The following is a 72,089-nucleotide window of genomic DNA, read 5'->3' on the forward strand; positions in this document are numbered from 1 at the left end:
TGTAAGTTTATCATGCATGAAAGGATTTTAAAATAATTTGGCACAAATGTCTAAGACGTAAAGTCGATGTGTCACGGTCAAGGCTTATGTCCATCTGTCCGTCCGTCTGTCCCCACTTACACAACAAGCATGTCCAGACTGTTTCTTTGTCCTGAATTGAGAGATTTTGAACAACTTTGGCACAAATGTCTATCACATGACAACATAGTGTCCCCGTCGCAAGAACCAAGTTCCGCGTCTTCAAAAGGTCAAGGTCAACACCTTATATTTAGAAAGGTTCCACATTATCATATTTAGAGAAATTATTGGTACCACATCCCGGACTGTAAAACTTTTGTCATGCATCGACGAAAAATTTTAGAAAATTGGCCCATAAATGTCTACCACATGAAGACGATGTGTCACGTCAAAGAATCATGTCCCTACCTTCAAAACATGAAACCTTTTCGGGAGCATTGGTCACTTGTGTGACAGCTTTTGTTTTCTAAGTGAAGTCCATGTTTATTGATGTATTGTCTTGATATATTATAAACGGCATATGATTCGTTTCTATATTTACTTTTTTAATTTAATCTTAAGTAAGTTTATTCGCAATTATTTCAAATAATAATCATCAGTGATCTGAATAAGGATGTGATTTTTAAAAAAAGGTGACTTTTCAGGCACATGATATTTTGGCACATGAAAGGTTCATTGTATATGATACGCAAAAAATCGCCAGACACAGATTTAAGAAGTTAATGGCACTTTCCTGCAGAATGTTTTTCTTGACATAAAGCTGTTTGCTGTTTTAGAGAAAAAGCAGAATTGAGGATGAATTCACTCCCATAATCCATTTTAACGATTCAACGAGTTGTTCACATGATTCTGATTGCGGGTATGATCAGCACAAACAATACACGGAGATAGTGTCGGTGAAATCAAGTTCAGGCGGTCCATATCATTATAAAATAGTAGCTGTATATGGGAATGAGAGCAAAGAGTCAGACATTATTGGTGGAAAGTACATGATCGAAGCAAAAGGTAATATTTTGTAATTACTTTTGGCCTATTGTTCTAAATACGCTCTGCTGTAATTTTATTATAAATTCTTATTTTGGATATTCAGTTTACTTTCTTAACTGGAAAATTTTCATTTGTTTAATGTTTAAATTTACAATAATTGTTATTAAATGAAATATGCTATAGGGCCAGGGCTGGGAATCAAAACTGCGTCGTATCCTACAAAATGTAAACAAACGCCGCCATCTTGGAACGAAAAACGTATGTTTTTGTTTATAACTCTTTTTGTTGGAAATGACTGAAAACCAGATATATGTGTTAACACGCTACACTATTTTCCGCTTCGTTCGGTATATGTTGCTTGCACAACTATCTTGTAAAACAAAAGTTATAGCGAACTTGCAACTCGAAGCGGAGCAGAATTTTTATGAAAATGTGTGGATACGACGCAGTTCATATTGCTTTATCTATCGTTTCTCCTTCAAATCAATTATATACTCGTTTTCAGAGTTCACCATAAACTTCAAAACATAATTTTGCATCATTTACTAAATTTTCATTAAAAGGAGATGTTTATTTTCTTATATAATAAGTAAATACAACGATATTTTGCAGAGGAAAATAGATTCAATGTCAAGACGCAGCATTATGTTCCGGTATCAACAATGACAGCTCTTGCCGCCTGTGTTTTACTTATTGGAATCATTCTATGGCTGCATCCCACGTACGTATGTTTATTAATATATTTATTTCATTTCAAAAACGTTTTAAATGGTGAAAAGTATTGTTTGAATTACTTTCCTTACTTGTGTTCATTAACGGTATATTGATATCTTTAGGAGAACAGTAATTGTCTGTTTTATTGTTTGTTTGTTTGTTTTATTTAGTTTTTACGTCACACCGACACATTATCGGTCATATGGCGACATTCCAGTTTTACTGGTATAGGAAAACCTCAGATGCCCTTACGTGCATTATTTCAGGCACGAACTGGCACCTGAGTAGAACCACCGACGTTCCGTTAGCTAGCTTGATAGCTTCCAGACATGAAAGAATCCAAGGTCCTTGTCGGGATTCAAATCGACAGCGGTGAGGAGCAAGTGGTTTTAAAGTCAACGACCTTGACCACTCGGCCACGGACGCCCCTTGTCTGTTTTAAATCGGTGACTTGAGTGACTGTACAATCGAATAGGTTTAAGATGATGTTGTTCCCTCAGTCATTTGCAAGTTATTTTGAAGTAATAACGATACAGTGCACTAACGACATTGTCATTCTGAGTGAAATTTTGATTTGTGGTAATTCACATTTACAATCTATTTGCTATCATGTTTAAGCATTAAACACAAACGAACGATGACGCCTGTTTCAAAGTGGAACACAATCAGCAGGTAGTATGCTTAACTTCAAAAATACCTGCTTACATAATTTATAGTCAAAACTTTCGATAGCACATACATGCACTATCTGTTTATATGTTGTATAATTTACGTTCAGCCCTTATAACCATTTCTGGTTGGTTTTAAGTGAAACAAATTAAAGCTCATATGGCAACCTCTTAGCTTTACTCGTTGAGGACGACCCAATGTGCACCTACTCCCATGATTTCAGGCCCTAGCTTGCACCTAAGAAGAAAGACCAACCTTCTTCCAAAAGCTAGCTGGATAGCTTTCACACAGGAAAGATTCAAATGTCAACGGAATTCGAACCTACAGCATTGAGGCGCAAGGGGAATGCAAGCAAAATGTTTGCAAGTATCAGTTTGAAATACTAAAACCATAAGATATCTTTGATAGCATTATAGATATGGTTTGATTGGATTTTTTTCTTTTGATTTGCAAAATAATTATTGATTAAAACATATGCTTACCGAAACATGATACTTAAGATTTCATTTTCCATTAGATCGGGTTCAGCATCCACAACATCAAAGATACAGCTTGTACCAAATGAATCCGACACCTGTGGTGAGTGCAGTCTTTATCAATAACTTCTGAAGAAAATATGTTTAGTAAATAAGCACGGTAGCATCAAATTGCGATATCGTAACCGAATTTTCCAACATAATTCAAATTATCTTTCCTTTCTGGATGACTAAACTTACCAAACCTCGCTGCGAGCAAACAATCATCAATTATTAAGATATTGCTTGAAATTAGGCACCTTCACACCAATCATTATAATGCAATCACATGAAAGTTTAAGTCGTGGCGAATATAGAATATATAGGTATGTCCAACTCAAACAAAAGTGATGCTGAGCTTGCATTAAATATCTTTTATGCAATATTTGTAAGGATTGTAATTTACCATATTAATTTTGATAAACTATGATCTAAATATCTTACACGATAAATCACCTTTTATTCAGATTTAAAAAATGTGAACTCTGAATTGAAGAAAACCAAATATCATCATTAAAAAGACTTATTATATGTATCAGTACCTTTACTGATACATTTACTCGAAGAAAATATGAAAATACGAAAGACTGCATGCGTTTTTATTTAATTTGTATATAGCGATAGCTTTATAAATAGTCCGAAAACATATGTTTTTTTTCAATCATGGGTGTAGATAGTTGTTTTTTTATTTCATTGCATAATACAAACGATCTGAGAATGGATTTTTTTAAAGAATTTCTTTTTTTCCATCTCGTGGAGCTTCATTGAATGAAATAATATTTAAGTCATCACTTATTTGTTGAAAGGCACTAGGTTTTGATTTTAGGATAAGTGCATACAGCCAAATGTGTTATCATTGCACTGATTCTTATATTGCCTACATACATGATAATGTAAAGAGCGTTTGCAAATGCTCCTATTATACTGAAGATTATGAATGTATTGACTCTATCAATTTTTTTATAAACGTTTTGCGTCGAGGAATTTCCTTTATAGGATGTGACATAAATGAGGGATTATTAAATCGAAAGTTTCATTATACAAATGTGTATACATGTAACTGTTTATAGAGATCGTTAAGTTATGGATATAATACGAAAAAATGAGGTATGTGTCACAGGGTGAGAAAAATGTGCAGCCTGACCGGGACTCGAACCTGGGACCCACAGAATACCGTACCGCGGCTCTACCGACTGAGCTATCCGGCCGCTTACACATCTTCTCCCTTAAATAGTGAACAGTTCTGAACCGAGACATACTCCCCTGTTATATTGAAATTCGTCCTCGAATTTCACAGAGTTACAGAGCAATGTGAATTAAACTCTGAGCTGTATTCAGTCACGGTCCAACCGTTGGGCGCCAAATGTCAACAGGGTGAGAAAAAATGTGCAGCCTGACCGGGACTCGAACCCGGGACCTTCGGAATACCGTTCCGCGGCTCTACCGACTGAGCTATCCGGCCCGCTTACACATCTTCTCCCCTAAATTGTGAAACAGTTTCTGAACCGTGACATACTCCCCTGCTATATTGAAATTCGTAGAGTTTACAGAGCAATGTGAATTAAACTCTAAGCTGTATTCAGTCACGGCCCCACGTTGGGCGCCAAATGTCACAGGGTGAGAAAAATGTGCAGCCTGACCGGGACTCGAACCCGGGACCCTCGGATACCGTTCCGCGGCTCTACCGACTGAGCTATCCGGCCGCTTAACACATCTTCTACCGTATATAGTGAACAGTTCTGAACCGTGACATATGTATCATAGACCTTTTTACAATACTATATTTCCATAGTAACGAATGTTGCATTATTTAGCACATGCGCATTCTGCGTAGGGCAAAATCGCAATAACGATGATTACAGTTTATAATACTTTATAACAGCGATTTCATGTTATGTCAACCAGAAAACATTAATTTTGGGATGATTTAAAGCGGTTAGTACTGAAAATGAGAATTGATATTTATCACAAATCTACGAAAATATGTGGGACTAATAATTCAATGGTCAAAAGGGGCAAATACGAGTACATGTCGTCTGTTAAAGGTATCATTAGACGACTTTTTCATCAGTATTTTTTTCATTGAAACAGCAGGGTGTTTAAGATATATTTTTTACCCTGTATCACATAATAATACACAATTTGTATTGAACACTTCCTTTAAATAATTGGATTGGCTAGGCGGTAAGTGCCTAAAAGAATGACAAGCAACCGCTTGTTCATTCAACCGGGAAGTTTAATTAAGTACCATGACATGGTTAATCACGTACAATTGTTAAAATCGTAATGTAAGGAACTTTTACATATACAGATCAATGTTTATTGATTTTGTGAAGGAAGTGAGGAATAGTTTTACGTGCATTATAAAAACAATAACATGTGTTACGAGGAACCGGATAAAATGTGTATTATGTCACTATCTTAACTTCACAAGATTATTTACTTAAAATACATTTATGTGACTTAAATTTTTTCTGTTTGCATCACGCTCAAAAAATGCACAGGTGTTCTGACTTTTATCAGAATGATCTCGGTTTCATGTTGTAAAATATTTTATGATTTTATGTGAACAATTTCAACAACAATTATTTTGACTTTTCATTTGCTAATAGATATATTTTCACACCTTCATTAAATCAAAGCACAGAAGGCGCTGAATTTGTTTGGGTCTCAGAATGTAATAAAGGTACAAGTTGTGAGATTATAGTGCCACCAATGCTTTCCACCGTTTTAATTGTAGTAAATTGGCTATAAGACTAATTGCAACACTGATATTCAATCCAATGTTTATTTGACTTTAACAATTTGAAAAAAAAAATGAGTTGCCTTTACTGGGATTTGAACTCCAGACCTCTCGCTTCCTAAACGAACGCGAAAATCCTTCAGCCACGGTGAATTTATATGTGAACGGCCCGAAGAAAACCATATTATTCTAAATTAGGGCTTGTAACGACTTTAACTGTTGTTTAACACAGATGTAAATAATCCTGGAGCTTACTATAAGCATGTATATTTATAAAGAATCAAAGGGCTGCAAGTTCTGTGGTATTTTCTGATCTTTGCAATCTAAATCGTACTGTATATCTGTATGTATTTTCCTGTATAATTTTTTTTTTAATGTATTATAATTCATTTTGCAAGGCACCAAAGTTTGCTACATACGGAATTCTGCATAACTATAGTTGCATCAAAATATCATTTATGTTCATTTTTTACGACAGCTACACTTTATCCTTGCATCCTTAACAAAGACACTTAAAAAAGAATTAAAAAAAAGTTTCCTCGACTGGGATTTGAACTCCAGACCTCTGACTCACTAAGCGAGCGCGTTACCCCTGCACCACGGAGAAGTTATACAAACATGACTGAATAACATCAAGTCATTCTAAATTTAGAACTTACATTGCATTTCGGGTTTGTAATCCTTATCAATTTCGAGGTATTTTGTTCAGGATAAACCTGTTGTTTAAAATTGAAGTAAATAATTTAGCGAAAATCTTCTCGCCCAAACAGTCCGACATGTAGAATCTATATATTCCACTACTCGGTTTAAGTAGTATTCGGTAATCAACATCGCTAAAAATAGTATTTTCATTGATAAAATCATATTCATCCGCGTAATTTGTGATTGTGCATTTATTGACAATTCTATAAGCCAACGCTATTTTCAAACTTTGAATGCGTTGTAATTTGTTGAATACTTGTAACAAAATAAAAATATTTCTTTCTTTTAAATCGCTAGTTTTAAGCTGTTCTGAGAAATACTTGTTGTTAGGTTCGTCGTAAACTTGTGTGTCAGAGATTGAATGTCCGCTTTGTATTTACTTATTTTCGATCAGAAAATACAATAAAACAATATTAGAAATCTTCGACCATTCGGGAATTATTTTGCTTGAAAATTAATGTGCCTGTCTTTGACCATCTTTACGCAGTGATCTCCCCTGAATTTTTCGGCATTAGTGTACATATAAAGGGAAGTCGCCGCTTCAAAAAAGTGGACTACTTTCGGCATTTGCAATTAACAACATTAGAGTCTGAAATTTCGCTACCATTATTTGTTTGGTCTGACGACCCAAACAAATAAAAATGATCTCAGTGTCGGTCCGTGATCGTAACAATTATCTTTCCGTGCCATTTTATGGCATTCTTTGCCACAAAGCTTTAGAGGCATCTTTTCTACTTTTGTAAAAATCTATTTCATATAATTTTCTATCTTTTGCCTTAAACTAACTTGGTATTGTCTATAAACTTCTACTATATTTCGCTGTAAGGCAATGCTCTTTTTGCCCTACGCAGATTGCGCATGCGCGAGAAAATTTTACTTTCGGTCGATTTTTTCATAGCAACGAACCGCGTCGTAAAAAGGCCTATACATAACTACTATGTCAAGTTAATAAATAAATATTTCAGATAAATTAATAAATTATTGCTATGGGGGACGTTATTAAAGTATGCAGAATTTCAAAGAAAACATTTAATAAGTTTTTCTTACGGTTGGGCAGATAGCTTACATTTATAACTTAATTTTAACATAATTTTATTTTAAATAAAACACAAACTAAGTGTACAGTAAAAGAGATTGATTTTTTTCTTTTTCTTATTTTGCATGTTTTTCTGTCATTAAAAAATACGTTTATGAAACAAACATGACAGTAACATTGTCATTTTTTTTGGAATAATTTGTCAAGCTTTATATAAACCCGAAAGTGTTAACGTTGTGGAAAAGGGTAATTGATTCTGTTTCTTTATTCCATATTTAAAATCATACAAAGGACCAGGGACGTATATTATTTAATTTAACATTTCGGATAGACCGATAACCATGTTGCATGGACCTTAATAAAGTTTCGTAATAGACGACAATAAGAAATTTTGAATATTACAAATCTGGTGTAAGACCTTTGATTAGAAAAAGTAAAATAACCTTACGACATAAAAATTGATAAATTTTGAAGACGGACTTAATCATAAGTAATAACAATAATAAATTGTAAATAATGCAGTCACGGAACTTATTAAATGAATATGCATGAATAGATTTGTATCTATAATCGGTCCTGTCATTTACATCATAAATCGACATGAGAACATATGTTGTATAAACAAGCGACACTGGGTAGTTACATCATGAAATCACCAGGGTGCATATGTAACAACTGAAGTTACGATAGTTGTTTTAATGATTTTTCGAATTTCGTTTTAAGATCATTCAATGCGCTTCTTTTGCCATGACTTTCTGATTTGTTCTCCCGACTACCAACTGTTATCAAATTGAATATAGATTTCACATTAATAATTATTTTTCAATGATAAATTTCTGTTTAGGTTTTTTTTCGGCCGCAGTCCGTCTGTTTTCACTTTGACTTTCGCTAAAATTAACAGTAAAGGAATGAATATAGGCAGAATTTTCATTGGTCATTTTAACTTTAATAGCCTGTTCGATTTATACTTTAGAAGTGCTTTCGTTATAGATAGAGTTCTTTCAAACTGTTCGATAAGTGTTGGAAATAGATATATGTCAGAATAAATATATAAACAAAATAATGATATTTTCTAGATGTTTCTAACAGCTTTTTAATAAATATATGAAATTTTATATGACAGCTCGCCTTTTTGATACTTATGCGTTCGATTGGGTTTCTCTTCTAAGCTGTTCTAGTCATTATATTCTCTTCTCCAACCGGGCATAAGACATTGAACAAACTTTCGACCAATTTACAGTTGCAAAATTCTCCGTGGAATGAGTGCACAGTATCTACTAAATGTTTTATTATAAATTCCTATTCATATCAAACTCCATTTTTATTAAAATCAAATAATGTAAGTAGATCTAATATTGTTTAAATGTAAGATGACAAATAATGAGAAAACAATTGCGGGTAAAAATGAACTGAAATAAAACTATTGAGGACGAATAAAATGTTCTGTTTGCGGTTAGCATGGTTAGTGGTAGCTTATCCTATGCAAGTTAACAAGTTTGACTTCGGCCGAGTATCTTTTTTAACCTTTTTTGTACGTAAAGTGAAAAAAGGTTTTCTATCCATTACTATATTTAATAAGTAGAATAGGAGTCATTTAAAACTTATTAAAACTTAATAAAATATCCAGTGCATTAAATTGTCGTGATGTATGACTTCTTGACAATTCCTCTTTATCTAAGACTATACAAATTGCCTGTTGGTCGACAAAATTAGTAAAAATTCCAAAGAATCGTTATATGTATGCATTTACATTTTTTTAAAAGTTACATTGGTCTCTAATTTTGGTTTCTTTCTTTCAGTATGGTGAGCTTGTAAAGCTTAAATCAAAATAATATGTATTGAACATAATTATCATGCGGCTGTCTAGGTATGAGTGGGACATAGTTTTATCAGTCTCATGGTACGTGTAAATTAGCAATGTTGTACTATTTAACAACGTGCAAAAGCACGGTGAGACATTAATCAAAGGCAAATACAGTAATCATGATCTGGGCAAGGTTTGAAAGACCAATCGTGGTCTGGTTTAATCATAAATCCCATTTACCCAAACATAAACAAGTATTGAAACATATCGTTAAGCTTATTTAAGTAAAAGTTTTTTTATAAATTTGACCAAACTTTCATGTAATTTCTAATTCAATTTCGGCAATTTCAATCTTTGCATCTTAAAAGTGTAAATATGGAGATCTTCATTTATTACATGCTTTTCGGTGGTTTATAGAAATATATCAGTGGTTTAAAACTGGTAATTTCACTGTTTGAAACAGTGAAATTACCACTTTGATAATTTCACTGTTTTGAATTTAAGCCCCTTACGTTGTTTCAATGAAATACCAGCGTGCACAGTACTGGGTACCAACTTAATGACGTGACGTCGTAAATGACGCCACATTGTATTATTTGGCGCGCTTTTCATTCAGTATTAGGTTTAATGTCTTTTTAAAACGTTTCTTTGCATGTAATAAAAAGAAAATTTGTTTAGTTTAGTGTAAGATCGAAATATATTTCACCTTGTGAACACCAAAAGTTCATATTTCACTCGTGGATGCGCCACTCGTGAAATATACATTTTGGTGCTCACTCGGTGAAATATATTCCGATCTTACACTGAACTAAACAAATATCCTCTATATCTCGTTAGAAATACACTTAGTTGCACCTGCAGTGTCCACTGTATCCCAAAAAGACGTCATCAAAGGAAGACATTTTGAGTCCAATATGGATTGAAAGTGTCTATAAATACTTTTATTATTTTTTGTTCGTTTAGTATCTAAATGATGTCGCAAATTTATTAATAGATTAATGCACACTATTCAGTCATATCAAGAATACAGTACTGTATTACATGCATTTCTTAAATTTATATCAAAAGCGTAACATTACCATCTAGTCGATATATGTATTGCAATCCCGTTCCGCAAAGCGGGGAGGGATTAAAGGAATGGCCTTCGCCTGTCAGTTCGTCTGTCCAGAAAAGACATCTAATGGGTTTTGAGCTTCATTCCGTCCATAATCGTTGTTACAAAAAGAAGAAAATCTCATAACCCGACTGATAAATGTGGTTATTTTACTTGTTTATGTACAAAAGTGCCACATAATTATCACTTGATCAAAGAAGAAACACATAAACCCCAAACGTCCGTCCGTCAGTCCATCCGTAACACTTTCGTGTCCGTTCCATAAGTTGTAAACCGCTGATTATATTTTTTAAATTACTTTGGATATAAAGTGCAATAATTGGTTTGCTACCCCAATGCCTATGGAGGCTATTCGTTGCCAAAAATTTAGCCTTGTTGATCTGAGTTGAACAGTAAGTTAATGGAAAAAATGCAATTGTATTTCTTTGTTTGTAAACTCCAATGTTGCATACTTGGATTGAGTTTGCCGATTTAACATTGTAAACATGCATTTCAACAAAAAACATTTTGTTAAACGACAAAACATTAACTGATAGTAGTAATACCAAGTGTTCGAATACTCAAAACAGAAGTTACATTCTTAGCTTTACATTGTCGAACCATCATGATTCAGATCATCATGATCCAGCTTTACACGTTTTTCAATAGGAGATAAAATAAGCTCCGCCCATTTTCCCGCCCACTGAATCATCGTAAATAAACGTATTTTCCGCTCATTTACGGTATAAATTTACCGTCGGCGACAAGAAGCGGCGTAGTTTCCGTTTATCATACCTTTTAGGTGTTTAGTTACTAAACATATTTCACTTGCATGATTGCCTACAATCAACATCAGCGGACTTTAAAGGATTATAGGCATATAAGTTTTAAAACGTTGTAGACACCACATTTCCTGGAAAAAGCCCCCAAAAACACCAGGTTACATACTGTCTGAGGTTAAATATTTTTCAAGGAAGTGAAAACTATTGAAAAGACTATATTCAACGACCAATAAATTTTACTGATGGTATTCCAATTTGCATAGGAATGAGTAAAATTTACAGATAAACTGCTACATTACCACTTTCAAATTTTCAAGTCAACATCTGATAGAGATTTTGATACGACTAGTTACTAATACAGACCAAATTCTGGCTGTTGTCTTTCCTAGTAGTACTATTATATTAGTAACCTTAATTCTAGCGTATGACTTGACATGAAAAAAAACTTTTAACAATAGTAAAATTATAACCAAAGTTGTATGTACCCTTTCGTACATAACTTTTTATTTTTACCATATATTTTACCATTTTCCCCATTTTGTTTTTCAATAAGTAAAATTTAAATGAGTCCAAATGTATGTATGTTGATTATCAATTTATGTATACCTTGTTTATTTTATCTCTTAGAAAGCCATCACTTACAAAACTTAATAAATATTCTGTGTAGTATTTCATGTACATAAAAGTAGTTCTCTGTTTTTGATCATATAGACAGCAAATCTAGACAGCAAATCTAGGTAACAGCTAATGACAGCATATATACACATATTTTAAAGGTGCTATTGATTCAGCACAATGCATAAAAGACCTTAACCTACGCCAGCTTACATATATTTAACAATAAAAGGCTAAATCACATCTTATGACTCAAAATACCTCCCAATGGAGGTAAACAGAGTTGCCAGGATACACTGAATATTTATTTCAACATTAAAATTGCACAAATTCACAAGTTTTGGTTATACAACGGAATTATCGATAGTAAACTTTGCATTGTTTCGTGGTTATACACTTGGTCAAAAGTATGAGTTTTTCTACAACCCAACATAGTCCTTTAAAGAAAGAAGGCACAGGCTTATTGTTCAGTTCTCTTTATTCGTGTTGCCAAAAGTGCCTTCCATGTATCGCATTCTAGTACTATTTGCTGAAGGTAAAAAAAGGATATGCTGAAGTGTATTGCCGTGGCTCACAAAACCCTAGTATTGATATCAAAGATAATGGTGTGTGTCATTATATATGAGAAACATTTCCTTATGTTATTTCACCAACTTTAGTTTTTGCATATTATTATGCTCATTATCAGTATATACGTTGTTACATTTTTACATAATATCTTAACCAATTTTGCATTATTTGAATATCCTGTACTAGAATACGTTTTAACAAAATCAGAGAATGTTCAAAGTCAAGATTGATGTGACAGTTTCTATATAATTTGAATTATTTTTGTACCAGCAAGAGTTACCTCTCTTTATATTCTGCTTTCGTGAAATTGGCTCCGCCTATTAATTTTCGTCTATTTCCGTGATAATTCCATATATGGAAGTTGCAAAATCGTTTACAAATGTTAATCGCGTTAGAATGTAAAACAAGAAAAGCATTGATGCAAAGCATCAAAGGGCGTCCAAGCAAGAAATAAGAAAGTGAAGATGAACTAGTAGACATATGATGTCAAGATATTCTTATAAACTTTTCAATGGTTAATTGGTTTTTACCAAAATGAACGGACGGAAGACATTGTTCATTATGAACTTTGATTGGCAACGGATATACATGTATACAATCATTTATCATCCATACCCATGTGTAACGCATGATCAACACCACACTTGTGGAATTGTCCCTTATTATGTATTCGCTATTAGCGAAGACCCCCTCTTAAGGTATCTGTTCACACTTAGTAAAAATATGACACTGGTTATATTACCAATGTCATGTTGAGCATTATTGTTTATTATACAATAATTGTAATATCTATTTTAATAACAAAAAAATTAATACAGATTTTATGAATATTGTTTTCCTCTCTCTTTTTGTGTTTTTATGTGCTATTTTAATACTGAGTTTTTTACGTTTACTATTCTTTTTTTATTAAAATTGTAAAATAAATTTTAAGAATTCAAATGTCATATTGACCGACGATTATAAGTCAAAACTTTACTGGAAAAAGTCAGTAAATTATGGTTAATCTTTCAATATATAATATTATTTATTCTTAAACCATGTACATTTGTATTTTTCTTTATCATTTTTTAAATTATCATTCAAAATCAAATAATTAATAAAATCTAATTTGTTACTTTGAATAATTCACCGGCATCTTTACTAAACACGAATAACAAATAAAATAAAATGTTTCAAAGTTAATAGAGTCATATTAAAACCATAAAAATGTACCTTTTTTCACAATTATTGTACATATTTATTGTTTATATCTCGTATAGATAAAATGAAACATGCTATTGTTGTTGTTTTTTTTTCGAATTGTATGTTTAGGTATAATAATAATCAATATATTTGAGAGTTGATCTATGTTTATTAATTATTGTAACCAAACTAAGTGACAAACATTCATTTTGGAAAAAAGCTTATTTATCTGTAAAATATTTGTTCTGTTCTGTAACGATATCAAACATCTACTCCAAAAACCGGGAGAGATCGGACAATAAACGTGTGATACTTTTCGCCGGTCACTAGTATCACGGTCAAAATAGACCGGGAGAGACCGGAATTACCGATAGAAGTACATCCCTCTATAAATAGATTTTCGGAATATTTAGGTCATCAACTCATCATTCTATTTTAACATACCATGATAACCCACTGTGTACTACAAAATGATAAATAAAAAACCGAAGAGACGGAAAAGGTTATTGCATTTGAAAATGAAAAGGTTATTGCATTTGAAAATGTTTACACAGCGAAATCCTCCAGTTCGCTATTCATTGTAACATATCGCGACATTTAATTAATAATCAAGCACCCTCATACCGATCGGAATGATCGGCTTTTATCATGACCGACTTAAAGGCTCGAGAAGTTGCTGTCGCCCTTTCACAAAATCTGATTTCGTTCCATAAAGGGGCGCCGCGCTTCGGCGCGGACGCCAATGAAAGTGTGGTCTTGTAAACCTGAGTGTGTCAAGTTGATGCAGTTACATTCTCAACGTCATTATGCACAGCATTAAACGTATTGTGTACGTTCTATCGTTTACATTTCTACATGTCGCAAGTTTGAAGTTATACATTTATAAATACAGTTTGCAATTTATCTAAGTTGCATGTTAACAGCTTTCATTTTATCAAATCGAGATAATCAAAATGCTTAATACCAGTCCAGTATGTAACTCTCGGATCGACAATTAGATTTTTACTAATCTGTTTAGTAGAACCGAAGTATGCATTGTCAAGTTTCAAAGGCTGGATTTTTGGCAACGAATAGCCTCTATAAATGCCTAGGTCACGCTTAAAGGTCAAGTGTTAAAAAGTCTTCATTTCATGTCTGCTCCATAACTTTTAAACCGCTGGGTTTTTTTTAATGAGAGATCACGATTACTAGGCGATGGGCAGAGCGCAATAATTGGGTTGCTTCCCCAAAGTCAAGGTTACACTTTAAGGTTAAGTTGTTTTAAAGTCTATGTTGTGTCCGATCTATAACATTTAAACCGCTGCAGTGTCTTGTCAGAAATTATTACCATTATGACACCATGTGCAAAGCACAACAATCCAGTCATTACCCATAAGGTCAGTGTCACACTAAAAGGTCCAATGTTAAAATATTTATTTTTCATGTCCGCTCTAACTTATTGACAAGTCAAAAGTTTTTAAATTACTTGGTACCAATGATTCGCACCATGACACAATCTGAAGAGCACATTATCCACGTTGCTACCACAAGTTACATCCAGGTTTCTGCCCCAAGGTCAAGGATATATGTTCTCCATAATGTTTGACTTAATGGGAGATTTTAAATAACTTGACACAAATAATAACTATCATGAGACTATGTGCTTACGACATACATGACACAACATCAAGGACATGGTTGATTAAATGTACAGAAATACACATTCATGTCCGCTGCGGTAGGCGATTTAGCTTTCCTTCAGACTGCCTTGTTTAATTTTGTAACAGTTTTACACATACTTTCTATCTTATTTTATTGATTGTCAGATGTGTTTTTATGAAAAATATTGAAAATTATGAGTATTTAAGAAGTTAGCAGTGAACCGTAACATAAGGAAGTGTTACACGAGGGATGGAGTTCTTATGATAACTTGTTATGGAGTTCTTGTGATAACTGTCACGGAGTTCGGTGGAAAACTATTGTATATACTGCAAAAACACTCGTCAAAAATGGTAATTTGCATCGTAGAATAGTGAGGTTTAGGTGCCTAATCAATCTTTAATTATTAAGCTTGCCTTACATATTGTATTATGTGTCAAAACCTAATTCATAGTCCATTTTTCATAGCCTCTTGCTTAAAATCTGGTAGTTTTGAGTAACATTTTAAAATTATTTGCCAATTCGCAAGTATTGACCTGTTTGTTTCACGTCTTCATCCTTGTCATACATAATTACCTAATTATAATGCAAAATATGGAATGATAATTGAGGTAAATATTACACAATGCCTGCTTGCACTTTCATCACGCTTGTTGACAATTACACACTTCCTGCTTCACACTTACAATTTAATCATTGACACTGCTATTGTGCTTATTAGTACAGTCATTATGCAGGCTTGCACTTTCATCAAGCTTGTTGACAATGATACCATGCTTGCTGGAAGTTACAACTTGTTTGGTGTTAAGTCCCTGATGTCTATATGGCTGAATGACAGTGCAATCTAGCGTAATGAAATATTTCAACATGCCGGGACTGTATATAACCTTTGATATTTCAACATTACACAGTTATAATGCTCCTAGAACATTACACACGATGCGACCACACAAAATGAAAGATGCAATCAGCCACTAAGCAAGTTGAAAGTAAGCATAATGTGAATTGCAAATTTGCACATCACATTTTGATACTAGCCCGCACGTTCGTAGTTTTCGTGAAAAATGCCGGACTTTAATTAGCTGTTGCCTAAACCGTTATCCATCAGTTGTGTCCCTTTGTTTCAATTACACCATTAACTAGGTAGGGTCGCCTATAGAAAAGCCGGGATCCGGGATCGTATTAAACATATAGTAATCCCGGGAATTGACCATCTACTCTCGGTGTATTATCATTATTATTATTATGTTTATTATTATTAATATTATTATCATTTGAATTTTTTTGTTAAGATTTCTAAATAAGTTTGATTTGTAGTAGTTATAAAAAATCTTTAAAAATAACGTTTTTTTTCACAGACAAAAGCTTTAATTAATTGACCTCAGGATGTCACACACACAAAATCTTATTTAATATTGTAAGTACATGTAATGGCAATGGAAGTTGTTGTATATTGGGCTTCAAGAGTGCTAATATGCAATAAGAAAAGGTAACGCACAAGTTGTCAATCAATTCAGCCAGAAAAGCCGGGATCGTATTAAAAAATATAGGGATCCCGGAAATTGACCAGTCTTAGAAGATATTTTTCAGATAAGCCGGGATCGTATTAAAACATATAGGGATCCCGGGAATTGACCAGTTCAAGAATATAGTTTTCAGAAAAGCCGGGATCGTATTAAAATATATAAAGATCCCGGGAATTGGCCAGTTAAAGAATATAGTTTTTTAGAAAAGCTGTGATCGTATTAAAACATATAGGAAACCCGGGATTTGTCCAATTCAAGAATATAGTCTTTATTTTTTTCCAATTAATTATGCATATAAGTATTGTGATTTCCGCATTTAAAGTTTGTTATCTAATAGCTCTAAATATATTTATATCCTAAGTTAAATTAATTTACCGTTCATTACATACAATAGAAAATAAAAACTTAACGTTTTTAAATAGATTTTCATTACGACAATAATCATTGTACAAATATAGTTTATTAGTTTTCCCTCTACATCAAATACGATCCCGGGACCCCTCCCCCACCTTAATTTGTGAAATTTCATGAATTTCAAACCGCAAGTCCTCCATTTCTAACAAAAACAATTTAATTTAAGCAAATGAGATGTAGAAGGCGAGCTAAAATTTAATCTGGCCCCTAAATCAAATCAAATTACTTAAATTAGATGTACCATTATCATTACTGGTCACAGTCCTGTGACTAATTCCAGTCCAGTCAAAATTTTGAACAATGAGTCAATGTTAATTGTTATGGCCTATATTTGGACGTTATGGCATGCATACAGAATATATTGTCAATGCTACGTGTAAAAGAAGTGACCGACTGTCTATTTGTAATCTTTTTGCTAAATAAAGTTACGACAAATGGCAAATTAAAATGAAGGGGAAGTAACTATTGATAGATCTGTCTATACATATTCTGATATTCACGATAATCTTTCCGGCAAATAATTATTCAAATTACGGAAAAACACGACTAGAACATAGCGCCCCCTGTTATCAAAATGTGACATAATTTTGAAATGACATGCTTACTTATATTTTGCCTAGTGCCTGATAACATTTTCCATACTGGTTGATCACTTCGTAAATGCATATACTCGTATACAAATTAACCAAGATAACCGCTGGCACAGCATGATGAAATAAACCTTTACGCTAGATTGCACTCAAAAGGCATCAGGAACTAAACACCAAACAAGTTGTAACTTTCAGCAAGCATGGTATCATTGTCAACAAGCTTGATGAAAGTGCAAGCATGCAGAACGACTGTATCAATAAGCACAATAGCAGTGTCAATAGTAAGCAGGCAGTGTGTAATTGTCAACAACCGTGATGAAAGTACAAGCATGCATAGTGACTGTACCAATAAGCACAATAGCAGTGTCAATTAGTAAATTGTAACAGTAAGGAGGCATTTTGTAATTTTTACCTCAATATCATTCCATAGCAAAATTGCAAACATAAAGCCCCCACTAACAAATGTATTCCCGATTATTCAAATGTCCCGGGGTTCTTCTGATAACTTTTGTTACTGCCGATGTGTTTCTTGTGCTAAATTACGGCACGTTTTAGCGTTTTTTTATTATTCAATAAGGTTGTAGATACCTATGAAATATAATACGCTCAGCCTTTGCACAAATATGTGTGGATATATTGTTGATCTTGATCGAGTGTCTGGAAAGGAAATGAATTTGGTATTCATATAAAGCATAAAAGTCATAAATCATTTAGGAAAGTGTCTTCAGATTAATGATTGTTTGCGCGGTGAGTTGTAGTACAATGGTATTTTATACAGAAAATGCCAAAACAAATTTCACTTTGCAAGAACTGTGGTATATTTTTTTATCTAATAAAACAGGTGATAGGCTATCATCTACAGTAAAGATTGAATCAGCGGCAGTATCATGGCCTAAACCACAAAACAATGTCTCAAAACTTACAAGTTGTTCTCAACCATCTTTCTTAAGCAGATAATATATAGTTGTGCATCGCTTATCTAAGGGCTAAGTAATTTGTATCATTTTATACCATAATAAAGATGTAAATGTATAAAACCAGGATAATTTCTTCAAACCTATGTTTCCGAAAAGTACGACAATATGATAAAAGCTCAACTGTGGTTGGCTCTATAACTACCGATCTCACGACCAAATTTGCAAGTCCCTCCGAGTTCAAACGAAATAAGTTTGACTAAAATATATTTTGTTATCAATTTCAGCAATATTAACAGAGTTTCCTCCACTAAGATTACATAGGGGAAATACCCATCAAACACCGGCAGAAAAATATACATGAAGACACCATACTTGAGCGCATTTTATTATGAAAGTCATTGCTCTACATCAATCCTTTTTCCAGTCTACGAAATTTGAGTCAGCAACAATACCAATAAGATATCTCAGTATTATCTCTTTAACTAAATTACACTCAAAACCAACATTATATATCATCATTTTTGTGCAAAAAATGAACGTACTACATTTCATCTCCCGTGGTAATACTCAGCTGGCAAAGCATTCTAGCGGGGCATTCCTAAATATAGAGTAAGATGCTCTTTTTACCTTATCGTGAAGAATGGAATACTCAGCTGGCTAAACAGTCTAGCGGGGCATTAAAAAATATAGAGTAAAAATGCTCTACTGGAATACCCAGCTGTCTTGGCAATTTAGCCCGTCATTTCTAAATATAGCGTGAGAAATGCTCTGCTGGAATGATCAGCTGGCTAAGCAATCTAGCGGGACATTCTTAAATAAAGTATTAAATTGCTCTGCTGAAATGGCGAGATGACAGAGACATCTTGCACGGCATTATTTAATATAGTGTAATGAATTTTCTACTGGAATGCCGGGCTGACTGAGCATTCTGGAATATAGAGTCAAAATTGCTCTATTAGAATTTAATATAGCAAGGCATTTTTTGAAACAGTGTGAAATGCTCTGCTGGAATGCTAAGCTGGCAGACCAATATAGCGGGACATTCTTTAATATAGTACAAAAATTGTTCTGCTGTAATGTTTAGCTGGTTAGGCAATCTAGCAGGGCATTCCTAAATAAAGTGTAAAAAATGCTCTATTGGAATGCTCAATTCGCTAAGTAATATAGCGGGACATTCTAAATATTGTATAAAATGCTCTGTTGGAATGCTCAGCTGGCAGAGCACTCTAGAAGATAATTTTTTAATATAGAGTAAACATGCCCAGGTTTAATACTCAGGTGGCAGAGCAATATAGAGGGACATTTCAGAATAAAGTGTAAAAAATGCACTGCTGAAATGCTCAGCTGGCTAGGCAATCTAGCAGGTCATTCAGAATAAATTATAAAATTGCTGTGCTGAAATGCTGAGCTGGCAAAGCAATCTTCCGGGCATTCCTAAAAAAGAGAAAAAGTGCTAAGCTGGTAATGCCTGCTGGCAGAGAAAACTACCAACGTATTCTTAATGAAAAAAAAAATTCAGTTAGAATGCTCAGCTGGCAGGGTGATATAGCGGGACATTCCATGCCTAGGCAATCTAGCAGGACTTTCCTTATTACCGGTAGCGTGAAAAATGCTCAACTGGCTAGGCAATATAGCTGTACATTCTGAAATATAGTGTAAAATGTTCTGCTGCAGTGCTTCGTTTGTTAGGCAATCTAGCAGGGCATTCCGAATTATAGTGTGATAAATGCTCAGCTTGCTAGGGAATTTCGGAGAACACTCTGATATTTAGTGTAAAATGCTCTGCTAGATTGCTGAGCCGGCTAAGCAATATACCAGGGCATTTTATAAACAATGAAAAAAATGCTCAGCTGGCCAGGCAAAATAGCTGAGCATTCCGAAATACAGCGAAAAAATGCTCTGCTGGAATGCTCAGCTGGCTAGGCAATCTAGCAGGGCATTTCTAAATAAGTGTAAAAAATGCTCAGCTAGCTATGTAATCTAGCAGGGCATTCTGAAATATAGTGTGAAATGCTCTACAGGAATGCTCAGCTTGCTAAGCAATTTATCGGGATATTCCAAATTTTTGTGTAATATGCTCTGTTTGAATGTTCAGTTGGCAGAGCAAACTAGCAAAGCATACAGAAATAAATATGTATATAGTAAACTGCTCAGCTGTAATGCTCAGCTGGTAGGGCAATATAGCGTAACATTCCAAAATACAGAATGATAATGCCCACCACGCTAGGCAATCTAGCATGGCATTCTTAAATATAGTGTATAAATGCTCTGCATGAATGCTCAGCTGGCTTTGTCGATTTAGCTATGCATTTTAAAATAAAGTATGAAATTGCTTTGCCTAAATGCCGAGCTAGCAGAGCAATCTATCAGAGCATTCTATAAAACAGCGATTGCAGAGAAATAAAGCGGCACGTTGTTTTAATATACACTGTAGCATAAAATTGGTCTACTGGAATGTTCAGATTGCTTGGCAATCTAACCGGGCATTCCAAAATAATGTTTAAAAATTGTATTTTTGAATTCGCAGCTGGCTCGGCAATCTAACAGGGTATTTTTATAGTATAAAATTGCTGTCCTGAAATGCTGTCTGCGAATGCGACTGACATCCTCGCATACCTCAAATACTTTGGGTACAAATGGAATAATAATCTTTCGTAGGTTCTAGGTAACCTCGAGTGTCCATATCGTTTTTCTGCGACAAATTCTAAGGGCACTCGTAGACTTTCAGGAATTATTAGTGCCAATGCAGATAATGACATCTTTGACTTCTAGGGACCATCTAGATGCAACAAAAATCTTGAAATTCTCCGAGTGCAGATAAATGGACTAAGATTTTTGTTGCAAAATGGCATCATAACGTTTTTTACTTCCAGGCGCTTCTGGAAGTTGTGATGCCAATCGAAATAATGATGTGTTTTACTTCTAGGAAGCTTGACGAGTTTATTCCATTGGGCTGCGTCTAATTGTTCACTCGCAGACTTTTTGGAAGTTTTGGTGTCAATGAAGATAATGACATATTTTACTTCTATGGACCCTCAATAGTCCATTTCTTTGGTTCTTTGATTCTGATGCACTCGCAGGCTATCGTGAATTTTTGGTGCCAATTGAAATAATGATGTTTTTGACCTGAAGGGACCTTTAAGAGCTTCATTGGCTTGCGACTTATTGTTGGATACCCGCAGACTTTCAGGATTTTTTTGTACCAATGCAGATAATGACAATTTGGACTTCTATGGAACCTAAAGAGTCAATTTCTTTGGTCTTCGACAGATTCTTTGAGAGTCGCAGACTTTCAGGAATTTTTGTGCCATTAAAGTATATGACAGTTTTTGATTTTAAGGACCCTCGGCGTCAATTTGCATTCCTGCAGAGCATTTTTACTCTAAACTGTCATTAGAAATTTCTGAAAGTGCATTATAACCAGTCAAACGCAATAAAATGGACTCCTGAGGGTCCCTAAAAGTCCAAAAGTCACAAGATGTCACAAATGTCATTATCTCCACTGGCATTACAATTCCTGAATGTCTGCGAGTGTGCAAGAATAAGTTACAGACATAAGAAATGGTTTCAGGAGAGTCCCTAGAAGTCAGAAATGACATTATCTCCCTTTGCACTAAAATTCTTAAAAGTATGTGAGTGTTCCAAAATCAGTTGAATTCCAACGAAATAGACTCGGGCGAGTCCCTAGAAGTCTATATAAAAATAACATTTTCAGAGGCATTATGATAATAAGAGGGTGCATAAGGAGTAAAAGAGGAAGAAATTTTACTTTGTATTGAGGAATGCCCTGCTCTACCAGCTTGGCATTTCAGCAGAACAATTTCATACTTTATTTTAGATTGCTCTACTAGATCGCCTAGCCAGATGAGCATTTTTACACTATATATTAGAATGCTGTGTTATATTACCTAGCCAGCTGAGCATTTTTATGCCCCCACTTTAAGGGGGGGGGGAGGTAGATTTACCCTTGTCTGTCCGTCCTTCCGTCCGTCCGTCCGTAACTCAAAAAGTATTTGACCTAGAGTCATGAAACTGAACAGGAATGTTGATCAGCATGTGCAGTTGTGCACTTGGGTATTTTTATGTGGATTAATTCAGTATTTTTAGAGTTATTGCCCTTGACTTAGTAAAACTTTGCAATTTTCAACTTGTGTCACACGTAGCTCAAAAGGGATTTGACCTAGTGTTATGAATCTTTACAGGAATGTTGATCAGCATGTGCAATTGTGCACCTTGGGTTTCTTGAGTTATTGCCCTTGTCATGAAACTTTGCAGGAATGTTGATCGGCATGTGTAGTTGTACACCTGGGTATTTTTGTGTGGATTTATTTTGTATTTTTTGAGTTATTGCCCTTGACTTAGTAAAAATTTGCAATTTTCAACATGTGTCGCATGTAACTCAAAAAGGATTTGACCTAGAGTCATGAAACGTTACAGAGATATTTTTTAGTTTTTAACTTGTGGCACATGTAGTCCAAACAAAATTTGACCCAGAGTTCATTAGATTGACAGAACAGTGGCGTGTGGGGGCACCCGTGGGGACACATTTCTAGTTACTCTATATTTTAGAATGCTCTGCTACATTGCTCTGCCAGCATGGTATTTCAGCAGAACAATTTTATACTTTATTTGAGAATTACATTCTAGTTTACCTAGCCAGATCAACTTTTTGGTAGCAGTTTTACTCTTTTTTTCAAAACTCTATGCTAGATTGCTCTGATAGCTGTGCATTCCAGCAGAGCATCATAACACTAAATTCTGAAATGCCCCGCTTGATTGCTTAGCATGCTCTCCTTGATTGCATAGCCAGCTGAGCAGTTTTTACACTATTTGTAGGAATGCCCCACTAGAATGATCTGCCAGCTTGGCATTCCAGCATTTGTACACTATATTTAGGAATGCCTTACTAGGATGCGTAGCCGGATGAGTATTTCAACAGTGCAATTTTACTCTATATTTAGAAATTTCTTGCTAGTTTCCCTAACCAGCTCAGCATATTCAGCAGGGCAATTTTATTCCATATTAAAAAATGTCCCGCTGTATTGTAATGTATTCCAGCAGAGCATTTCGTACTATTTTAACAAAATCTTTGCTTTTATTGCCCTGCCAGCTGAGCATTCTAGTAGAGCATTTGTACTCTATTGCTGGATTTCTCTGCTGGGTGAGCATTCTAGCTATGCATGTAATACATGTAAGCTGTTCTGAAACCATCATTTTTTGTGATGGTGGATTAGCAGTGGGTATGTTTTCATAACTGTTCTGCTAGGCGCTTGCTGCGTCGTAATTGGACTGACATATCGATATGATGGCATGTGTGTATTTATTCTCTCATTTCTGTATCAGAATATACAATCAGTGAAAAAGACAATAAAAATGTCATCGTTGATTTGTGAGACATGATTACAGAGAAAGAACTCTATATAAGCGAATGTTGAGCCAGTTTCAATTTGTAGTGCAGTTTGTTACTATATATATAGATCTATATTAGGAATGCCTCGCTAGATTGCTTAGCCAGCAGATCATTGATTTCCTTATATGTAATGCCTTTTTGCTTAGCTCACTTTTCACTGCCAACTTCTCGCATACAAATTATGATGTGTTGTATGTATTATATTTAAAACAGTAGATTTGTTTAGAGCTATAATTGTTGCATCACTTTGTTTCTCATAAACCAGTCTAGCAAAAACATTGTTTCCAAACCATTACTTGTTAATACCTTGTTTTTTCTTTTCTCTTTATTTTTATATACATCAAATAGCTGGCGTTAAATATTGTTATAATAACCTGCGTTAAATGGTAATTGAAAAGTAGTGATTTTTTTAGAATATGAATTATACGGTACTTTTCAGCAATGTCTCTATTGCCTGATGCGGGTAAAAGGGAGGGGCAAACGAGGATATTGCTTTTTCTGGTGTTTAAATCATCTTTGAAATAGCAAACGTATTCTGTCGTATCTGTATTTTGCATGGTATATGAAACCCATATCTTTCTCATGTCATATTTATATTACATAACTTGTAGAAACCGGCCATTACTCTGATGTAGATAAGCCCGATGGAACAAATAATGTACAGATTACAATGTCCGACCACATATGTGCAAAGCTCAAAACGTACGATGAAGAATCACACATGACAAACAGTCAGGTAAAAATGCACTAGAAAATGATTAAAAAAAGACTTAAATCACAGACACTGCATTTATCGATATTTAAGTTCGACACAAAACTATTAAGATTGTGCATCAATAATGACATAGTTATAATGACTATCATACAGTATCTTACTATTATACGTTTTATATATACACATGTGACTACGTTCATCAACCATTAGTATTTCCTTATATATTGAATCAATCATGGTCTTGATAAGAGTCTTCCGTTAATTATGAAAAAGTTTTGTTTTACTTTTTGATATTGGTTATCAATGTAAAATATTGAAAATTTTAGAATTTTCCAATAGAAAGAGAAAAGAAAGAAGAAGAAAACAGACGGACAGGTAAAACTGTTTATAGATATTGAACTGCTTGTATTTCGATGTGCGATATATAAGAATTTATTTTAATATGTAATGAGAGCGTTTACAAATATAAATATCCCCTATAATGATTTGCAAATCCATTAAGCCAGCTATTTGCATAACATGGAATGACTGGAATTAATATTTTGCCAAATAAACAAATAGCAGTAGCAATTTATGTGTACACTGTTCTTTGTCTATAACTAATTAGTGCGCTTCACGTACACACCTTTTAAAATGTATTAAACGTTGTATTGATTTCTGAACAAATCCTATTCATTCCTTCACAACACTTACAGTAAACAGTGAAATATATTGGTTCCATTTTTCTATGGTTAATTCCCGAACTATTTGTAGCATAGAATGTCTCTGTTAATTAATACACAATGATTAATGTACGTAAACAGAATAAAATATTCCGAAACAAAATATTATTTTGCTATTTAAAGTAGGTTTTTATCCGTTTGGCAATGGTTTTGTGCATGCGCTATTATCATATTTATTTCATGCAAGCGTTTTGGAAGTATATCTTTTAAATTCAAACAATAAATTTTGCATCAGATACATAGCTTTATTCACTTTAACTAACTATATTTACGCAATTGTAAATTAGTTTATACACATTTATTTTAGTTTGATTGGGTTGGAAGCTGTAATCTTCCTGAAACACACTCGAATTCCCTCCTGGAACCAGCCAGTACTAAGCAATTAGTTAGTTAGTTTTATTCGGTAAAAGTGTACATGACATGGTAATGACATAATGATGCATAATGATACAATAAATATAACAATAATCAAATTATTAAGGAGACTAGAAATATGACATGACATAAATATACGACAAAATATAAATATATGAGCCATTTAGTGCCCACCAATACCAGGGATAATACAAGAAAGAGGAAAGGATTCTTCTTATTTCCATTGTGGTCCCTGACATTGGAGGCATAACATAGAAAGTCATGTTAATTTGTATGAAATTGAAATGAATTCTTGTATTATTCAATAACGCATTAATTGCAATAATTTAGTTGATATCACAATATATCACAGTCCAAGTTTGTATCACATTAAAATCACAGTCCAAGTTTGTATCACATCAATGAATCATGAAACAGTGCATCACAGAAATTGTCAGTCAAACTGTAAAAAATTAATAAAAATATTATAAAACGTTAAATGTGCAAGCTAAAAATGGGTAAATTACTAATTTAAAGGACAATCACAACATATGTGTGTTTTGCTTAAACTTAAGAATATGTAAAATCTGGGACTCTATTAAGACTATTTAAAGATTCAGATACTATTGAAAAATAAACTAAAATTAACTGGCCATTAAATGGGCTTTGATGGCATGCTTGAAGGTGTGGGAAGATTGAACATTTCTAAGATTTTGAGGAAGGCCGTTCCATAGTGCAATACCATCAAACGCAAAATATTTTCTACCAAAGCTTCCTACCTTTGGTAAAGAAAATCGTCCTGTGTCACTAAAAGAATAGCTTACACAGGAAACAGTTGATGAAAGTGCAAACACTCTTGACCTGGTACAGCGGTCATGGACCTGATTAAGGGGTACAAAATGCTCCTTTATGTATTTTGGGCTGTGTCAGACTTTATTACTGATCAACTCTTTTGGAGACCGGTAACCAGTTAAGAACCTTAAATTGCTCTGGCCCAACATATGACCTGCTGCCCTTATTCAAACCAAAACGAACCAATGAATGTTAAGTTTCTTGCTCAAGAAAACAACGGCTTGCCCCTGACAGGGTTTGAACCCATGCGGTCAGCAATCCTTAGATTACTAGTCCGGTGCGTTAACCACTCGGCCACGCCGCCATTTTCAATAGTAAATTGAAAGCTGGCGTTTGAAAGGAAAGGTTATATAATGATTCTATCATTTATTCCTACATTATTTATACCTTTATTGCAAATAAAATTAATATTTTTCTATTTTAGACCAGGCAAGTTTATGAGTTATGTTACGAGTCAAAACTCCAATTGCCACCTGAACAGATCCTATGTGATGAAATTCAGGATGTAATGACACTTAAGTAAAGTTTTTATATAATTTATGTATATAATTGTGCTTCTAAAACAATTTTCAAACATTGAAGAAAATGTACAATATTAACTGCAAATATTTGTTCACATTATATGTAACCATTAAAATATATGCATTAATTTCTTACTGAAAAATTTGACTCAGACCTTAAAGAAAATAATTATGTTTATAATAACCTCCCTTTATTAACATAAAATTCAGTAATATCGTTACAAAAAATACTTTTTGGAACTTACAATAATAATAATTCTTTATTTGAGCATTATATTTATGATATAAAACCATAAAAAATTGAGTTACAGGATCTTTAACGTATTTTGTAGTTACGCTGTGTCGTACAATTATTTGCCGCCGTTTCAATATACAGATGTAGTGATATATGAGATCAGTTATTGTTGTCATGTTGATTATTATTAACTTAACTGTGTAATTTTCAAAAAAGTGAAAATAGAAAATGATAAAAAAGAAAGAAAGAAAAAAAGGACGAAAACTGCATTTAATTTTTTCCTATCTGTTTAATAGTATTATAACTGTTTTTAAACTATCATTATTATATGAATGCAAATAAACATCAATCGTGATTTTTTAGCTCACCTGTCACAAAGTGACAGGGTGAGCTTTTGTGATCGCTTTTCGTCCGGCGTCCGTCCGTCGTCCGTCCGTCGTCCGTAAACTTTTACTTTAAATGATATCTCCTCATAAACCACTAAGCCAATTTCATCCAAACTTCACAGGAATGTTCCTTTGGTGGTCACCTTTAAAAATTGTTCAAAGAATTTACTTCCATGCAGAACTCTGGTTGCCATGGCAACCGAAAGAAAAAACTTAAAATATCTTCTTTTAAAAAACCCAAAGAGCTAAGATATTTAACATGAAACATGTTCTAATGAGTGTCTACCAAGTTTGTTCAAATAAAAGCCCTGGGGTCAAAATTGGCCCTGCCCCAGGGGGTCATTGATTTTCCCTATATGCATATAGTAAAAACTTAAAAAATCATCTTTTAAAGAACTCAAAGAGCTAGAGCTAAGATATTTAGCATCAAACATGTTCTAACAGGTGTCTACCAAGTTTGTTCAAATAAAAGCCCTGGGGTCAAAATTGGCCCCGCCCCAGGGGTGTCATTGTTTTTAACTATATGTGTATAGTAAAAACTTAAAAAAAATCTTCTTTTAAAAAGCCCAATGAGCTAGAGCTTAGATGTTTAGCATGAAACATCTTCTTATGGGTGTGTGTGTGTGTGTGGGGGGGGGGGGGGGCTATATACAGCTGAGCGACCTCAGGTCCATCATGGCCCTCTTGTTTTATATAAAGATAAAAAACAGCAAACAAACAAAAATCGTAGTATTTAAGCACTGTCTATTTTGTCCTTTATTACAAGAACTATATGTATAAATTTTCTTTTGATTTTTTCCATTAACTTTTTTATGATATTTGAAAGTGTTTTGACCATGTGAATTTGTCAGATTTTATCAATTCTCAAATGTTTTAATCTTTTTTTATACCAAAATATGGCAACTCTAATGAAAATGGATCACGTTCATTTGTACGCAACTTTTTCTCCAACTCCTTCAAACTATCTACCGTTTGTGGTTGTTTTAAATGACAAATGAAGATTCAAAGATAAACAGATTCGTAAACTGAGAAGACATAACATTAACGTCGTATTTGACCAAGTAATACTGTTTAAACTCCTTTTTTTCATAAGGCAAATTCATGTCCATAGTGATGTATAATATCAACTGATTCTTGTAAAAAAAATGTTTTTGTTACTTTTTGCATAAGGAAAGACCCGTTGCTAGTGTTAAAAGAACTTGTTAGTCAGCCCTTTTGCCATATTATTCCAGTGTACTGTAACTGTCTTTATATCAATGTTTATGTTCTTTTGGTGGTAACTAAATATGTTAAATCACATTATGTTTTGCCGTTCCCTAGTTTGATTATCAACTACAAATATTAGTTTGATGTTATCTATACAAAGTTACTAAAATGTTGTTAATGCTAGTATAAATAATCAATTCACGGTATATTACTAAATCATTCTTCATTGCCCTTTTTTAAGAAATATACACTAAAAGATCCAACCAAAATTAAAATCAATGATAGATATTGTAAAAAAGCCGATTGGTTTGATAAGGAATGTCGCCTGGTTAAATGTGAGTTTTTGTATTAAAAATGATTTAGCAATAATACGGGTGCTAAGGATTTTTGTTCAGACTATGATTTTGTTACAAATTATCATTTATGATTTTATTTTTTTCTCTATGAACAATTGAAAATGAAGTATCATACATTATTGTAATTGTGAATTTCTAACAGTATTCATATACCCTGTGTAAACCATTTCTCATGTATTTATGTTGCTGTTATTGCTATAAACTTTGTAAGTTTATAGCAGAATAATGTGTATTGTATGGTAACCTTTTAAAATTGTGCAAATCTCTTTTGGATGACAAATTGTAGTATATGGGTGTTTATGGATAAATGGGGCGTTACCCATTGTATGAAAATAGGTATGTACGTATTATTAATTCTGGTTTAAAATAATAACGTCTTCTAATATTTTGTTAGCAAAAATGTAAAGATATTTTTGTAAACGCACGGTTAATAGAAATAACTGGGCATATCAAATTAAAAACATTTTAGATTGTTAAGGTCTTTCGTGTGTTTGGAACAATCCATTCGGTGTAAACTTACTTAAGTTTCATCTAGTTTTCAAAGAAAGATTAATGTATACTTTTAAATATCCAATCCAGTTATATCATTAACCTTGGTCTTCTCTCCTATGTAGTGAAATGTGGGGAAAAGCTAGCTTTATTCTAGCTTTTATGGCGTTTTTCTTACGAAACTCTCACATTTCTTACTATTATAGTAGAATTCGATTAATTAATATTTCTACATGTGTTTTTCTATATTGTATTAATTTGCATAATATTGATGTATGTACTATTCTTTGCACATGTTTATTGTTGGTTAAAATAATAAATAGAAGCCATACCTTATAGTATGGCCATTAAACACAATTTGATAGTTTGTTATTTCTCGCGTGGCTGTTCATAAATACTTTTAAACATGTAATCCAGTTACCTCTCTGGCGTGGGTTCAATCCCCGGGAGATTCTTTGGTAGTTTAGCGCGGAAAAAGGTAGTCTAATACTGGTGTAGCTCTCCGGGAACGGTGGTTATGAAACTACCCGCCTATATGACTGAAGTATTGTTGGGAAAAGGCGTAAAATGAAACAAACAAACAAATAAAAAACAAAACTGGCATCAACGACTTCAGTGATGCGTCACATTTGAAATATACAATAATGAAAAAACTCATTGGGGTTTGAAAAATATTCAGATATAGTGCCATTAAATTTAAAAGCGTTCTGTCTTAGCTTAGACTATCGCCGCACAAGTTGAAGCCATTGAAACCGATCGATACGCTAGGAATAGATAAAAAGAAATGTGCGGTATTTTATATTTTGTAGCGAAAGAGATATAGAAGACGTATATCATTTTGTAATGTTATGTCCAGTATACGCAAATATAAAGAAACGATTCGTTAAATCATATTTTATATAAGGCCAAATGTAATGAAGCTTATAGAGCTTTTGAAATGTGATAATCGTGTTACCTTGCAAAATTCATATTATAATGCATTTAATTTAAGAAAAACTTTAATGTAAATTAACTAGAAAATGTAAGGTGCTGATTCATTCTTTTTGAAGTATCTTTACAGTGGAGCCTTGCTAATCCGAACCCTTCTAATCCGGGATCCTTTCTTATCTAAATGAAGCGTCCGGTGGCGCGTAATTATCACACGTGTGGTAATATTAACACGCGTGTGATTATAACGCGGCGGCGTAATAATCACACGGTTAGGGGTGGTGACGTTAGAATCACACGTACGGTCTTAAATTTACTCCAAAATAGTTGAATCATATATCATTTTATTTCAAAATGAATTTCGCATCTAATGGTATAACTTTTTGTGGGAATTCAATAATTTTCTAACACACGGGAGTGTTTTAAAAAGCATGTATTGCAGCGATTTTTAAATATGACAACCTTCGTTATGAATAATTATAATTATGTTCTGATACATAATTTTAAAAACGTTTTAAACCTTATTTAATATGTTATATAAATTGTGTTTTCACTTAGTGTTCAAGACAGTTGTGATTTGAAATATTAATAATAGCTATGCTTGTGTCGTTATCTTTTGTCAGAGATGTAGATAGACAATCATTGATGTGTCATTTTTTTCCTTAATTAGAATAACATTATCTTAACAAATAGAAGCGTTTGAAGGTAAGTTATAAAATTAAATAAATGTTATCAATAAAAGTGCAATCAGATAGAGCTACTTATACGTATATTATCGAAATGTATAATTTGTATTAGAAATTAGAATAGTGCACGTGTTTGATTATATCGCGCCGAAGTAACAACGCCACGCGTACAAAATTATATATAAAACCAAACAGATTTGAATTATGTAAAGTATTATACTATTTTCTCCGAAATCAATTTTGTGTCTACATGTGTCTACACTGTTTCATGACAAGTATCTAACCTCTAGCCTTTGTCAATTCAGAGCAGAAAATTTCAAGTTCATACTACATACATATAAGGAAAACCTATGACCTCCATGGTGGGGCTAATTTTGACCCCAGGGTAAAATGTAAACACTATTGGTGAAGTCTACCAGATAAATGCCTCATGCAAAACATCTAATATGCTCTAGGTCTTATGGAATTCTTTGAACAACTTTGGAAGCCCTTCACCCCTTGAACAATCCTGCTAAGTTTGGTTGAAATTAGACAAAATGTCTTTCAGAAGAAGATGTTTTAGGTTCACTATATAATCTATAAAACACCCACACACATGCACACACACACACACATATCAAAATTAAATGCTCAATATCTAAATTTTTATGTTTACTATAAAGATTAATTAATTAATTTCTTTTATATAATCTATGAATTCAGTTTGTAGTACAAAATGTATCCCTTTGCACTAACTTTTAATACAGTCTTTGCTTTTTGTGATACCATTCACTGTGCCAGTTATTTTTCCAGCACCTCAACTCCAAATAAACAAATGAAGTAATTGAAGATCAGGACCTTGAGTTCACATTCTTACTGAGTGAAGAATCTGAGCATCACTGCCTTCCCGGTTCACCCTGTCTCAACCTCCGGTCCGCCTCTGTCTTGGTACAGAACACCCTGTCTCATGGTCTGCAAGTTCCTTCATTTATGGCCAGTTGGGACTGTTTACCGAGTAGAACTCCATATAACTTTTGACAATCCACATAAATCTTAGCAATCCAATAGGTGAAAATGTCTCCCCCTTCATACACACGGGGGAGGAAGTGTTACACGAAGGATGGAGTTCTTATGATAACTTGTTCAGGATTTCTTGTGATAACTGTCACGGAGTTCGTCGGAAAACATCTGTGTATAACACAAAAACATTCGTAAAAAGTTGTTATTTTCATCGTTCAAAAACGAGTTTTAGGTGCTAAATTAAACTTTAATGAATAAGCTTGCCTTACATCTTGTATTATGTGTCAAAAACTAATTCACATGTCATTTTGTTATCGCCTCTTGCTTCAAATGTGGTAGTTTTTTAGTAAAATCTCCAAATTATTTGCCAATTCACAAGTATTGACCTGTTTATTTCTGGTCTTCATCCTTGCCATACATAATTACCTAATTATAATGCAAAATTGCAAACATAAAGCACAGGCTAACAGATTTATACCAGATTTTTCAAATGTCCTGGAGTTCTTGTGATAACTCTGAAGATGTCACAGAGTTCTTATGATAACTTTTGTTATTGCCAGTGTGCGCGGAGATTCTTGCTTTACTTATAAAAAAAAAATAGTAATATCAAAGGTATCAAAATTAAGGGTATAGAGTATTTGATGTCACAATACGCAGATGACACCTCTTTGATATTAGACGGTTCTGAAAAATCCCTCGTTCATACTATGAAAGTTTTAAAATTTTATGCAGATATCTCTGGTTTAAAAATAAATGTTGACAAAACTAGGGCGTTATGGATAGGTGCAATGAGAAATAGCGATTTAGAGTTATGTCCGGAAATCGGTGTTAAATGGGACAAAGGTCCATTTAAATTATTGGGAGTAACTTTATCAACAAATATTACATCTATAAGTGATCTTAACTATCCTTCCAAGATAAATGAAGTTAAAACTCTTTTAAAAGTATGGTCCAGAAGATTACTTTCTCCTATAGGAAAGATCACAGTGATTAAGACGCTTGCTTTGTCTAAATTAACTAACCTGTTTTTAACTTTACCAAACCCTAATTCTGATGTAATTAAAGACCTACAAAATGTATTTTTCAAATTTATTTGGAATGATGGACCGGATAAGATAAGTAGAATAAAACTCACTCAAGATATATGTAATGGTGGGCTTAGAGCGGTTGACTTAATACATTTCATCAGTGCTTTGAAAATCACTTGGATAAGAAGACTTTTATTTTCAAACACTAAATATGCTTTTCTTGTACAAGAATTGTGTCCAGCTCTTTACCAGTCGACCAAATATGGTAGTGACTATTTGTTACAACATAAAAGTAGAGTAAACAATTTGTTTTGGAAGGATGTTTTGAATTCATTTTATTTATTTCAATGTAAGATTCGTTCAGGTAATTGGGCAGATTTCTTGTCCAATCCGGTATGGTTAAATCCTAATTTCAAAATTGCAAGAAAATCGTTTGAATTTAAACACTACTTAAGAAAAGGTGTTTTGTTTGTCAACGATTTTGTAAATGAAAATGGGTTATTCTATAGTTTTCAAGAATTTCAAAGATTATTTGATGTTAGATCAAACTTTCTTGAATATGAAGGTATAATACGTTCCTTCAGAAAAACTTTGACGGATTTTCATGTAAATCAAAATGATATCAAAGTAAAAAACCCGATATTGCCAATTGCCATCCAAATACTTAACAAAAGTCGCAAAGGATGTCGAGCAATATACGACGTGCTGGTCAATAATAATCGTCAGACAAAATCAGAAATAAAATGGCAAAATGATTTTTCTAATATTTATCTTAACTGGAAAAGTATCTACTCTCTACCCTTTAAAGTGACTAAGGATCCAAAACTTTTATGGCTTCAATATAGAATAACGCATCGTATTTTAGGTACTAATGTATTACTGAAAAAGATTAATGTTAGGGACAACGACAACTGTACATTTTGTAATATCAATCCAGAAACCATAAAACATTTATTTTGGGAATGTGACATAGTCAACATGTTTATAAGGGAAGTGCAGGGCTGGTTAACAAACAAAATTCCAAATTTATCTTTTCATTTTTCAGAACAATCTGTCATTTTTGGCTGTTCCCGATCCACAGTTCCAGAGAATAATATATTATTATTATTAAAACATTATATTTACAAATGTAAAATGAAGTCCGTATTGCCATGCTTAGAGGCTTTTAAAAATCAATTACTATTTTTGGTTAAAACAGAAATAATTAATGCCAAAAAAATGCTTAGGTTTGAAACAATGCAGGATGTATGGAAAGAATACATAAACTTAATCAATGAAAACGAAAGTACCTAACATTATTAGCTGTAAAAAAATTGTGACACTTATTGTTGTTGTAACTTAACTCTTTAATAATTGAACGTTTGTGCAGAGTAAACTTTGCCTTTTTAAAAAAAATATAATAAGAAAATACATATAGTACTTTGCAAATGTATGAATTTGTGTGTATCATTTCAGAACATTGTTATTACATCAAATTTCATGGTATTGTATTATTGTATTATTTCATGACTTTTATTGTTTGCATTGTACAATAAAGAGAAATAAAAAAAAAAAAAAAAAAAAAAAAAAAAAAAGAAGTTGTACTGTTACAATATATTATCAAAAATGAAGTCGCATATATAGACAATAATTAAATATTTAATAATATTGACCTAAAACATTATAAAACTTTAATATATGCAGGAAATATTGATCAATATCACAACTAGGGTTAGAAAAAAATGCAGCTTTACTAAGATTTAAACCAGAGACCCTCAGAATATATCTACCATACCTCAGCACTACCTAAAATACAGAGAACCCTTTGAATACTCCAGGTTTCATGTAAGTGAGCTTAAACATTTTCTCTCATCTATGCATTGACATAACCCCCACAATATTTAAATTTGTACTTTTCATTGGAACATTTAAGTGACAAAGTGAATTGACTTAGAGTTAAGTATCGACAAAGCTTAATATTAGACCCTAAAAGTAACAGGGTGAAAATATGCTGCCATAGCTTCATATTGGACCCTAAAAGTAACAAGGTGAAATACTGTATGTGACCTGACTGGAGCTCAAACCTGACATGCATTGAATACCATTTCACAGCTCTACTAACTGAGATATAAGGTTTTTTATGGAACAGTTTATTCTGTGACATCCCTACCATATTGAATTTTTTTCGCAATTCATTTCATGAAAAATAGAGTATACTTCTTATTAGCTATATATATCACATTTTGTACCAAATATCACAGGGAAAAATATGCCGCTTGACCGGAACCGAACCTGGGATCCCCAGAATATTATACATGTATGTGGGCTGTACTGACTGAGCTATCTAGCTGGCATGTAATTAATCTATTATTTACATAATGCATGAACATAGAAATCAAAGAAACATTTGAGTTGATAATAACCCATTATAAAAAGTTAATCATATCAGAAGAATATCCCTTGAAAATGATATTATTTAAACATTTGATTATTTTTGACCCATAATTATCACCACTATGATCAAACTGAGCCTGCAGCATTTTATAAGAACAAACAAAACCTTTAATTCAGCTATTACAACATAACTATTTATAGATTCATGATTCAAAATATTGTATTTGGTTAATCTGCCAAAATAAGTCAAATGTTTATAATTTTGCTATTCATGGCAATTTTATTTTGGGTTTCATTTTATTCTTCATTTTAAGGGATGTTACTCATGTTTACTAAATTGTTTGTTCTTATCTGTCTATCTTAGTCATTACAGACTATTCTAGCTGTATATAAACATAAAAATATATATTTTAATATTTATATATTGAATAGAATAAGATGAAAGATTTACAATTTGAAGAAGTTTATTAAATAGATTGAGATCCAGGAATGATGAATATATGGATAGAAATATTATTTTTTGACTGGCTTTATAATACCTTATTTTGGTTTTTCTAGTTGTTGCGGCTAGGAATTTTATATTTATTCTTTTAAATCTATGTTTTCAGTTAAGATTTCATCATAAAGATCTTCAGGCTTCTAAATAAAGTAATATTAGAGCTTTCAGGGGAAATTAAGATACTATTTATGCAAAATCAAAGCCATGATGCTTGAAAACTGATCAACCAACAACAATAAAAATTTGAATTGAAAATAAATCAACTGACCTGTAGGTGATGAGAGTCATATTTCCAATGTAATTATCTAAGTATGTTTGTTGATAAGAAAATAGTTGAGTACAAATCCGGAGTACAAGTATTCATCAGTCAGAGACATTTTGCTTGCCTGTCGCTAAATGATTCAAAATATAAACTGAACCATTCGTGGGACTTTAAATCAGAAAAGAGAATCCACAGATGAATGAATAAATAAATTCATTTAAAAAAAAACTTGGTAAATTTCAAAACATCAGCAAATATATTAAAAGAGAACTGTTCAAAATGATATTTTAATTCTAGTGTAATTATGTTACTTTGATTTGTTAAAAATCTGAGTTTTGTTAGTTAAATATATTTCATTTATAACAGTCACAACTTCCTGGAAAAATATTTTGGTATCTGATAATAGAGTAAAACACATTATTTGGCACTTAAATCATTATCTTGAAGAGAAAAGATCTAGATAAAGTGTAAAAGTGAGTCAGCATGAAAATTTTATCATGTTAAAGATGGGATCTTAGTATCTCATGATCCTTGGATCACAAAATCAAGATGTTACAACTCAACAACAGATCACCTCCCTTGGATAATATTTCCATTTATTTAATTTGCATTTATTCATTGATAACATAACTTTTCTTAAAGGTTTTAAATATATATAATTTGTATTTAATTGGTAGGATTATGTCGTGGTTCATAACTGTTTAATGTTTAGGGGAGAAAATGTGTAAGTGGCCGGATAGCTCAGTCGGTCGAGCCACGGTATGGTACTTTGAGGGTCCCGTGTTTGAGTTCTGGCCAGGCTGCACATTTTTCTCACCCTGTTACAAAATTACCAATTGGTAGGACATAAGAATCTTGTGATAATTCAAATTGGACTAAAATTATTAACTTTTTATATGCATGAAACATTTTTAATCTAATGTCTAATATAAGGTCCGTGACCGTTAGCGGGCTCAAAGTAAGGGGGAATACTTAAACAAATTCCTTTTCAATGCCTTTTAATGGCAATCTTGGCAACAAAGCTATATAAAGGAATCTTTTCTATTTTTGTTTAAAGCTATTTTATATAATTTTCTACCTTTTACCTTAAACTAACTCGGAATTGTGATCGATTTTTCATAGCAACGGACCGCGTCGTAAAAAGGTCGTAAAAAGGTCTATAATACATATTCCAGTGTGTACATGTGTTTGGTACCATTGACCTAGTAGTTATTACGTCTGCCTTCTGATCCTGAGGTTGAAGGCTCGAGCCACATTGGGAGCGTTAATTGAAAGATGAATGTTTCTTAATGGACTTGTGCCGAAATGGCCGCTTCAAGAGCCGCAAAGTAGTTAAAATGAATGGTTACCGGTTTCTACAGGCCTGACGCCTTGCATAGAGGTATGATTGAATTTGGAGGCACATGGTATGCAAACAAAAGTCAGAAATGGATGGCCCTTTCAATAGGGCTGACACTATAATAAACAAGACCTTTCCCTTTTACCTTTTATTAACTTTAAAAAAAAGGCAAGTCCTGGATGTTATATTATATTTATGTGTCGCAGTTCAGGGGAGAAGATGTGTAAGCCTTTGGATAGCTCAGACAGTAAGAGCTGTGGTACAGACCTATTCTGAGGGTTCCGGGTTTGAGTCAGGCTGCACATTCTTCTCACCCTGTGACATTTGGAGCCCAATTTGGGGCTGTGACTGAATATAGCTCAGCGTAAAATTCACATTGCTTTGTTAACTGTGATATTTGAGGATGATTTTTTAATATAGCAGGAAAGTATCTCAAGCTTAAGAACTTTACTATTTAGGGGAGAAATTGTATAATGTGACAAAATAAAAAATAAATGTTTCTTATTCAGACACACTTTCATATTTTTGCTTCTTGTAACAACCATATGTCACGGTTCAGAACTGTTAACTTTTTAGGAGGGGGTGGGAATAGTGTAAACGGCCAGATAGCTCAGTTGGTAGAGCTGCGGTACGGTGTGCTGAGGGTTGAGGGTTCGCGTCCCAGTCAGGCTGCACATTTTTCTCATCCTGTGACATTTGGTGCCCAACGGGGGACTGTGACTGGATATAATTCAGATCTTAAATTACATTGCCTTGTAACTCTGTGGAATTCAGAATGAATTTCAATATAGCAGGGGAGTGTCACGGTTCAGAAGTTCTAACTTATTAGGGGAGAAGGTGTGAGAGCGGTCGGATAGCTGTCAAACGAGCTGCGATACAGTATTCCGAAGGTCCCAGATTCGAGTCCCGGTGAGGCTGCACATTTTTCTCACCCTGTGACACACAACCAAAGAAAATAACAAAAAGGAAAAACAAGACACCATAGTTTTGTGATCATCAATTGGCAAAAGGCAGCACTTATAGGCAAAAGTGGAGTTCTACTGTTAATTTGAATTGTCATGTTTGTCTAAATTATTTGTTGAGTTGAGCAAACGTTTTGTAACATTTTGATATCAAAGTTAATGTAATCTAATGACGCCTACGTACTTAAGTAGTTAAAAGAAATTACATAAATCTCATTGCAACAGGATTTGTCCGCCATTTTAAAAACGGTCGAAAGATACATGCCGCTTTAAATCTGTTATTTATATTTATGGCGAATGTTGATTACAACCAATCATTGAATTGTAAATATTAGAATATGGGACAAGTTATTGGACCTTTATTTTTTAGAATAAATGTGTATGGTTATGAATGACAAGTTTTACATTTGTTGTACCCTTTCGGGCAAAATTTTCGGGTAATTTGACCTAGTTTTCGGAGAAATTGGCCATTTTCAACTACAGCTTAAGATTAGTTCTAGCCCATTTAGAAATAAAACAATGGACAAGAAACAAAGCTTAACACCCCTGGCAAGTTTTAAAAGCATTTATTTTCATGAATTTAATACTTTTAAAACCTTGCAGTTTTTTTCAAAATGCCTTATGAAAGATGCAAAATTTGGCGACTTAGCTCAATTTCACGCATATATTCTGAAGAAAATAAATACTGTCAGAATATTCAAATACATGCATCGAAATAATAGTTCTATGCTGAAGAGTTATACCAATTTTCAAAGCGCTTTGTTATTAAACAAAGTCGCGGGCAAGTTTTAAAAAACATGTACAAACTGTTGTAATATTGTGCCCGTGTGATTATTACGCGACACCGGTCCTGATTTTATTCGTTCTATTTTCAAAAGTAAAAAACCTTTCATACCGGAACCTGTGTTCTCCGAATTTCGGACGATTTTTAAAAAAAAATTTTGTTCTTATTTTACTCTAAAGATTAACCTCTCGGATCCGAACAGATTTTGCCAAATGTCACACCTACGTTCGGAATAACAAATAATCGTACATCTTGCAGGTGTTAACATACACCAAACTGATATAAGAGTTATTTTGCTTGGTAGATCTGCGAAGGTGTGAAAATTATACTTAGCTTGCCTTGATATCTTCTATAATTGCTTAATTGATTGTCTTTCGCAGCCTTCAATAAATATAATATTATTTTAATATACACTATTGTATTAATTTTTGTGATAAAAATGTAATTATTGTTTGAACGTTATTTGATCACTTGACAAATATATGTTTGTGTATATATGTAAAATGTATGACAAAAACTATACTGTTCATGTCAATAAAACTGTATGTCTGTCTGTCATTATACTTTAGATTCCTTATACAAAACTTAAACTGTGGCTAAGGCAAACTAATGCACATTTGTTTCCTTAAAATAGGATTCGATAATTCATTCTACTTTATCATCCTGGCACAAGGTACCCAAGTTATAACATTATCTATCAATTCTGTAAATGAATTATTGCTTACCAAACAACAAATAGCACAGATTATTAATCTCCTTCATACTGCAATTTCCCGTTAATACAAATATTGAAGTTCCTTTCGTTTTAAAGCTAAAATGAACAATGTACATGCATAGGTTTAATACCACAATGACCTGAATATTTATGATAAAATGTAGAGAATATTAAAAAGAAAATGTTTAAATTATAAAATTTATCAGGGACTACCAGTCTATTTGTAATCAGTTGAAAGTGTAAATGCATGATGACTTACAGAAATAAATGGTGAAAAGAGAGAATTATCAATTTCTCGATTAATTCGTATTTTGAGATTACTGATAATAATTTTGGCAACGAATCATGCAAATGTCAGCTGTTGATGTTGTTTGATACAATACTTAAAACCATAGAACTGTAACACAATGACTTAAATATTTGTATGCTTATATTTTCTTTTACATTTTATAGATTCGGGTCCGTTCATTTTCGCCACTAACAATTTAAATCGCAAGTCCAAAGTTCCTAAAGGCATATTTAAGTTTAAACAAACCCGGAAGAGCGGTTTGAACATATAAAATGAATGGGCATAATATTATCACCGTATTTGTGAAAGAATTTGATACTTTTCGAAATCGATATCTTTTATAATAACGCATTCATAAATCTAAATTTAAACAATTTGAACAACCTTTTTAAATTTTCTTTCCTTTACTACTTGATTAAAGTGCAGAAAACAAGTAATATATTGTCTACGTCTTCTTGTTAAGCCATTGAGTATGAATGAATTAATCTAGAACATAAAAAAATATGTCACGCAGTAAAAATAATAAAGGTCTATTGATTTCTGTATGCGATCAGGAGACGTATTGCACATCTGATTTCTATGAATAGATGGCATTGTTTCTTTTACTTGACCTTGTTCAATAACTTTAATACACATTATACCATGAGGTCCACCCAAGACATGCCTTTTTAACAGTTCTATGAGAGCTGTTCAATTAATTATGAAACACAATCAAATTACGTTAAAAGATCTCGTGCAAAGCAATTAAGTCATGTAAAGTAGTGTATCATTCATATACCCGTCTTATTGGAACAGAAATTTCAATATTGTTAGACCAAAACCAAATGATTTAGTTAAGAACATTTTTTAGGACTTTCTGCTGCAACTGTGCATCGAATTCAACATTGAACAGGTGCTGTCCGACATAACACACGCCAAACAGGTAAACGTGGTTCTTTAACCAAACATCGCACTGCAGCTCCTGCTTATGTCGTACTATGATTACGATGGTGAATCCTGTCACACATTTGAGCAATTGTGGGATGTCTCTAGGCACTGTCAACAGAGCTATAGCAAATATTCTAAAAGCAAATGTCGGGGAGAAAAGTGTCGTGTTCATTTGATTAGTGAGGCCCAGATTTAGAAACGACGTCCTCGATCATGGCGTATATATCTCCGTCTTATCTAGAAAATGGGGAAAAAACGCTTTCACAACAGATGAGGATATGTTTCATATCGGCGGTTGTTACGGTTGTGCTTGCTACGTTCGAACTAATGAGACAGACCTGAACAAAGTGAAATTTGTAAAACGAGAATCATTTGCACATGAGTTTGTGGTTTGGGTCGGGGTTAGTTACTATGACAATACATTAAGATTTTCCTAGACTTATTCCTGGAAAAGATAATGATATGTTGTTCCACCAAGACTCGGCCTTTATACCGCTAAAATGACCATTAACTTTCTAAACAAACACAAAGCGAGTTAAACAACACCGGCAGAATTGATGCCAAAAAGCCCAGATGCAGCACCCATGGCATTTGTTATCTGGGGTATACTGAAACTTATACAACAAGATTTATACAATGTCTGGTTTTAAGACAAATGGAGCAAACATGAGAAGTAATTCATAAATCGGACTTGAGAAAGCTGCCAAAAATGTGTAGAATGATTTATTATTCGTACATAATACAACAGGATCTTTTCAAGATAGACACCAATTATCTGCCGGCTAGGTTAAAAGGTGTATTATTCTGTTTATTGATGTATGATGATATGTAAATGAAAGAAAAACTGCGTGCGTACTTAACTTTGGTTGATATTTGTACTTTCTTAGAATATGATAACAGAAACGTTATTACGGGTTTTCGACTAATCTATTATTGACCTTGATTTCCTTGTCTTGTTTTCTTGTCCGTTATTAACAGTTGACAGTTTAGTTTTCATTTGATTTTCATCATATTGTGTCTTTTTACTTGGTTTGACATCTAGCTCAAATAAGGTCTAATTGATATAATATATGATAAGGACACAATTTTGAACAATTTTGATGGGTAAGGCATAAATCGACGTTATAAGTTTCTCAGAAAATATGAAGAGAATATTGCAGAAGAAAATGTGTAATTGGACCATCTTTCTTTGTCTTACCTTTAAATTTTTAATACATAATGTCTTATAAAGAGAAGTAGTTATCACATTTTAAAGTTGACATATGTGAAAATGAAAAAGGAAATGCCTGCAATTTCACAAAGAAGTACTCGCGAATATACATTTAATACACTTTAAGTTAAAATGGATATAAAGTTTCGTTTTTGTCACATATTCATAACAACACATGCGGGATTATTTTCAAGTTATGCATTCGAAAAAAGTTCGGAACGGAAGGACGGACTGATGAGAGGAGCTATAATCATGCAACAGAGACGACAGAAATGTTTATCTTCAACACCTTTTTGAAAACTAAGGTTATCATGACAAAAAAAAACAACAAAAAAAAAAAACAAAAAACAAAAAAACGTGACAAGGATATTTTATATTTTGCGATTTATCAAAGGAATCTTTAGAAAAAGTGTGCTTAAACATAAATTATGATACTTTGACATAGCACTATAAATATTATCAGATAACTTACTCAACATGGTTCATCTAACGTATTGTCTTCCTACTTGAATACGAATTCATGACAAGGTTAGGCTTTGCCGACCATATTCAAAAAGAAAAACGAGAATACGTTATGACGTAATGCAGCCAACATAACGGTTATATAGTTTTACAAAATATGAAGATTCGACATGTACGATGTCTTTTGTGGTTAGAACACAGGATATGAATGTATAAATAATGTACAAAAAAAAAAAACTCGGCTTGATTGACTCTGTACATAAGGGATAATGAAAATGTGCAACATCCCTCACACCCCTAGCACAGGCTGAAGAAAGCATTTGTAGATACGGCGAGCAATAAAGAAAAACAAATGTCATCAGCTTCATTATATTTGAAAGAACATTTTACTCTCCCAAGTGTTCAAGTGATGACAGGACACCTTCTCGCTCCAATCTACGCAGAATTGTCAAAAAGCCGGTCGCTTTTCGCTCTTTTTCGTGATTTTGAGTTATCTCGTCACTCAACAAAGACATATTAGGTGAATGAAATAAGTGATCCCTAGAATCAATTTACAAGCACCATTGTCAAATTTTTAAACATAACGTACAGTTAACTCAAAAGAATATGCTCTAAAAAGTATCCTTCCCTTCTAATCACGTGTTTGTATTCATTAAAACAAAATGTGGGGATGATACTACTAATAATTTTTGTACACCATTATTACATTAATTCATTCGAAATCCGCATTAAGATAAAAAGGGTTCAATTTCAGTTGTTAACATACTGTTAAAACGTTGTTTGCACAAATCATCATAATTATTTGACAAGTCAACGTGTGGTTTGTACATGTTATCACGATAATTCGACAAGTTAACATGCTGTTTGCACATGCCATCCTGGAATTTTGACAAGTTAACTTGTCCTTTGCACAAGTCATCATGATACTTTGAGAAGCTAACATGTCATTTGCACATGTCATCATGGTTCTTTGATAGGTTAACATATTGTTGGTACAAGTCATCAATATACTTTGACAAGTTAACATGTTGTTTGTACAAGTCATTATGATACTTTCACAAGTTAACATGTTCTTTGCACATGTCATCACGATAATTCTACAAGTTAACATACTGTTTGAACATGTCATCACGTTAACATGCTGTCTGCACATGTCAGCTGACAATTTGACATGTAAGCATAGTGTTTGCACAAGTTATCATAATACTTTGACAAGTTAACATGCTGTTTGCACATGCTATCATAATACTTTGACAAGTTAACATGCTGTTTGCACAGGTTATCATAATACTTTGACAGGTTAATAGTACGTTTTGACATGCCAGCAAGATAAAGATAACATGTCGTTTGCACAAATCACGATTCTTTGACAAGCTTACATGAAGTCTACACAAGTCATCATGAAATTATACATTGACAAGTTAACACGTTGTTTGAACAAGTCATCACGAAACTTTAACAAGTTAACATGCTGTTTGCAAATGTCATCACGATAATTCGACAAGTTAACATATCTTTTGCACATGTCATCACGATACTTTGACAAGCTAACATGTCATTTGCACAAGTCATCATTATACTTTGACAAGTTAACATGTTGTTTGAACAAGTCATCACGAAACTTTGACAAGTTAACATGTTGTTTGAACAAGTCACCACGAAACTCTGACAAGTTAACATGCTGTTTGCACATGTTATCACGATAATTCGACATGTAAAGCTGCCGTTTGCACATATCATCATGAAACTTTGACAAGTTAACATTTCTTTTGCACATGTCATCACGATACTTTGACAAGCTAATAAGTCATCAAAATACTTTGAGAAGCAAACATTTTGTTACGACTTTGAGCTTAAAAAATGCCCTCTTTTTTCTTTTTTATTTATTGCACATGAGACGAAATGAATAGTCATACACGGTGATAATAAATACTTGTTCTCTATGTAGTTCGTTTTGCAAGTGCATGTGCAGAACTATATTTGCCAACTTTTTCTAAAATTAATGTAATGTCGCGTCCTAATCGAAAAGTAATTCAATACCTAAAAATATCTAACCGTGTGACAAATGTACTACCTGTGGGAAATTGGTCCGCCGATATTTTGTTGTATCATGAACTACTGAAGTGATCACATTAAGTGTAACATAATTATTTTACGTAAACAGTTTATAGCACAAATGGACACGAAAATCTAGGTTTTAAAACCTTAAGTGATGTTTATAAAGTATAGTAACGTCAACAGAGGGAGACATGTGGTAACAACGGGACTTATAGATGCATCACATACATTAAAGAAAGCAAACATTTATAACTTTAAAAGCAAGTTGAAAAAAAATGTAAATCTTTTATTGAAATTTTATATGCACTTTATTAAATGTTGATGTTTGGAAGCGAAAACGAAATGATATTCAGTTCGAGACCTGGTCAGGCTGCACAGTATTTCACCCCTTGACATTTGACAAGAAGGGACCGTGAACTGCTCTCTGTGCCCATTACAGGTCGAATTCAATGAAGGTGGGGAGTATGCCATGGAATTGAACTATTCGCTCACTAGGGGAGATAGTATGTAAACAGCCAGCAAAGTCGGTAGAGCCGCCTTACAGTCCCTGTCAGACTGCACTTTTTGACATTTTGCGACCAACGTTGGACTGTTACTGGATATCGCCCAGAGTCTAATTCACCTTGCTCTGTAAACAAATGTGATACCAACCGGAAAGGTTAGTTGGTAAAATTTGCGGAACTGTATTCCGATGGTGCAGAGTTCGAATCCCGGTCAGGTTGCACATTTTTCTCACCCTAAGACATTTGGCGCCCAACATGGGGCGTTGGCTAGATAAGGCCCACAGTTTAATTTACATTTCTCTTTAACCTTGAGGAATTGAAAGACGTATTTCAATATAGCGCGGTTTAGAACTGTTCACTAACTTGGGGATAGGACGTGTAGCAGATAGCTTAGTCGAAGAGCTGCGGAACGCTATCTGTTCGAGTCCAGTTGTTTCCAATAAAATAAAATAAGGACAAAGCATTACGAATTGTTTTGTGTTATTTATTTTTATTCATTTGTGAAATAAGTCATAGGTTATCAAGTATACTTACTATAAAATAATTAAATTTTATGCAAGGCATTTGACATTTACTTCCCTTATTAATTATCAAAATACAAATACAATTATAAATATATACCTTACTTCAGTTGCAAAAGGGCTGACGCGCTTTTGATATATTTTTAAGAAAAGAATTTGCAAAACGCCTCCAGATATATACATGTTATGGTTTGAAATGCCGTAAACCGATATCGTTCAAATACAACGTAAACATGATAGTTTCTACATGTTAAGCGTTTTACAAATAAACCGTTTTATATTAGGTCATTAAACCATTAACACGTTCCTTTTAATAACTTTATTTTTGCAAAACGATAAAAATAGATTGTAAAGATTTGTGAAACTAATACTGTAGAAACAGTGACGTAATATGTTCAGTCTAATAATGAGAAGTGCCTAACTATATAGTCAGTATTTTGTGTTTACAAAAGCAAGGGACATTCTCAAAATAGATCTGAATTGTTCCACCTGCAAATTTCAAAACTTGAAGCGAATTCTTTGAATGTATGTATTATCTATTGCATTAATTGTAACTATAAGCGTTCACTTAAACGTTTAACATTGTTATTTCTAAATACTATTCTCTCGTAGCTATACATCATGAAATGATCCACAATATGCAAGTCGCCTAACTTGAGTCACAATTCAAAATATTGTTTTAAATAACATTATATTGTGCACAATTGATCTTACTTACGTGGCAGGGTTTCTGTTATATTAATTATATAAGGAGTATTTTGTCAAATCCTATAACCCTTTTATATTTTGTAAGATAATAAAGAAATAATGTTTTTTAACTATTATTCAAAATATGATCTCAATTTGAATCCATTTAGAACGTGATCATTTATCTGTTATTGGTTATTTAGTATAAATTATATTATGATATATAGCATTTTGGAACTATTTCAGCAAGTGGCATCTTAACTTATACATATGCAAACACTAATGATAAGTTTTTAAAGTTTTGATCTTTTTCCTGAATTTACGTAACAATACTAATTACTAGATATTATTGTTTCCATTGTTACATCTGTTTATAATATTGGGTTATTATAACATTATTTAAGATATTGAAAATATCTCGATATTTATATATTTAAAACAAGAGCTGCCACCCATAAGTGACGAATGTCCCAGAAAATGTACGTATAAATAGCAGAAAGGTATTGTGAAAAGAAAAAAAGAATAAAAGAAACTTATTGCAAAAAATCATCTTATGAAATATTTTAATAAAATTTATCAACAGTAAAATAATATCAGTTCCATTATTATGGTTGATTCCCGAAAAGGTTGCAACATAGATTGTCTCTGTTATTCATTATAATAGTACATTTGAATAATGTACGTAAACAGAATAAAATGTTCCGGAACAAAATATTATTTTTCTTATTTTAAGTAGGGTTTTGTCCGTTATGCATACATCACTTGCTTTAAGACCAGTTATTGCCATTTTTATTTCATACAAACATTTTGGAAGTATCCTTTTTAAAATCCAAATAATATTTTTTGCATCAGGTAAAAAGTGTATAAACTTTATACACTTTAATGTTGATCTCATAAAACGAAATGCTTTTCATAGCAAACTATTACTATAATTACAATCTTGATCTTGGAGGTAAGAGCATGGGTTAATGACAAGACACGCCATGTTAATGTGGTAGACATTTCTGCCAAGTTATTTCAATTTTTTTTTAAAACATGCCCGAGTTACAGTTCAGACACGAATGTGTTTACCTTAAACCTCTAATTATGATCTTGACCTTTTAGGTAGTGGCATGAACATTAGACGCGACACGTCATCTTGGTGTGGCAGACATTTGTGCCAAATTGTTTATAAATCCTCCACTGCATGGCAAAGTTACAGTCCGGACACGAATGTGTACCTTCAGATTCTTCTTGTGAGATTGAGTGCCTTCAAATTCTTAGTGTGACCTTAATCCTGGAGGTAGTGACATTGTTCTTGGACATGACATGTTGTCTTCATGTGGTAGACATATTTGCTTGCGTCTTGGATGGGACACACCATCAAATTGTGGTAGACATAAGTGCCGATTTATTCTAAAATACTTCAATGAATGACAGGTTACAGTCCGGACACGAGTGTTGTGTAAATGTTGTAAATTCAACCTCTAAGTGTGACCTTGACCTTTTTGGTAGTGCCATGAGCCTTAGACGCGACAAGTTTATTTTTGAATCCTTCAATTGATGACAAAGTTGCAAGTCCGACATGAATGTGAGCCATCAAATCTTCTCGTGAGAATGAGTGCCTTCAAAGTATAACTGTGACCTTGACCTTGGAGGTTGGGACATGGGTCTTAGACGCGACACGTCGTCGTGATGTAGAAGATATTTATACCAAGTTATTTTAAAATCCTTCAATGTATAACAAAGTTAGAGTCCGGACACGAAATTTGTGTTTGTGGGGACACTCTGAGAGACCGACACACAAACAGAAAAACGGAGATGCGATTTAAATATGCTGCCCTCCATAGGCAAAACACCAAAATAATTTAGTGCATAACTAATATTTATGGTTTACTTTATACAACCAAAGAAGGTTTTTGAGTGAAGTGTTTATGTCATTCTGTGACACGAAGATTGCAATGCATGGTTAGCGTTTTATCACATTACCCATCATTGTATATGTACATACCTGCGCTCGACTCAAATTTATTACATATCTGCCGATTCTTTAGTGTGTATCGGTTCCTTTAAATCTGCACACATCTGCTATTGCTAATAATTACCTCGGATTTAATACAAATTCTGCGTTACTTATTGCACGAATCGGTGCGATATTTTCACATTTCGGCTTTACTTGATATACTCATGATGAAAAGGGGAGGTGGGGATATGACGCCTAAACCTCTCTTTCTGCGTAATATCCGAGCGGAACAGCCTAAATATTACTAAAACGTCAAACGAGGTTAAGACAAATACTTATCACATAATCCGCGGCGCAAGAGTGTAATAAAGCCATTTAATAAAAACGATATTACACTAGTGTAATAACACTTTGACGTAACGTCTTTTGCGCTATGTATAATAATAGCGTTAAGGCGCGCTAATGTTAGCGTTACACTATGCGCGTCATTGAAAAAATACTCATTTTAACAGTTTACTGTTCTTATTTTATATATGTGATAAAAAGAATATCATATTCGTGTAGATTCAATACTGAATTTATTGAACTCGTTGAATAAAACAATGTTATGCTCGCCAGAGGCTCGCATAATATGATTTTATTCAACTTGTACAATAAATTTAGTATTAAACTACACTCATTCAATATCCTCTATATATGACACGTATTCACTTTACTGTTTTGCGTATTTTGCAACAGTTTGTTTCTTTGTTAAATACTGCAAAGGTCAGACGGTTTGGTTTTTAAGAAAATCTATAAATAGGTACATGTTCATAAACCCCCTGACCGATATTGTTATCAAATCACAAACACTTTACCGACATCATTTAAGATATCAGGTATCTTATACATTCTCAAAAAGTTATAAACATGCGCTACATTTTAACTGATACGGTGACGAAAATAGAATGTCATTTTTTAAACTAATTTAGTACATAAGAGATTGAATTAATGCATGAGATTGAAGTAATGCAGTCAAAAAAAATATAAGTCGGTCTTTCCAATTGTAATTGTCTTACGTTTAATTAAATAAGTAGTAGTAGTTCCGTACTACTTATCTTGATTTAACATTATTTTACATAAACATTTGATATATTAGTTAACCGATAGTATCCATTTTAAAAACAAAATAGTTATATACGTTAATGACATATCAAACTCAAATTGTTATGCTTATAAATCATCTTAATATCTGAAATGCGTTAAAAACTGATTTTACTCGACATATAGAATATTTATATAATTATAAATAACAATAACCAAAATGGTTTATTATACAAAACAACAAATGCTGTTCTAACGTTTAAAGGGAGAATAAAAATTGTCAGGGTAGTTATTTGTAACGCATTTCATGCAATACGGTTAATGGAGTTATCTCCCTGACCAGTAATTAATAACTTAACTGGCAGTATCCTTACCATATATACCTTAAATACAAGCTGGATCATCAAAAATCATTATAACAAATATTTATGATTTTTTATACGCATGTTTCAAAAACGGGTCGTATTATAGTCCCCCCCGTGGCGGACGGACGGTGTCCAATATTTGTCAAAGGTCAAGGTCACAATTATAGGTCATCGAAAAACGCTTGTCCGGCGCAAAACATCTACATGTATACATGTATTTCAATATAACTTGGTACAAATGTTCACTATTGTGAGGCAGAGTGTCGCGTGCAAAATTTATGTCCCTGCGGCTAAGGTCAAGGTCACACATAGGGGTCAAAGTTAAGATAAAAATATGAAAATGTATATTTGGACCATTTAGTCATCTTTTTTTAAGGGATTGAAACGCAAATGGTCATTATTATAACTACTGGTGTGAAACATATAATTTAGATTTACATATGCAAAGTCAAGGTCACTAAAGATGATTGCCAAGGTCACTAAAGATGATAAGATATAGAGATATTGTCCAGAAAATATTTCCTACATATATAAAGAGATTCTAATGAAATTTCAAAGAAATGATCACCACCATGGAAAGCCGTGTCGCGCACATGAACCAGGCCTCTAGGTAAAGAGTAAAGGTCACGCATTAGGGTCAAAGTTCAAATAAAAAAATCACTAGAGATGATAATATATTGAGATAGTTTCCAGATATTGCCCAGAGCATATCTCCTATATGGATATCTATAATACCCACATCTCTCAAAAGCTTCTATGACGGGCGTATATTGACAATGTTGCCCTTGTTTTATAATTAGAGAAATTATCATTATAAACCGAAAACTAAATACATTATTAAGTTATTTTTTTTTACATATTGTTTCCCAAGCTTTTGATATGTCATGGGACATATAAATCCTCTAATATGTTACAGATATACACAATAAATACATACTTGATATCTTAAATACAAAAGTAACTATAACTATACTAAGTAAAAGTACTTTTATTCAAAATATAAAAAGAAAATATAACTTGTTTACGTATAAGGGGAGAATAGAATGTGTCAAATTTGTAATTCCCGACACATTTTATAAAATATTATAGAAGGAAATATCTTCTTAAACAGTAAGTAGTAACTAAGCTGATGATTACCTGAACTACAAAGTGGGTGAAAGAGGCAATAATGTTTATTCACTTTTTAAATGATAAGAAAAGAAAATGGTTTCGCAGGAAAATAAATATAAGGACAAAAATGAAATGTCGTAATACAAATATTTAGATCTAACGACATAGTTTTAAGAACATTCATATCCATAAATTTTCCAAAGTTAGGAGAGCATGTTGTATCTACTTAAAAATGGCATACTATCTTTGTAAAATGGGACCAAAAAACTAACTTTTTTTCTCTTTTTATTGCTCCACTTGTAAGTCAATTATATAATAGAAGCTTATGTTTGGAATCTGACAAAAAATATATATATTTATACGCTTGATATATTTTTCAAACGTGCATTTTTTAGTTAATATGCGACCAATACGTATATAGCCCACATCTTCGGCTCTCCAATTTTTCCATTTGCAGTGAAGGTGAAGAGAGACGAAGAAGACAAGATTTAACTATGGAAAAATGTACTTTTTTACATATTAAAATAATAAATTTTTAGATGAATTGTCGTTATCACCAACCTATGAGAAAAAAATTACAAAGAGAACAGTGTATTATTCTAACAAACTGAGGCATCTACCATTTCCGCTTTACTAAATTTTCATCATATATTCTATATATAATACATAATTATTAGTTAACAACAGCATATTCATGAATCACATGTAACACTTTAACTTACTAGGATGATTTTATTGTATCCATTCAAGTCACTCAACAAAAAAACTGATATATAGTGCAGTGAACCCACAAGTAATGACTAAAATGGACTCGGTACTGTTCTATGATCACAATAACACACATTATTCTACGGAGAAATTGGTGAATTTGTCATGACATATTAATAATTGAGTGAGATATTACATTATTTTGTTCACAAAAAGTTATCTCTTCTAATGTAAAACACTAAAGAGTCGGAGTAAGATAATCTCTGTGTGTTTCATCGTCCGCATTTCCATGTATGTTCTATCATCAATACGATGTTTGTCATCAAGATCTCCGTACTCGTGAATAGCATCAATTTCATCAGGATTAAAAGTGGTCTAGTTTTCATGAATATCTTCTAAATGAAGTTATTAAAAATACACGTGATACTTATTACACGTAGACAATAAGTCATCCCACAAAATTGTATCATAGTATGTCAATAGATTGCCAACAATGTTTCAGAAACAAATTTGAATTGCTTGTATAAACAATGCATTATATAAAATATTTACGACAATATAAAAAATGACAGCCATGTCTAAAAGACATCTAAAGTAATTTTATTTCAATGCTTGTTTAATATTTGCTATCCGGTTTGAAAAAAAATTTGTCACAACTATCAATTATCCTTAACAGGACCTGCAATATTTTCAGTTTTGTTGATTTTGGCAATCAGTAAGGACTTTGATTTTCTCTATTTTAATAACCGTTAAAAGTATTGGTTTTTTGATGATATTGATAATAACTTCAGAATTTAATAATATGCTTACCAACTGTTTGTTTTGATGACTGTTTCAGATTTTGTCTTCTTCTGAAATAAATAAGTCATAGATTTACGAGCTGACTACACTACTGCATAGTATAAAATTTTCTATTATTCAAATTCTTTTTACAAGTGGAAAACACCTAAGTAAGAATTACTCCCAGGGGCCTATGGGAAATTAACATTACGAAAAAAGTGAGGGGTAATAATAAAAATTAACGCCTCGGTTAACAGTATTTTCCTCAGGATGATATTTTTGCTGTTACCCACAAGCCCATGAGCTGTTTATCTACTATTACTGTTTATCATGTAACGATAGATCGCTTATGTTATCCGTTATTCATGTTAAGTTGTTGTTGTATAGTATATTTTTTCGTAATGTTAATTTCCCATAGGCTTCTAGGAGTAATTCTTACTGTTTATGCAAGTGTACCACTTGACTGAGAATTTTGTACTGTTACAAAGGTAACAGTACATTTTAATAGTATAAAATCTGGTCATGTGGTCTATTTGCTTAATAAAATGGCAGCCATTTTTCTCTATTATTAATTCTTATTTTCGAAGTTCTACCACGATAGGGCATCTGACACCCGTTAAATTTAGTTGTTTGGAAATGATACGACGCAGTGGAAAATAAAATATGATACGACTCAGTTATACTTTCATTGAAGGCTGCATGTTGGTTCAGCTATTAAATTATGTGCTAGGTATGTTTATAACGTCCAAAAACATTTCTTGTTTACAACTTAAGTCAAAAGGAGAGGTCACTCATTGGTTCCACAAAAAATGGACAATTTAATAAAAAAAAATATATTAAGGCTTCATTTTTCGGTCGCATTGTTACTTTCTGTCATAAGCATCTACAAATTCCGTAAAGCTGTATCAAATGCAATATATACATTGAAACACGTGATCGCACACCCATATGACAACGTGTTCTAGTGTTGCCTTAGCAAGCTTATACATTTGTTCCCGTGAGTTCGAAATTGGAGTGGTTACTTTTTTCATTTACAGAATATTGATACAAAATTCAATATTCCAGGGTAACCTCTCCTGGACCCTGTATCAATCAGGAATGACCTTTGGTTGTTTTTTTGTGAAAAAAAATAAAGAATTACAAATTTTGTAAAGGTCTTTTGCTATCTGAAGAGAAGTATGCACAAATTGCATGCCTAACTTTGTTACTTATAATTATCAACAATTTCCGTTATAATGTCTTTTACGTGCCGATTTTATTGTATTCATTTTGAAAATAATCGGTGAGATCAGGTGAGCTTTATTATTTGGAACTGAACATTCAATTTTTTGAATTATATTATAAATGGTTAAGCTACGATATATTTTTACAAGTAGGGTATGCATTCCGTTCAGTCATTTTATGTTCAGCGCCGCTGAACTTTACCACCGATTTTGGCGTATTGCGTTTCTTAATAGCCGATTAGAACAGGTCTAATAAATATATTTTCTAATTTTGATGGTTCTCTGCAGGTGCAACATTTTGCCTGAAATAATGCACAAAGGTGCACCTGAGGTCTTCGCCCCCAGTAAAGCTAATGTGTAGAGTGAACGTTTGAAAACAAACATCAAAAACAGTCATTACCCAGAACATCCAGAACCACAGTTTACTTAGATTGTAGATAGGCAAAATAAATTCCCGTTCATACACTTCTACATTTTTTTGCCAACAATTAGGGATACTATTGAACATACAGGAAAATATAAGAAATTATTTAAAAAAATTATGATAAATTAAGTAACATGATCATGTTTAACTGTAAAGTAGCTTCCGCAATGTAAACTTTCAAAGTAAATGTTGTATTGGACATGTAATCTAAATAATCAAAAGCAACAGAACAACACTATGCACCGCAAATAATCTTTTTTTATCTAGCGAAATTGATTATTCCATAAAATAGACATACTAGTATATTGCCAAAATTATCCCTGTTGAAAAGACTGCCAAAAATACAACTGCGTCGTATCATATTTTATTTTCAACTGCGTCGTATCATTTCGTAAAAATTATTAATTTCTTAGAAAATAAACATCTCTTTATAATGAAATCTTAGTAAATTATGCAAACTTATATTTCGAAGTTTATGGTAAACTCTGAAATGAGTATATAATTTATTTGAAGGGAAAAACGATAGATGTCCAAGATGGCGGTGTTTGTTTACATTTTGTAGGATACGACGCAGTTTTGATTCTCGGCCCTGGGAGAGCCAAGTTATCTTTTTGTTGAATAGTCAGAAAGTAAACATCCGTTTTCAACGGAAGTAATTGCAATGTGAATAATTATGTGTCAAACTAGAGCATGTATGCAACAAAGGAATATTTAACAATTTTAATCAGTGAAACGTAACAGATATGGCGGACAGACAAAGGACATCATCGTTATTTTGTAAATGCACTTTGTCAAAACCATGCGAAGAATATTCTTGATTCAGAAGGCTAAGATTTCACAGATCATAGCCATAAAAATGGGTTAGTGTTTTGTTTTCTAAATAATACATAGCTTATTGTATGTTTATGACTGGTAGATATCATCACCTGCTTAAAGAATAAAATATATAAACATCTCAAATAGGCCTACAGTACGCTTAAAACTTTAAAAGGTAAGGACATTTTAGTTATTGTTACTCTTGGTTTATTTTTGTTACAGTTAAGTTGACAATTTCAGATCATTACAGTATTTGTTCGGGGTAATAAAATAAACAAGAGCTATGTTAACATGGCCATCCCCCGCCAAAAGTGTTTGCTCATTGGAAGAATGTATATGTAGCAAAGTAGAATAATTCAATTTTAAGAGGTCGTTTGGTAATGAAAACTGATGACTGAAGTGATTACAGATTTGAAACCTATGTGACAACTGATGGCTGAAAATAACAAAGGGCAATAACTAAAAAAATATGCAGGGTAAGTTACACATGGGTTTGTGAGTAACAGAAAAAATATCATCCATCGTAAAAATACGACTACAACTCGGGTAAAAGTATTTTTCTCGGGAATATATTTTTACTGTTACCCACAAAGCCATGTGTTATTTATATACTATTACTCACAAAATATTGTGTTACATATTTTATTTCCCCATACAAATACTGTAACCATTTTAAAATTTCAACTGAATCTAACTGTAACAAAATTGAACCTAGAGTAACAATAACTCAACTGTCTTTACCTTAAACGTTTTATGAAGCAAATGATGATATCTAACAACAAGCTGTGTTTCATGATTTCGTTTCGAATCAAAACACAAACCAATTTATACTGTTATGATATGTGAAAGCTGATCCTATCAAGATTATTCATCACATGTTTTTTTGACAATGGCTTTTAACGATGATATCCTACATCTGCCTGTGTTTTACGGATTAAATTCAATAGATAAACATTTGTTGCATTCTTTAATCGTCTGCTTGTTCTATTTTGACACATAAATGTAATTGTTACCATGCAATAACTCCCGCTCTGAACGGATGTTTACTTTTTGACTATTCAACCAAAAGGTATATAAGACAAGGAAAGAACTTTGTAGGGTACAAGCAACTAATTTTCTGGGTGAGGGTAAAACGCAGAAACAGAAAGGCTGTCATTTTTTTTTTTTAGAAATAAAAAACAACAAAAAACAACAACAAAACAACTTACGTGACCAGCTTTTTATACTGTTAAAAAGAACTTTTACCCTGTAACAGTACACATTTTGTTAGTCACGTGGTACACCTGCTTTAGCAGAGTGCATAGGGGAAATTGCATTAAAGAAAGTTGAGAAAAATAAACGACTCCGTCTTTGAAAAATAATGAAGAATTACGGAAAATCGAAACAAAAAAATGCCATCCCCCTGCAAAATTTTGTAGAAAAAAATGTTCCAGCTGAAAACCCCATCAATGCCCAAAATCAAGAAGTCTGTCCGGGCTTTTTTTAAAAAAAAAAATTAACCACTTTTAAATTTAAATTTTTTAAATTGTTTCTTAATTAAGTTTAAATCAATGCTTTAGCCAAACAATTACATTTTTAAATATCCCACAGAGGTAATTAGAGAAATCCCAAATACATCTGTAGAAACAATTACCCTGTGACAAAAAAAATTCCAAATCAGGTGAAGCTGTCGTGGGTTGCTTCTTTTTTGTAAACTTTATATTGAAAAAACAATTTTTTTGTTTAAAATATTTTCATGTCATAAAATATAAATATCATACTATCTAACGTATGCTAGAATTGATGTAGAATATGGTTCATTATACGTTTCCTTTTCTCAATCTGAGTACATGAATTTAGCTTAATCATTCAAAGTTTAAATGAACGTGGTGAAGTCAAGAGAATCAGATGTATTAATGTTAGGCCAATAACAAAACTATGGTTATAAATTGTTCTCATATTACGAAAATTTTAAGTCACAATAAAATATTTGTATATAGATATACTTTCTACAGAAACATTGAACTAGTTCAAGCTTACGTGATAAACCTATCTAACAACATTTAACTCAACACATCTTCTTTTAGTAAAAAAAATAATTCTATAAAAGATATATAGTATGTAGATTATCATAAAAGAAAGTATCTTAATATATAAGTATTTACCCTTTGTTAATTTATAGTAGTGAATGTAAAAACCAGCTGAATTCCTGACCTCAACATGGTATTGCCCATAGTCTGTCTGCGTCACGTTTCTAACTATTAAGGTGGATTGTAATCCAAGCGAAGAAATAATGTATTTCCTACCGCCATTCTGTAGCGACGAGTTCTGGTTATACCATGTGAATATAGTGTTATTTTCCTCGTCAAAATAGTTTTGAGCTAGGAATTGCAACGTAACATCAGAATGAAGGACAACAGCTAACTTTCCTTCTTTTAAGTTGTCAGCTGATGGCCTAGGTGGACCTGTAAACATGAGAGTCATAAGATCACAAGGTGCCGAAAATATCCATTATCCCTCATAATGTTTTTGTTAATAATAATTCAGTACACAATTTCAGCTAAAAGAAACACTGTGCTCTTTCATTTAGCTGTCAACTTTAGTTGAATCAGAAATATATTGAAATATATCTATTATAAGGATGACAGAACAATGAAAGATAATGAAAAAAAAATGTTTACAACCTAATACACCACCTAACTTTTAAATAGACTGTCCCATTCTCTTATGCATTTAGAACGATAAATCATAGGTTTTATTTGCTGCTAATGCTTATTGTTGATTATATTTTCATTGTACTAGTTAAAATAAAACAATACAATTTTGGCTAAATTTTAAGTTGTTTTAATTTTACTTGTTCACTGATTATTATTAACATTTGCCACATTAGTATGAATAATATGAATTGGCGGCATGGCCGAGTGGTAAACGCATTTTGATCTAAGCAATCTAATGATTGCTAGCCGCATGGGTTCAAATCACGTCAGGGGCAAGGCTTTGTTTCCTTGAGCAAAAAACCTTTTCACTCATTGCTCAGTACTGGTTGGTTACAGGAACGCATTTGAAAGTGTGGCTATAATCTTATAATCTTCATATATAAAATAATAAAACAAAAAATAAAGAAATAGAAAAAAAATATAGTTAAAAAGAGAGACGCCAAAATAAATATAACAAAAAAAAAAAAAAAAAAAAAAAAAAAAAAAATATATAAAATAAAAATAGAAGATAAAGAAAATAAAAAACAAAATAAAAAAATAAAGACATAAAAATATATTACAGAATAAAGTTATTGATAACAAAATAAAAAAGAGAAATAATATGTTCGAGAACACACAAATATCCCCACAAGAGAGAAAAAAGATATATAAAAAAAATAGACATAAATATTATCTTCAAATATTTTATAATACAATATTAATATATATAAATACTATTTTAATAATATAGGATATAAGAAATAACAGAGACACAAAATAGCAATAAATACACAGTCTTTCATGATATATATATATACACATATATAGTTATATATATTCCTAAAAATATGACAGAATAATAAATTACTTAGAAACATGAAATAGACAGCAACATATTATCAGTAGCTAAAATAATACTAATACCTTTAAATTACCAAGAAATATATTATACATATTGAAACCACTCAAGTCTTATTTTAAATTACATTATATTTTCCCAAACAATATTCCAAAAAATAAAATTAAATTATTTTTGTTTAAATTTTATTAAAAATTTTATAAACAAAAAAAAATTTCAAAAATTTTGTTGTTAAAAATAATTAAATTTTTTTGTGAAAAAACAAAAAAAAACAAAAATATAGTTTTTATTAAAACTTTAAAAAACTAAAAAAAATTTGTTTTGGTACACCAAAGTATGATCAAAAAAGGAATTACGTGATTGGTATTGCCTTAATGCAATTTTAATTTACCTTGTTTTCGTATAGTGTTTTGTTTGGTAAGTTAAAAAAAACATTTTTAAAAGGCCCAAAGGGTTTACCTCCAAACTGCAAATTCATTTTATTTTCGATACAAACTTATTTTTGTCCTGTTCATACCAACTATAATTGGGGGGCCATCTGGTCTTTTAAAATTTTAAGTAAATAAAAGCTCAATATTTAAATAAAATATGTTTTTTTATCTTATATCCCCAAATCAATGATAAAATTTTAAAACAAGATTGTTGATATAAATAAAAAACAAACAATTATATGTATTGAAACTCCATAGTTCTCGGGTTTGAAACCCCCGCAACATTCTGTGGGCTAAATTTTACCCTTTCCCAATTTTACCAGGAGATGACCCTAAAAAGAACTTTAAAACTTTGGTTTTAATTTGTCTATATCATAGTATGGTTTTAAATTTTTCCCCGCTGTTAGGAAATTATGTCTATACAACAGATAATCAAAAGGTCCAAGTTTCTCAGGATGAATAAGTATAACTAACTTTTCTCTATTTTAAGTAAATTTGTTGGAAAAAATCTTTAAAAGTGATCTAAGGAAACAGTTTTTATGAACAGACAGACAGACTTAAGGAGACTCTTGAGTTATTTTTTAAACATCCCTGTCACCAAAATAAAACATATTTTAATACAACATTCTTAAAGAGGAGAAAACTCTTGAAATAAAGATGCTAGATTTATGAACATTGATGCGAGTTTTACTTTAAGTTTCAATATACCATTTATAGTCACAAAGAAGATAAGTAAAAAAATAACAATTTTCAAATATAGCATTAGCTAAACTGTAATTTATATAATGTAACAAAGATGAAATAATATCAATTTCTCGAAAAACATCTAAGTTCAAGGGAGACCTTGTCACATATGATGTGGTTGATGACCAGAAACTAATAATTAAAGTTTGAGGTAAACACATTAAGAAATTAAGAACTTATAGTGAAAAAGCATAAAAATTCAAACCAGAAATCTTGAAATTCAGTCTATTTGTTGCCATAGCAACCAGAATTTTTAATAAAGGAAGAAAAGAAAAAGATGTACATAATTTCCAGACTGCCATTTATCCATATATCAAGTTAAATAAAAATATTTTCAGTACTTTTTGCGTTATCGCAGGATCCAGTTTAGGTGTAAAATTGGCCATATTTTCAGTCTATTTGTTACCATATCAATCAGAATTTTCAACATAGGTAGAAAAGAAAAAGACGTGCATAATTTCCATACTGCCATTTATCCATATATCAAGTTTCATAAAAATATTTTCAGTACTTTTTGCGTTATCGCGGGATCCAGTTTTGTGGACGGACGGACTGACTGTTAATCCGGTAGGGGGCTTATAATCACGAAAGTATTATTAAGAAAGTGATAGTTCTTTATGCAAAAACGATCAGTATAATCAAATGTTTGTAACGTTTGCTTAATTACGTACATGTCACATTTAGTAAAATTTCTTTGCTTGTAATGTCGAAATATGCCGATGCTGTCCATACTTCACAATATAGATACCAACTGTCGTGTGTCCTATTTAGAAGAAGATGAATTATACTTTCAGCTGATGTCAACCCGTCTTTCTGTGAAATATAGGATTGTCTCGAAAGGTTTGTTATCTCTTCTGTATCAGTTGAATTTCGAAGGTACCATTTGACTATCGGTTTTGGAAAGCATGACGAGGAATTACAACTGATAGTTTGCATTTCATTTTCCTCTATATACATTTTTTTATTATAGTGAAATGCAATGTTAACACTCTTTGCTGGAGCTGAAAAAGTGGTATATGAAGCGTATCTTATTAAACATACATTATGTGAACATACACTATGTATTTCATACGTCAGAATAAATGCTATAGTAGTAGCCTGTTAACACAATAATCACTATAAAGTACGCTTTCATTATATCTTAAATAACTGTTCATGATTAATTAAACAATAATCTGTTTGTATTACGAATATCATAATTATATACAGAATGATTGCTAAATACATAGTAGTACACATTTATTTATCGGTGACACAAACACAAAGGGAAATCCTTTTTGTGAACTTATTCTTTGGCTATTGATCTGATAAAGATGCTAAAATATGACGTTACTCATTAACGTTGTCAATTGTTCTCAAACATGCATTTAAAACATAAATCTTCTTTAATGACAGATAAATATTTTGTTCGTGCTCAAGCGGTTGAAACATGCCAAGACAATCGTTGGTAAATCAAGAGATGTTGTGCTGATGTAGTAATTAGTTTCACTTTGACAGGAAGGTACGATAGTTGATTTATCAAAAATATGGTAAAAGTAATTTTAAAAGTGAAATAACCATAGTTTTGATATAAATATATACAGAAAAACTTAACAACTTTTGTGTGTTGTCTTTTAAAACGGCATACTATATTAATATGACATAACTTCTGCTGATTGTGTTTGTTCTTGTACAATTGACAACAATCAATGTCACAGTCAACAATAAAGTTTTAAGGTTTTGATATGTGACTAAAGTTGGTTTTCAGATCGTTGCCTATATTATTTTCAAAGGAAAATACATTAAAATAATTCTTACCTCGAACAGTAATGTAAGCAATATTGCTATTCCCATACCCTTGAGAACAATACCATTCTTGACCATGGTTACTTATATTTATACGCTTTATATTAACTTTGAAAGTACCATTACTAAAACAACTTGTTTCAAAATAACGATTATCAGCAAGGAATCCGTCAGTTGAACATTCTCCTTCTCGCGAGAAATACAGGTGTGCAAATATGTCAAGATGATTTAAAGTTCCCCATTGCGTCACAGTTGCATTTTCGAGAGTATTACACTCCAGCTCCAAGCTGCTGTTAACCAATACGTCATTGTTAGCTGGTGAAATAATTGGGATATCTAGAACTATATCTGTAAAGGGATTTACAAAGATTATTCGCATATTTATGAACATCACCAATAAACCTCGAAGTCACACATGTACATGATTCCTAGACATAACGGATAGGCGAATGGAGATCAAGAAAGAAAAGAGACATTCAAATTTAGCAGGCCAGACATAGCCAAGAAGGATATCCAACAACAACAACAACAAAATACAAAACGGGAGAAGTATTAAGGGCAAAGATGGGACGGCCGTACACATAATTATACAATAAGTACGTTTTAAAGCTCAAGTGGAGCCAATATATTCAAAGAAAATCAAACTTGAAAAAAGAAATATGTCTAATTTTTCAGTATTCATCATAATATTTTTAGCATGACTAACGTAGTCAGGGCTGTTTTTGAGTATTTTGACCTCTTCTGGTAATTTACGTCATGGGTAATTGTGGCGATTGCAATGTGAAAATTACTTTCTTAGTTCACTTAACACAATCTTTAAATACATTTTTCAAATTAATATCATAATAATTAATATAATAATACTTTGTATTAAGAGTTACCAAGGTCCCCCGCCTCAGGGAAGTATTATATGAAGCATTAAATTGTGCTTTTTCAAAAGATTGAGGTATGGATCTCAGGACATTCCGTCCAAAATTATGATCAATGCTAGATCTGCAAATGCAACAATAAAACTATTAAAGAAATAAAATGAAACATGGAATTTAAGAATCTATCTACCCTATAACAGACTTTTAAGTGTAACCTTGACCTTGTAGGCAGATGCTGCGTATGACACATCGACTTATAATAGTGACTTTTTGTGCCAGGTATTTTCAAAATCCTTTGCTTATAAAAAGGTATAGATCGAACACAAAATATACCCTTTAACAGACAATGTTAATTTTTTACCTTTAAGTGTGACCTTGACCTTGGAGTTAGGGATGCATGTGTTGCACATGACACATGGACTTATTATAGTGACGATTTGTAGCAAGTATTTTCAAAATCCTTTGATCTATGAAAAAGTTATTGACCAGACACAAAATATACCCTGTAACAGGCTATGTTAACTCTTTGACCTCCAGTTGTGACCTTGACCTTGGAGGCAGGTGACCAGGGTTGCGCATGACACATTGTCTTATTATTTTGAACAATTATGGCAAGTTTTTACAAAATCCCTTCAGAATGAAGAATGTTATAGACCGAACACGACATATACCCTCAAATAGACAATTTTGACCTTGAATGAGCAAGTGCGACCTTGACCCTGGCAGTAAGAGTCTGGTTGTTGCGCATGACACAATGTCTTATTATAAGAAAAAATTTTGCCATTTGCCAAATTAGTTCAGATTCGTTTGTTAAATGACAGAGTTATGGACCGGACACGAAAAAGAGACGGACGGACGTGCCACTTAAATGGACTAAAGAGCCATTTCTTTTCTTTGATAGAGGGCCATGGCCCCTTATTCTATTTTCACAGGATGAACTCTATTGTTCTCTTTTGTTCTGTTTACTGTTAGAATGCCCCTTAACCCTATTTCGTTGCTCGGACAGACGGACGGAAAGACAGACGGACGGACAGACGGACGGAGCTTTTTTCTATATCCCCCTTTTTTTCGAAAAGCAGGAGACAATAAACATAAATATAAAGCCATGCTGCTTTAAATGTAAAATGTATAGTAACCTTTGTCAAACGTCCATTAGATTCAGTTTTGTCTTGCTGTTTGCTTATATATTGAACAATTTCATTATTATAAATAAAACTTACGTTTAGTTCCGGTCAAAAATAACAGTGCTCGTAACAACATATTTTGACACATTGTCAAAATGGTAGCACAAGAGAATTATCCGAAATTCAGGTAGAGGCATAACATCGAACTATTAAATTCATATTTTTGTAAACATGCGTTATAATACAATAAGCTTCACAACAAACATATTTTTAAATAACCTGTAACAATGGTATGGTTATTTCAATATATCTTTGCTTTAAATTTGATTCATAAACAAGAATAATAAAGAAATGGATAGTATAAAATGACACATTAAGATTGATTCTTTCTCCCTGAGAAATGTAACTGACAGTCAGATACACAAGGATTAACAAGGAAATGTCTACTTAACAATAATGAGAAGGAAATTTAAATAGTCCTTCCTTTTTATGGCGTTTGTTACTATGTAACAAGAGATGATCTAATGCATATGTACATAGATATCTTTTATAAATTATTTTGACACACAATCAAACGGATAAGGAAGCAAACTTGAGGGTTTGTAATTTCATAAAAAATTTTCCTGAAAGTAATTAGTATCAGGCATGACAACAATCATGGACACAGTCATCTGTAACGTTTAGACATTTTTACTCAGCTTGTTTTTATTTAAGATTATCGTTTGCTGAAATGATTTTGTGTTACTTGACTATTATGTAAATGTTTATATTGCGACAATATATTTTAATTTACGGTACTTTAGAATATACGTTTGGTATACGTATTTTTAATAAACGTTTGGTATCATATAATATAATAATCGTCTCACTGATCAAGATCATTCTTATCAGCCAATGAAAATAAAATCATGCTTGAGCGATCATCTCAGCAGGTATAAATAAGGCGGCCGAGCCAAAATTAATCAGTCTGCAGAAAAATTCACCGGGACCAGGTCGTTCTATGTAACTGAAGCCTCGCTTCATACATAGAGGTATATCTAATTGAAGCCTAGCTTCATAGATAGAAAATAATAATTGGCAAAAGGTATATATATCCAATTGAAGCCTAGCTTCATGGATGTACCGGTAATATATTAAGTTTGTTAATTGCATTTGACTCTGGGTACTTATAGATTTCCATATTTTCTGAAAGCCTCGCTATCAGGGAATTGGTAACATATAGGTATTAAAAATCCAGAGGTAGATTTAAAACGAATAAGCTTTTTATAGTTGGAACTTTGTTGTAAATACCTACCAGCAACTTATCTTTCTATCTAAATAGAAGCCTCGCTTCATAGATAGGGAGGTAGTTGCTGGACTATAGGAAATTATCGGGTTGCAGCGTGATATCTATAGCTTTTGAATCATTTCATTGTGTTATATTGTAAAGGTTTTTACTATATTTAGACTTTTTAGAATTTAATAGTGTATTTTGGAGTATTAATTCAAGCTGATTGTTTATAGTATATGATAATTTCATAATCATTTGTATCTAATCAAACGGCAGGTAGCCCAAAGAAAAATTTATTATATATTCGTTGTACATCCGCTCGGTACACGTTACACATCTATGGATGTTCTTTGTCTAGTATGTTAAAAAGTGATTCTATTAATATATCCACATACAGTAAACAATAAGTAGTTCTGAAGTAAATACAATTAAGTAAGTTAATACACATCCTAAAACTCTTCAAACTTGATTTCTTTACAACTCTATCAAGAATTTAAAGTAATGTATAGTTTTATAATAAGATTACCAACATGAAACAAATGCATGATACAGTGGTTTCGGGACACCTTGGAGCTAAGAAAAAACAAAGAAAAAACTTGCGCAAAGATATTACTGGCTTGAAATGAAAGAAGATGTAAGACTTAACGTTATAAGATGTGACCTATGGGCAGCTGATAAACAGTTACAAAAACGGCCAAAAGCAGCTATGGGACACATAAGGCGTGGAGCTCCATGGGACACTTTAGCTATTGATTATCTCGGTTCATTTCCCAAATCACCTAGACAAAATAAATAGATTTTGGTTATGACTGATTTATTTACAAAATATGTTGAAGTGATTGCAGTCCCGAATCAACTAGCAGAAGACTGTGCACGTCGAATTCTGAATAATTTCATTTCCAGATGGGGAGCGCCGCTTTCACTACATACAGACCAAGGAAGAACTTTTGAAAGTAGACTTTTCCATCATCTGTGTAAGATGTTAGAGATACGAAAGACAAGAGCCAGTTCAAGAAATCCAAAATGCAATAGCCAAACTGAACGATATAATAGCATACTATTGAAGATGATAAGGGCATACATAGTAGATGAACAAAATGGGTGGGACTTATACCTTGGTTGTTTGTCAGGAGCTTACAGGTGCACACCGTACACCGAGATACCAATTATTTGCTATAAATATAAGAAACCTGTTAGAAATATCATATTTAATTACAACAAAGTGGTTTCTGACTTAGATATTCAGTCTAATACTCCAACAACTTGAGACTGCAATACTTCTAAATTCTGTAATTCAGATTTTGGCCATATAATCACTGGTAATTTTGATATAATTGCAGACAAAAGAATTCGTAACTTATTCTTGAAAGGACCTAAATACAGAATTCCTTCTGAAATTGATTTTAATGCTTGTCGTGGTCAGATTGCTGAATCTATAGAGGATTTTTCGGTCAAATGGTGTCGCCGTGAAAATGCGGATAGTAATGCTCTAGTTACATGGAAACGTAACATCTTTAAACTTATTGATTCACGTATTAATTTTATCGTGGAAATGAACATCTTTTGCCACCTAAAACAAGACTTACTTTAAGACATCTGAAGAAAGATATTCTAGCTTTTCATTCAAAATTTGTTTTGGTGCCAGCGGAAAAGGAGGCTAATAATATTATAATTGTATGACGAATCCATTACATTAACGTTTTGCATAAGGAACTGAATAGTACTAATGCGTATTCTAAAACCTCTGCCTCCGAAAAAGACATTGTAAACAATCATATTACTAATATTTCAAATCTTAAAGTACAAATTAATGAAAAAGAACTTAAACTTCCTATTATGTATTGGATTCCTAAATTACATAAAAAACCTTACAAAGCTAGATTCATTGCTAATTCTACATCTTGCACTACAAGTAAACTTTCAATTTTATTGACGTCTTGTTTGACTGCCATTAAAACACATGTAATTAGATATTGTGATAAAGTCTATGAAAACACAGGCAAACATCTCTTTTGGTCAATTAAAAATTCTGGTGAAATCTTGGATGAATTCAAAATTAAGAACTTTCAAGCTTCAACTGTCAGTACATACGATTTTTCTACACTTTATACAACTTTGCCACATAAATTAATCAATGATAAACTAATTTCCCTAATTCAGAAAACTTTTGCACGGGAAAAAGTTACCTTTCTAGCATGTAATTCTAACAAAGCTTTTTTTTTTACTAACGGTATTGTAAAACATTATACTATGTGGACCTGTGACGAAGTTTGTAGAGCACTCTCTTTTCTTTTAGACAACATTTATGTCAGGTTTGGTAATACCCTATTTAAACAGATCATAGGAATTCCTATGGGTACTAATTGTGCACCCCTGGTCGCCGATTTGTTTTTGTACTGCTATGAAAGAGACTTTATGTTGAGTCTCTCTGAAGATAAACAACAAGATGTTATAGTCGCATTTAATAATACTTCCAGATACCTTGATGATATTTTTAATTTAGATAATCCTTATTTTGATCAAATGGTGTCTGACATATATCCGCATGAACTACAACTTAATAAAACGAACTCTTCAAATTTTAGTACATCATTTTTGGATCTTCATATTACTATCAACAACAATTCTATTCACACGAAAATCTATGATAAAAGAGATGACTTTTACTTTTGTATAGTTAATTATCCACATTTAGATGGAGACGTACCCCATGCAACATCTTACGGGGTTTATGTTTCCCAGTTAATTAGATTCGCTAGAGCTTGTAGCAACGTGAAGGATTTCAACAAGCGGAACATTTTTATTACCAGCAAGCTTCTAAAACAGGGCTACCGCTATCATAAATTACGGAAATATTTTACTAAATTTTACAATCGTAACTTTGATTTAATTTCCAAATTCAATAGTGATTTAAAAACTCTTCTGCGACAAGGGATTAGCCAGCCTGGTTTTTATGGCGATGTGATTTACAAACTTCGTAAGATTTTGGGTCATGTTAATTTTTCTGCTGTTTTTACTAAAATCATTAAACGTCTTATTAAAAGAGGTTATGACCCTACTATTTTAAGACATACTGCATGTTTAGTGTTCAACCCTTTTACAGTTGGACACTACGCTTTCCTCTTTTGATTGCATCTGACGGACCAAGTGGGAGACTTTATGATGGATAGTTCGTAAAGCCCTTTGGACTGAATTGTCTTAATGTTCGTCTTCTGCCTTGCTTCGTCGGGCCTTGTAGGTGATTTTCTTGTTGCTCTGTCTTCCTTTAGGACATTGAGTACTTTTGTTATGGTCATTGGTTTACTTTTATATGTTTCTACATGATCATTTTAGTGTTTTACTTATTTAACCTTTTGTAACCATGACAACTGTTAGAATTTCACTTGGCAGGGATTCATTTTATTTACACTGTCTCGTTTATAGGAACATGGTGGGGCTAAGAGCGAGGTTAGGTGCACCATTAACCGGTTTAAACTCCCCAGCAGTCATTATTATGCTGCTGACCGTTCCAAGGCGGCGCCCCACTGCGTTCCTCAAGATGTATGTCTTATGTTGTTTCATACTGTTTTGGTGACACTTTTGCTTGTGTCCCTTGTTGTTTTCTCGTCTACGGTAAGTATCTTCCCCATTGCCTCTAGTTTTTATTTCTTTGATTACTCCCCACCCCCTCCCCCCCGGGCTCCTGGTCCCTTCCCCCTATGTGGGCCTATTTTTATTTTCTTTGAATTCCTAATCAGTTACAAATTAATTATCATTTAATGATTAACCTGTCCGTGCTCTGTCTTTGCCCTGTCCTGTTTTTGTTTTGGGCCCCCCTGGGCTCCTTGCCATTGGTTCTTGTTGCTGGGTCATGTGGGGGTTGCGTTCATTGAACGCCGCCACTCCTTGTTGATCTTGTTTATCATATTTTAACAAAATCACACCTAACTTATTAAGTTTAGGTCGAGAGATTAGATTACCAGCAGATTTGGTATATGGTTTTGCTTCAAATCCGAAAGAGGAACCAGAATATGCAACTCATATAGCCAAGCTAAGGGACTAAATGATGCATGTACATAATATAGCAAGACTGTATTTGAAGTTTAATGCAAAGCGAAGTAAAACGATCTACGATACAAAGCATGTGATGTGGTATTGTATTTGCATGAAACGAAGAAGGTGGGCGTCACACCGAAATTAGAGAAGATGTTTGACGGACCATTCATCATAAAAGAAAAAATTTCAAACGTGAATTTTGTTATACAAATGGACCAAGATGGCAAGAAGAAGTTAGAACACCATGATAAGCTGAAACCATATGTTGGTGTTAATATTCCAAGTTGGATACAGAAGATCAGCAAGACATTAATGAATGAAGAAAAGCTCCAGTCAGTAGAATGTTGTAGTCCATGAATAGCATATGTAGCAGTACATTTAGATGTAGCAGTATTGTAAATACTGTAAGAGTTACATCAAGAATAAACATGTCATCAAAACTCATCAAAATCAGCCATTGTCAAGATTGTTAAAATAGATAAATACAGAATCCCTAAAGAAAGCCCAGCACGGCAAAATTAGAATTGTGGCAGGCTCGGTTTGATTGAGCCTGTTCATGGACTGTACTGGAAAGTGCAAGTTACCGTCCACGCCCCCTAGCACCGGCTTGAGGAGAATTCAACATTTAAACATGAAAAGAGTAAAATTTGAAATTTAGAAACATCCACAGATGTGTTCATACGGCGGTTATTATAGAAACTTCAATGTGACACTTCCGTGCCATTCCATGAAAAGCGGCGTATGGTCCCCAAGTAATACAAAGCGTGTGCCCTAAACGAGAAAACAATGGGCGGAACTAAATAAAATGGAATTTTGAGAGGGGATCAGAGGTTATGAAGCCTGCGTATCACAGATTTAAAGACAAATTTAAAAAGCAGGCAACATATCCTAAGGGTGATTCAACATTATTCAAGTAGGAATATTGGAACCACCCAACTAGAAAATGCCGAAACGTTGAAACTAAAAATACCACAAGCAAGTTAAGTTTGTTGTCTGTCAACAGTCCTCCATGCCTATTGATGTTTTCAGATATCAAAAAGTTGTAACCCATTGGTAAAAATGTTCAAAATGGATACCGTTTCAGGTTATAATGAGTGAGAAGACACCAAGACGAGGCAAATTATACACCTGCTTACACTGTCTGAAGCAAGGGAAAACCTTTACAGAAGTACAGGTTACCTGGTGTTTGGAAGCACCATGTTCCGTTGTCAGAGGCTGTGTTCTATTGTTCCCTGTGTCTCTTTTGATGCACAACAGAGGAGGCGTTGATGAAACACGCGAAGACCTACAAAAGGCCTTTGTTAATGAAAATAACTGAAAAATTATGCAGAGTAGGTTATCATTCTTGTGTGCTGCACTCCTCCTCAATGAGATCTATCCACCTATGAGGTTTCAAATTGATACCTCAAATACTTTTTGAGATATGCCCCGGACAAAAATGTTGGACGGAAGGACGGACGGATGAAAACTATTTCTATATCCCCCGCCGCCTTTCGGCGGAGGATAATACCACATGGGTTTACGAGTAACAGTAAAAATATCATCATTCGTAAAAATACGGCTACCCTCGGCTACAACTCGGGTAATAGTATTTTTCTCGGGATGATATTTTAACTGATACCCACAAACCTGTGTGTTATTTATATACTATTACCCCTCACTTTTCGTAATGCTAATTTCCCATTGGCCTCTGGGAGTTATTTTTACTGTTAATGCAAGTGTACCACGTATTTTTAACAGCATAAAATCTGGCCACGTGGTCTATTTTCTAAATAAAATGAAATAAAATGGCCGCCATTTTTTTCTCGATTCATTCTTATTTTCAACGTGAAACCCCGATAGGACATCAATTTTTCTCTGAAGTAACTATGAAACTCATAAAATTTAGTTCTTTGCAACCTGGTGTGCTTTTCGCGTATTTGTTGAATAGTCAAAAAATGAACATCCGTTTTCAACGGAAGTAATTGCAATGTAAATAATTATGTGTCAAACTGGAACATGCAGACGATTTAAGCATGAAACAAAGGATTATTTAACAATTTTAATCAGTGAAACGTTACATATATGGTGGACAGACATAGGATATCATCGTTATTTTGTCAAAAATCATCCTAAGAATATTCTGGAAACAGAAGGATCAGATTTCACAGATCATAACCGTGTAAATGGGTAAGTGTTTTGTTTTCTAAACAAAAACCTAGCTTATTGTATGTTTATGATTTGTAGATATCATCACCTGCTTAAAGAATAAAAGAAAAAGAAAACGTCTCAAGTAGACCTAAAGTACACTTAGAACGTAAAAGGTAAGGACAGTTAAGTTATTGTTTCTTTTGGTTTTTTTTTGTAACAGTTAGATTTAGTTGACAATTTCAGATCATCACAGTGTTTTTGTTCGGGGTAATAAAATAAATAACACATTGGTTTTAGAGTACACCTCGGGTAACAGTATTTTCCTCGGGATGATATTTTTACTGTTACCCACAAACCCATGTGTTATTTATATACTGTTATGATATGTGAAAGCTGATCCTATCAAGAATATTCATCACATGGTTTTTCGACAATGGCTTTTAACGATGAAAACCTACATCTGCCTGTCACATATGTTAATGTTTTACGAATTAAATTCAATATATTATCATCTATTGCATGCTTTAATCGTCTGCTTGTTCTATTTTGACACATAAATGTAATTGTTACTCCCGCTCTAAACGGATGTTTACTTTTTGACTATTCAACCAAAAGTTATTTAAGACAAGGAAAGAACTCTGTAGGGTACAAACAACTAATTTTCTGGGTGAGGGTAAAACGCGGAAACAGAAAGGCTGTCATTTTATTTTTTTTAGAAATAAAA

General features: G+C 32.8%; 1 long non-coding RNA gene across 1 annotated transcript; it reads left to right on the forward strand.

The window, feature by feature from the left end:
• The first annotated feature begins 24,245 nt into the window (after positions 1 to 24,245).
• Positions 24,246 to 28,334, forward strand: LOC132728365 (uncharacterized). Its single transcript, XR_009625474.1, has 3 exons — positions 24,246 to 24,661; positions 24,967 to 25,015; positions 26,993 to 28,334. It is a non-coding gene; the product is annotated as an uncharacterized LOC132728365 (long non-coding RNA).
• Positions 28,335 to 72,089: the final 43,755 nt, after the last annotated feature.

This window comes from Ruditapes philippinarum, unplaced genomic scaffold (assembly GCF_026571515.1).
Source record: "Ruditapes philippinarum isolate M1 unplaced genomic scaffold, ASM2657151v2 ctg1980_1_1_1_1, whole genome shotgun sequence".
NCBI classification, from domain to species: Eukaryota; Metazoa; Mollusca; class Bivalvia; order Venerida; family Veneridae; genus Ruditapes; species Ruditapes philippinarum.